At 44.0% G+C, this 53875-nt stretch overlaps 2 protein-coding genes across 2 annotated transcripts; one reads left to right on the top strand and one right to left on the bottom strand.

The window, feature by feature from the left end:
* Nucleotides 1-498: 498 nt before the first annotated feature.
* On the top strand, nucleotides 499-6300 carry LOC139655592 (metallophosphoesterase domain-containing protein 1-like; the record flags this gene model as incomplete). The annotated part of the gene is made up of 3 exons (XM_071533031.1): nucleotides 499-614; nucleotides 4317-4430; nucleotides 6182-6300. Coding segments are annotated over 3 exons (349 nt in total), but the record flags the coding sequence as incomplete, so codon positions are not given.
* Nucleotides 6301-10726: 4426 nt separating this feature from the next.
* efcab6 (EF-hand calcium binding domain 6) lies at nucleotides 10727-31185 on the bottom strand. Its single transcript, XM_071533035.1, has 21 exons — nucleotides 31076-31185; nucleotides 30629-30719; nucleotides 28535-28849; nucleotides 28337-28417; nucleotides 27815-27975; nucleotides 25887-26091; nucleotides 24545-24659; nucleotides 23667-23794; nucleotides 22540-22769; nucleotides 22034-22097; nucleotides 21599-21717; nucleotides 21333-21491; nucleotides 20052-20207; nucleotides 18967-19180; nucleotides 18199-18393; nucleotides 15645-15866; nucleotides 14926-15141; nucleotides 13819-14002; nucleotides 13538-13725; nucleotides 12550-12699; nucleotides 10727-10849 (listed from the first exon to the last, which is right to left on the bottom strand). Exons 1-21 carry the CDS (start codon nucleotides 31183-31185, stop codon nucleotides 10727-10729), a joined length of 3426 nt encoding a protein of 1141 aa, XP_071389136.1.
* Nucleotides 31186-53875: the final 22690 nt, after the last annotated feature.

The raw sequence follows: 53875 nt of genomic DNA on the forward strand, positions 1-53875 counted from the left end.
TCATCTTTAAATCACATCTTAAAACCTACTCTATAGACTTGCCTTCATATGATGCCTTCACCCGACTATTCTTATTACTCTCATATTGTCTTGCTCTGTGTTCTTATACCTTTTATGTTGCAGTGCCTTGTTTTGACTTCTTTTGTTTAATGGTAATGCTGTTTCATTTTGTTTGATTGTTAAGTACTGTAATCTGTGAGCTGTGTCTTAAAAAGTGTGACAGAAATAAAGTTATTATTAGTCGCAGTAGCAGTAGTAGTATTGTTGTCGTAACAGAGACAGGAGAGAAAGAGAGATGTACGACGTGTGACCAGTGTTGTGAGACGAATTTAAGACTCTTAACATCCCACACATACACACAGTACTCAGTGCTGTACACAGTACTGTTAGCAGTGAGTGTTAACCTCTCTCTCTCTCTCTCTCTCTCTCTCTCTCTCTCTCTCTCTCTCTCTCTCTCCCTCTCTCTCTCTCTCTCTCTCTCTCTCTCTCTCGGAGCAGGCAGCCCTGGTACTACGGTTGGGGCTTCAACCTGCCTCGAGGTCAGGCTCTGCTGGACAAGTGGAACCAGATCCCCGACTCCACAGACATCCTGGTCACACACTGCCCCCCGCTGGGTGAGACGCACATTACACACACACACACACACACACACACACACACGTGTACATATGCATGTGCACATGCAAACACACAGAATTTTGCACATGTGCATACACTATACACACACATACACAAATGTATGCACACACAAACACAAGTATACAGACACAATGTGTGCACATGTATACAGAATCCCCCCACACACACACACACACACACACACAGGTACATGTACACACACACGTACACACACACACCATAAACAGGAATGCAAGGGACACACAAACAACACACACACACACACAAACATGCACACACACAAACACAAACACAGACAAACATGCGCGTGTGGAGGACAATATACCCAAACATAGATACATGCAGACACAGATATGCAAGCACACACACACACACACACATACACACACTCTTAATATTCATGCTTATTTACACACACATTTGTCTTAATAGGTAGCCGTTGGTAATAGGCTCCACCGTGCATTTATTGCTGCTATTTCTCCTGAGGCTTAAGGCGCTATCAACACTGTAGACACACACACACACACACACACACACATAAAAATGAAACGCTCCAGAGCAAACACACTCTCTCTTAAACCTTCATTTCTTCCTAAATGAAGGAGATCAGGGGAAGTGGCGCTGTGTTGTGTCGAGTGGATGAATAAAGGTTGAAGGTAATCAAAGCGATGACTCACACCGGTCCGGTCGGCTCATCCTGCACCGACTGAAAACACACTCTACCTTCTGAAGAGATCATTACCCGTCTTAGTTATTACCTTTCTACTCACACACACACGTTCAGCTCTGCGCTCTCACACACACACACACACACACACACACACACACACACACACCCTCGTCACACATTGGCACCGCAAGAGTTTGAGCAAACGCACACACACACACAAACGCTCGCACACAAGCAGACTTACTTACACACACATCTCTTCCTCTCTCTGTCTCTGTCTCATTCACACACAAGCAGACAGAGAGACTCTCACACACACACACACACACACACACACCTCACACACACACACACACACACACACACACACTTTCACAGCTCATCTCCCGCTGCAGCTGTGGTGTTCAGACGAGTGTGTGTGATTGATTTCTGTGTCTACGTCTCGGCTGCGAACATGGGCAGTTATTTTCCATTCAGCTTAGCCAAGTGTCTCCAGCTATCTGCTCGTAAGCCACCGGCATATGGACCAGCTACAGCAGGCTACTAATGCATGAGACACACACACACACACACACACACACACACAAAACACACACACACACACACTCAGAGCAAGGCTGGAGGGAATGGGACGGGAAAGAGAAAGGAAGGAGAGAGGAAGGAGGCAAAGGTGGACACATGGAGAAAAGTGAAGGTGATTCGTGCCAGAAAGCAAGAAGAGATGTCCGGTTGCGAAATTATGCTTTATTAAAAAAAATAAGAGGGAGAATTGAAGAAGAAGAAAAAGAAGAAAAAGAAGAAGAAGAGTGCGAGCGAGACGCTGTTCGCACTGCGGCAAAAAGCGTCCGTCTTTTATGAGGCGCGATAAAGCGGCGGATCGGAGACGGAAGAAGGAGAAGAAGAAGAGGAAAAATATGGCCTCTTTATCTGGCCGCGAGGAAGAAGTTAACAGAAGAGAGAGAGGGAGAGAGGGAGGGAGGGAGAGGAAGAGAGAGAGAGAAAGAGAGAGCGCGACAGAAAGAGGGAAGACAGGCTCGGTGCCCAAAGCAGCAGCTGCTTTGAAACAAGCGGCACATTAGAGCGAAATACCCCGAGATACCAAATAAAAAAAAATAAAAAAACACCTCGTAACTTCTCTATTCCCCTCACCGTCTCCCAAGGCTTGTAAAGCGAACACTAACAATTTTAAGGCGTTTCAGTCCCACCGATACTAAAAGTGCTTTTTTTTTTTTTTTTTTTTTTTTAATAAACATTTAGAGGACAAAGAAGTCACACTGAATCACTTACCGCCAATCACTTTTTTTTTAACACAGAAACATATTTTTTATGCCTGTGTGTTGAGTATGAGAAGGAACATAAACTCTTGCCTTTCAGTGTGATTTTTTTTTTTTTTTACCGCTCTGCCTGGTAATAAAAAATAAAAACTAATAAAACAGGCAGTCCACAAAATCCTACGACAGTCCCTAGAGAGCTTTCTATCTTTCTCTCTCTCCTTTGTTCTTTTTTCTTTCTTCCTCTTTTTTTGTCAGATCGTTCGTTCTTTTTTGTTTGTTTCACTGTCTCTCTTTTTTCCTCTTTTTCGTTTTGTGTTTACTTTTCTTCTCGCTCTTTCGCTCTCGCGTTCGGGGCGTCATGAGAGCGACAGAAGGCAGGGAAGATGGAGGGACGAGCTCCTCTGTCATTTTATTCTCTGCGACTTGATGCTTTTATTGACTCAGCATCAGCAGCATCCCTCCTAGTGGAGCAGACACTAAATCATACACACTCCCTCCTTCATCCTTGTCACACACACTGTGAAGTCTGCGTGTGTGTGTGTGTGTGTGTGTGTGTGTGTGTGTGTGCGCGCGAGAGACTGTGATTGATCTTTATTCTCTATAGCTGTTTTGTGGAGAGCGTGTCTTTTTTATTTTTGTGCTGCGATGTGCAGTTCGCCATTAGACAAGGAGCATAAAATGGAGTTTCATTCCAAAATGTGATGTATCAATTTTTGAAGGAGGGGGGAAAAAAAATCATTACCTGAAGAACATCATTCAATATTTCTAGAATATAGAGGGTCCAGTATATAAACGTGTTGTCACTTAGTCGCCCAAGGACTTAAAGGAAAAATCCACCCTAAAACACTTTAACACTCAGCTATTGCCGATTCTGGACCCATTTTGATATGTGGTGGTTTATTTTTAATTTTATAGTCAATAACTGGCCAAACGTAGATGATGAAACACCATGTCAAGATATTTCCAGCAGCTTCAATGGAGTCTGATAGCAGAAAATGTTTCAGCGATCTAAAACCTCAGCGGTAAACGTCAGGTTCTGGTGTCAGTCCCTCAGAATCAAAGAGCGAGGGCTTCTTTCTTTCTAGAGCCGCCATTTTGCACCGAGAGACGTTCAACAATCATACAGGGAGAAATCCATCGTAGAAGAGGAGAGAGAGACCAGTTTCTCCACCCACAGGAGCAGGAGAGAGACCAGAATGCAATGCAGCAACAAGACATGTTGAGTTTTGAGTGAGGAGTTGCTTTTTCGCAACTGGAAAAACTCTCGTTCTCTCTTGCTCTTACTATGCTATCACTCTCTCCACCTACACGTACAGTGTAATCCACAGCTGAATGGAACAAATGGAACCCTAACCCAAGTTTAAAGGCATTCTGGGAAACGTAGGAAATCACTAACTGAAGTAGAAGTAGGCGAGGCAGGTTAATTACTGGAATTCATTGAACATCACAGATTGATGGTATATAACTAGTGTAAGAATATCCAAGGTTGGATTTTTCCTTTAAATTACCTTCTATCTTTTTAATAGCATTCAAACCCCCCCTGACGCCAAGTATCCTCCTCTGCTGAGAAGACAATTCCTGCTTTGGAATTAATAGAGCATTCCAAAAATATTTTAGTTTTGTGCCATCAATCACTTTATTCCAAACGGTCGATATCTCATTTTGGCACATAACTCTGTGAGATGCAGTGTGTGTGGTGGATGTGTGACGTGTGTGTGTCTTGTTACCTGCAGGTTTCCTGGACTGGGTCCCTAAGAAGATGCAGCGTGTCGGCTGTATGGAGCTGCTCAACACGGTCCAGAGGAGAGTCCAGCCCAAACTGCATGTGTTCGGACACATTCATGAAGGTACTGGCATGTGCTTAAACCTGAACACGAACACACACACACACACACACACACACACACACACACACGTTGCATTGTGAGTCTTTCTAGCCATGGATGTAGTGGAGGTAAAACCACCTACACTCATTTTGCTCATCTTTTTATTTGCAGAATAAGTAACCCACTTATTTAGGCTGACAAAAATCCCCATGAGGTAAATTCACGGTGTGCATCATAGTAAAAAATATCAAAGTGATATAAATTATACAAGGATATGGTTATGGTTATAATTGATCTTTATTTATATTTGTGGTTGTTGATTATCAACTCAAGTTCATAGTTTACCCACATTTCTATTTACCACTGCATCACTGTTTCTATCTTTGTCTCACACATATTCACACTCAAACATCTTCCCTTACTCTATAATGCCTAACTCTATATAACTGCTCACATAAGATGAAGCATACATAGACTATAGCCATCTGAGCCATTTTGTCTTTCTCACTAAGATAAAGTTAATTAAATTTGCAGGGAAAATTCAAATCCCGTCATATAACTGCAGAGAGAAGACTGCAATACAATATTTAACTTTAAGGAGATGATTTGACTGTATTTTAGAGATGAGCTGAGCTGCTGCATCCTTATCAAAGTTTCATCCAGGCCAGCGGGGGCAGAGAGGCCCTCTCCCTGGACTGAGGGCTGCTTTTTTTGGGGTTATCAGGTCAGCGCCGAGCCCCTGGAGCACCGGTCCCCCATCAGAGAGAACCAGATTAGTAACTAGATCAGATTCATACAGGGAGAAATAGGCTGAAACCAGCCCTCTTCATCAGTGTGAGGACTTGGAAAGAGATTCAGAACGAAAAGAGAGAGAGACTCTGAAATTATCCTCACGGTATTTCGTATTAATGTATTCCAAATCTGAAAGGACCAACACATAGTTTTGTTCCAGATAGTGAAACAGACACCTACTCTTACAAAATGATTGATAGTGTAAAATTAAATTACAGTACTTTTTGAGGGATAGTGGTTAACTTATGCTTGACAAAATGACGCTTTTACATATGAAATTTGGCAGACAGTGTCATGCTTTCCTCATTGAGCTACACAGGACCTCAGACTGGGATTCTGTCTGTTTTAGAAATAAATGATGAACTTGAAGTGATAATCTGTGAGATCCTCATTTTAAAATTTATTTTGGTGACATCTTTTGCATCTTTCTGTTGATGCAGTTTGAGTTTCTCTTTTCTTTGTTCAGCCATGATGGCTATCGCTGCTCATGCTAACTACCCAATTCTTCTTCTTCTGTTTATTCCAAACGAACCGGAAACGTAAAAACAGATTTTTCCCAGAAAACCTACCAGACACCGGGTGGTTAGAACAGCAAATGTTGAAGCTTTCATTTCATCATTTCATCATTTATTGTGTTTTATAAATCGGCACTAGAGAGTAGCAAATCAGACCTTTGACCTCCTCTTCATACCTCCAAAATGTCACGGATTATAACTTTTAAGGTTGTGATTTTTTTTGCCAAAGCAGATATAAAGCATTTTGGAATAGCCTTGTCAAATTCCCTCAACATTGAAAGGGATGTGAATTATCAAAATAAAAGTGAATCAAGTAAGAACAAAAATGAGCTTATAATATCTATGATCAGATACTGTGGTTTCATGAAAAGTTGGGTGTTCAGGTGTTATTTACCTTTACCAAACGCATTACAAATGAAGATTCTCCCTCCTGACTGCCACATGTTGACCGTCTCCGTTCCCTAGGTTACGGCATGATGACTGACGGCACCACGACCTTCGTCAACGCCTCCGCCTGCACCGTCAACTTCCAGCCGATGAACTCGCCCATCGTCTTCGACCTGCCCAATCCCCGCACCACATGACTAGAGGAGGCCCGCCCCCAGACCCCTTCCACCAATCAGGAGAAAGGCGGGAGGAGAGGTAGGTGAGAGGCGGGCGCGCGGAAGTGACCGATTTCTGTAAATATTCCCGGGCTCAGACGCTGTGTGTGTGTGTGTGTGTGTGTGCGTGTGCATGTGTGTGTGTTCGACACGACACACACGCGGTACACGCCCGAGCCTGTGTGTGTGGGGCCGTATTTTACCGAGGGACGGACTGCTGCTGCCAACTCTTCCCTAGCATCTCTGTTGATGTTATTTTATGTGCCGTCGTTCCTTTATCTCAACGCTGACGCCGAGTCTCGAGGCGGGACAGACGGACGGACGACTGGACCGACAACATGAAACATTTCTCTGTGTCCTATTGCACTGACAATCTGATGTGGCTCTCAGAGAGACAAAAAGAGACATGCGGGACCCCGACGGCCCCGCTGGCCTTCCTCACCTCATTACGCAGGAACTTTGGACTCGTCAGCAGTAAAACAATGTTGACCCGACGCCTTACGGCTCTGTGCTGGTCTACCCATAACAACCCACTGAGCAACGGCAATGGAACATTTGCCGGTGGAACTTTTCTCTCTTACCATTTTTAAAAATTCATTTCTCATCTCTCTCCTCATTTTACCCCCCTTTTTTTTTTCCCTTCTCCTCTACCGCTCCCCTTATCTCCCGCCTGCTCCTGTCTCTCTCCCCTCTTCAGACCCCGGGGCATGGTGGAGTGTGTTTCTGCCCGTGTGTGTGTGTGTGTGTGTGTGTGTGAGAGATCAAAGCCAGTGTGCGAGGGCAGCAAGAGGTCTCTGCCACAGGCTGTGTGCGAGCCGGAGTGTCAAACATGTTGACACCGCTCCCATGGGCCTCATTACAGCCCTCAGTAAGCCTCTTAACCAGCCGAGGAGGACGGAGGACGGAGAGGAAGCCACACGCAGCACTTCTTCTCCTCTTCGCCCTCCCTGCTCTTCCTCTGCTCTCCTCTCCTCTCCCACCAACCGCCCCCTCTCATGTAGCGGCCCCTCTCTCCTTTTCTCCTCCTTTCGTTCTTTCGTTTCGTTTTTCCCTCCCCCTCCATCCTTCACGCTGTGAATTACTAGCTCAGCTCTTAGCTACGGCTGACGTTCCAACGATGCAGATAAGTTTACGCCAAGATGGCGGACTGGGCGGTCGGCCTTTTTGGCGAAGGAACGTGAGAAATGATCCTCAAAGGATGGCGGGCGATGAAATTACGATGTTAAGGTGCTACATGCTAACACTACTAATGAACAGTGGTGGTTGTTTCTTAGTATGCCTGGGAGAGATGCATTATGGGAAAGAACTTTTTACCCTTTTGCAGATGGAGAAAATCTGTAACTAAATGTACTGTAACCGGTCTATGTAAATGGTCTCTGTCAATGTAAAGAAAAAAAAACTTGAAGTTTTTTCTCAAAGATTTTCAAGGTGTTGCTATGCTTTTCGAAAAAAAAAAAGAAAAAAAGTTGTTAAATATTTGTGTCCAGAAATTTGTGGTTGTTAGATTTCATTTGGTCTATTTCTCAGTAATGTAAATGCTTATTATGGTATCTCCTCTCTGTGAAGCTGCTCAGCCCCATGTAGTGATTATTAACTCTTTCATGTCCCTAAGCAATTGTCTGTGTTTAAAAAAAAAAAAAAAAAAAAAAAAAAAAAGCTTTTCTTTTTTTCTTCTCTCTATTTTCGAGTCCTTCTGAATACGGGCGTTCTCAATAAGAGTCCTTGGTTAGCTCCGAATGTGCTTAGCATAACAAGACCACGTCACACTTTGATCTCCCTGCTCTCCGACATTATGTATGAACGTTCCCCGGGGCCGCGGTTTACTCCCCGCTTCACTCTCGCTTCTTCTGCACATCAGCATTCATTGTGCTGGCTGATGTCTTAATGTTTCCAAATGGGAAAAGAGGAAAGAACAGCAGAATTCCTAACGAAGAAACCCGTGTCTGTGAATAATGGTGGGAGGCGTGGGTTTGCGTGTGTGTATATGTGTGTGTGTGTGTGTGTGTGTGTGCTTGTTTTGCTATCCTTGTGAGAACCAGTTTAAGTTTTAGACCTTCAGAGTGAGGACATTTTTGCAAAGTGAGGACGTTTTGGCTGATCTGAGTTTAGAGTTAGGACTTTAGGGTTTCGGGTTAAGATTACAATAAGGATTAAGGTTAGGATTTAGGATTACGATTTAGCCTTAGGGATAAGAATAAAAGTAAGATTATGTTTAGGTAAGGCTATACCCTTTTTAGCAAATTCCCCAGCTAACAGCCATCTTCTCTGACAAATCAAGTTCAAACCGACTGTTTTTGTGGCAAGAACCTGTGAGGAACCTCCAAAGAACCATGTGGGGACATTAATGGTCCCTTGTATAATGGTGGAACTATATAGCGGCATTATACACTTAAAAGAACCACTGAAGAACCAGAATTTTTCTCTGTGTAAGAATTAAGGTTAGACATGTAGTGGAAAGGGTTTAGGTCAGGGTGAGGGGTGACGGTTTGAATGTCGTCAACAGAAGGTCCTCACAAGTATAGGAATATAATAAATGTGTGTGTGTGTGCGTGTGTGTGTGTGTGTGTGTGTGTGCGTGTGTTTGAGACCAATGGGGAGAGAGAGTGTAAAAGTACAGAGAATGCTTAGTTTCATCATTTAAAACACAAAGTAACGTGTCTATGGGGGGAAAAAGGGTTTCCGAGAATAGAATAAAGGGAACTATTTACTGGTTAAAACAGAAAGATGGAAAGAACTTTTACAAGCTTTCATCTCTAAGTTTCATGAAAAGCTGTCTGTTTGGTCTGACTCTCCCGTTTCAGCCCTCATTTGGACGTCTCTCACTTTGATGCTCTTCTGCCTCAGTAGCTGTGCTATGTGTTTACTGTTTTTTAAAAAATGTGCTGTACTATTTCTTGATTTATTTCTTGAGGCATGCTTAAAGAAGTCAACAACTTCTGCTACTCAGACAATCTGCATATGAAGAGTTTCGTTCCAAAATGAAATATCCACTGTTTGAAAAAAGAAGGGACACCTACTCCTCCCAAATGATTGACAGTAAATTGTGGTACTTTTTTTTAAAGGATAGTAGGTAACTTGCGTCCTTGGTTGAGAAAATGGTCACATTTTTACTGGCTGGTTCCTCTGTATTTTAGAGATATTGAATGATGAACTTCAGGTAATATTTTTTTTCCTAAACGGATATTTCGCATTTTGGAATGAAAGTCTTCACATGGTATTGTATTTTGCCATTGTTGTTGGGGACTTTTCCATTTTTTTAAACTGTAAAACAAGAAAATGAAGACCCAACAGCTGGAAAACTTTACTGTGTTGCTCCTGGAGACAACTCTGTAAAATGTAAAAAGTACCTTTCTTTCTTAAAACCTAAGAATTCTGCTGGTTCTCTTAAGAGATTATTCACCAATTGAATAAAACCTTATCTGTGACCGGTGGATCATGTTTCCTTATTTCCCATCCACGCTCTTCCTTTTGTCTGTCTTCTCCTTTATTTCTTGTTCTACGTTAGGGGAAAAGAAAAAAAAAAAAGGAGGGGGGAGGTGGTGAGGAAACTTTTCCCTCCTGGTTCCTCTCTTTTGTTCCAATCAAAGGTATCTGTGTCTCGTATCAATTATAGAGCCCAGAGCAGAGAGTTAATTTCCAGTAGCTAAACCCTCGCTGCTCTCTCTCTCTCTCGTTTTGTTCCGCAGGTCTTCCACACCTCTGCACATTCTAATGAGAACCCTCGTTCAAATAATTACATTAGTAATCCCGGGGGAGACCGGGTAATTTATTCGCGGATGGCTTTTTACTTTGCCATTAATACAACTAGCTTTCATATACTCTTGTCTTTTTCCAGCACTCTCTATCTCTTTTTCCTCGCTCTATCTCTCCCACCATAATACTTCCCCAGTGCTTTTTCTCTCAATTCTGATCGTCTCTTTCCCATTTCCATCTCTTCGTCATTCTTTTAGATTCCTCAGATAATGATTCGCGGCTCTCTACCTCTCCGTTTCTCTCCTCTCTCTCTCTCTCTCTCTCTCTCTCTCTCTCTCCCTCACTCTCTCTCCTTCAGTGCTGCTGTATATCTTGCTGTGATAGCGTCTCCTTTGAATGAATGACAGACGTCTCCTCTATCTCCTTGTCATCCATCTCACTTCACACTCCCCATCTGAACAAAAGATGCGCCCACTGCTTCTAGTCGTCTGCATCATTAAAAAGGCACTTTATTTGATTGGCTTTGGAACACAAATCAGTGTCAAACAGCCAGATAGCAGAGGGTGAAAAAAAAATAATGCAAAATCCCAAAATCATATATCAATCTCTCCTCAATCTTTTTTTGCATGCTTTTCAATTTGATTCCCTTGATTGATCTATACGTCATATGATTCATAGATCAAATTTGAAATGATAAAGTGTGACTGAACGGAGGTCAGTGCAGGAAAGCCCTGAGGAAGTCGTTGTAGGAAATCTTCCCTGCGGCGCTGGCGTCAAAATAAGAGCTGAGGTGGAAGAACTCCTCCTCCGACAGACTCACGCTGAAATTGCGCAGCACCTGCAGGGCAAAAATAACAAGGATTGGCTACAGCATGTGTGTACGTTTCAGAGTGTGTGTGTGTGTGTGTGTGTGTGTGTGTGCCAGTGTGTTCGTAGATGGGGGTTTTTAGGGCTGTCACGGCTAACCAGATTGCTAATTGTTTCTATCGATCAGTTCAGGGAACGCTGTCTTCAGTGAATTGTACAACGGTAAATGGCAGCGAACGTCAGCTGCTGTTCTCCTGGGCCAAAATGTCAGCTTGGTCTTGTTTCAACCTTCAGCTTAATTGAACAATTAACATCGCTGATTGACTTGCAAGGGAACAGGGGTCTCATGCATAAAAGACTGCGTAGATTTCATACTGAAAGATGGCGTACTCACAAAACTTTAAAAGTACGCCAGGTCCTGCGCACCTTTCCTTTATACATCCCAATCAACGTGAAATTGAGCGCACATGCACGAGCCTCTCACCCGGCCTTGTCTCTTCCCAGAATTAACTATGCAAATAACTATAAATACGCCCCTCTTGTCACTTTCTTTCCAAAAAACAATGGCAAATCCTGCTGCAAAACAAACGAAAAAGAAATGATGATTTCAGTGATTGTGAAATCGAGGAGCTGGTCCGTGAGATGGAGGCCAGAAAACATATTTTATTTGGTGGGTTGTCCTCCGGGGACAGTAACAGACGCAAATTGATGGCAGTCAATGCAACCGGCTCAGAGACCTGTACAATGGCCGAGAAAAAAAAAAAAGGTCTGACATTAAAGTGGATGTGAAAAGACGAGTCGCTGCGCACCGGCAGAGGCGCAGGAAAGCCGGAGCTGACGCCATTTGAAGAAAGAGTTGCTGCAGTTGCTGGAGAAACCGTCATATCTGGCATTGTGCCAGCCTGTGAGGGCGACTCAGACATGAGTTTGTTGCTCGTGGTAAGTACATACCCTGTTCACTCACATGAACGACATCTAAGATGAAAAATACAAACAAATGTGTGGTTTTCCCCGCTCCAAATATTTCCAATGTGCTTTTACACACGCAGTGTCTTTGCAAAAAAAAAAGGTGAAATTGCACAAATGAACTGATTCAAAGCTAAAAACATTTCTTGTGTTCTGTGTTCCCCGTTCTGCCCCGCCAACTATGGACAATGTGCTTTTCCATGTTTTTTTTTAATGTTTTTTTACCAAACTATTATGTTGTATCAGCGGAAATAATTCTGTTTTTTCATAGACAGATCACAGTGAATTGAGTGAAAATTAGATTTTTCAACGTTTGGGGAGTTTCACTACTGTGTAGTTTGGCGTCGCCAACTGACAAAGCTAGAATAATGTGCGTACGCATGGTCTAGAGTTTGCGGGACGGCCCGCACGTTCTCACGTCAAGTTTGTTTTTATACATCCTGACGTGTGCATGACTACTGCCGAACCTTTTTGTACGTGCGCAACGTTTATACATGAGGCCCCTGGTGTGTGTGCATGTGTGCGTGTGTGTGTGTGTGTGTGTCTGTGGGATCGCAAGCTTGCACACACGCTTCTGAATCCATGGATTTCCATTCACTCTTCGTCATTCTTGTTCAGACATTTTGATAGAGGAGACACAAGCAGGGCTCAAACGGTTCCATCAATAATTCATCAAGCTCCAGTTTCTCTCTGAACGTTTGACATTACTTGGACCCTGCAGAGCAGGCGGCTCTCTGCAGGGCGGGGTACTGCAGCTAACCCCACCTTCCTGAAGTCCTGTATGGAGATGTGTCCTGTGCGGGCGCGGTCGGAGGTCAGGAAGCTGTGTCTGATGGCGTTCCAGGACAGCTGCACCGCCTCGTAGATCCTCAGCATGACCTCCACACACTGTCTGCTCAGCACGCCCCGGCTCGGCTGAACCGCACCGCACGGGATCCGGACCAGACAGGACAAAACCAGCCCAAACAGGATCCCAGGAAATGAATAGGAATGACAAAGAAAACAACAAATTGAGGTGAGAACCCCCACATTATCTGTAATATTTCACTTTTTTTTTCCTCAAGCTGAGACTCTGAACAAATTGAGTTTCTCTGTTCTGTTATCCTCGGTTATCAGCTGAAGAGGTTTTGTCTGTAAAATCATGTCTGGAGACACCATCGAACCATTCAGATAAGATGCAGGGGGTCTCTGCAATATTACACAGATGGTTGGTTCGGTCGAGACAATGCGGGTCTTTGTGATTCCAAAGTTGGTTTGGAAGGTTGCAGCTCGTGGGTTGCCAGATTAGGCCCTCACCCACACGCTCCAGTGAAGCTTGGGGCTCGGCTTAGTCGCTCAGTGGGGGTCCTTTTTAGAACGTGCCCACCCGTGTGTCATTGTTCAAAGCTTCTTATACACCTCGCCATGCCAAGAAACACTACAAATCACCAAACTTGCCGAATTTGCCTGTCATGGGAGGCGATAGTCGAGAGCCTGAGGGTGGGAGGTCCCCGCTGAGTTTACACAATCTGGCAACCCGCCGTCGCCCATCACCGCCCCCTCACACTTACTTTACTATAACCCATTTATACTCGCAGCCAATGAAACCACAACAGATCAGAAATTAAACAGAGAAAGACGAGTACAAGTACAAATATGAAATGTGCTTCTCGGCATGTATGTGTGTAGCCAGAAGTATATGGTCCTACCAGCACCAATATTATACAGACATTAAAACGCAGAATATAGCATAATTTTTCCTCCTTATTGTTACCGTTGTAGCGGGACAGGGGAGTTTGCGTCGCTCAAATGCCCGCTTGACCTCTGGTGGATTGAGGTTTAGGAGGAACTGACGGAGGAAGTTCGGATATGAAACGCGGCCATTACTCATGATGTCAAACTTCACAGCCAGATGCTCGAACTCCTTCTGAGTCACACTGATATTGAGAGACTGGAGGATATCTGTAACATACAGTACACGCACTCAGCATCAGCTAGTATGTACACAGGGAATAGCACAGTGTCATATGTGTTTGTCTGTGACTGACTGTTTACCCAGGAAGGAGTTGGTGCTGATCTCTCCTTCTCGGTGAGGATCGTCCTCACTGCAGTTCCTCTGGATCTCCTTCCAGCAGCGCTGCACCTCCCCACGCAGCCTCCGCTCCACGCTGCCCAGGGGGCTTCCTGTTCCCCGCCCCCCCACCGTGGAGGGACGCCTGGAGCTACACTGGGGGGCCGACTGGGAGAGGGACGAGGGGAAGTCAGGAGTAGGGCTGCACAAATGCACTTAAGGGAGTGTTCACATCAAGCATGTTTGGAGTGGTTTGTTTGAACTCTGGAGTGTTTATTCCTTTAGTTTGGTTTGCTCGGCCGGGTGAGAACAATGTAAGTCAAACTCTGCACCAAGAAACCTGAAAAAGGTAGGAGTGAGAGAAAGAGGTAGAATCCACACACTGTATTGATAGCTCCCAGTGTGCGGATTCTGCCTTTTTCTCTCTGTTAACTTTTTTTGATCCAGCACCTGTAGTAAAGTTTTTTGGATGTGCGCACTTTTTTTTTTACTTTATTTGTTAGGAGTGAGAACCATAATCCAAGCCTACTACAGGAAATGACCCCAAAATGCAAGGGTTTATGGGTATAAAGAGACTGATGTTGTCATCTGAACTGCCAGCAGTTCCTCATGCTTGGAAAGCCGAGCAGAACAAAATGAAGCGAGGGCAAACCGCAGTCTGGACCGATGCTCACATTCAGCTATTTCTTCATGTGTTCATAACTGGTTTGAACACTAGAGAAGGTCAATTAAAGCAAAGAACTGTAGGTATGATCGCAACCTTAGTCTCACTAGCATCTCATCTCGTTTTCTTCTCACACTCACTAAAATGGTGAAAGTTATGTAGAAGAAACTCTTGATCATATCACAACATTCTGCAGAAAAATCAAAAACATTTTTGACAATATTGTGCAGCCCGAGTTGGGGTGACTTTATTCTTGATTGACTTGTGTGACGACTGAGTTAGGCTCGAATGATTTATTTCTCTCGTGATTTCACAAGATCATCAAACAATGGCCAAATTTTCAGTTTACTGAAGGCGAGCAACATTGAAATAAAGATAAAGCTCGACAGATGAAACAGGTTTAGCCTGTTGTGGAGGTGTACCGTACCTTACAGCGCTGGAGAATGGCACCTGCAGTCTTTGGGCGACGGGATTTTGTTGATGAGCCTATTTCTCTGGGCTCAGGAGAGGGGAACAGGATGTTGTTGGTGGGACTCCCCGGTTCTGTGTGGGTGGTCTTCTCTGCACCAAAACGCTTCAGAAACTCCCTGTACTGCAGCTTCCCCTCCTCATTCACAGGCATCTGATTCCACACACACTCAAACTGAGAAGCAAAAGGAAAGGCATCCACACACACACACACACACACACACACACACACACACAAACACAATCATTTGCATCAGGAGTACTAATACCCCAAAGATATAACCGCACACTGAGAGTTACACACACCCCATGAATTGGCTTTACAGATGACTAACTTTCTTGAGTAGTCAATAATTATCAACAAAGATAAATTAGTTTTTGATTAGAATAATTAAAGAAAACATTTCAGACTAAAAAGAACCTAACTGGCAAATGCATCAAAATTTATATTCAGCTTCTTTGGAATCTCATTTGTAACCATGGAGTTATGCCAGTACGAGTTGTTTCAGCATGAAAGCACAGAGAGAGTTTGGCTGAAAATGTGCTTGTTCTCTTGAATGTATCCTCTGTAAATATCTGGAATTATAATTAATTGAATTCTAAATACTAGTTCATTTATGAAAACATAGCTCAAAATGACTTCACGTTATGGATGAATGCTTTTTGTTCTGGTTTTACCTGATCGCTTGTGAGCCTCATAAAGCGACGGTCACAAAGCTGTCTGAACTCATCTTTAGAGATTGTGTCACTGTGGGTTTGGTCCAAATCCATCATTTCTTTGGTGATTTCATACAGGCGTCCCGAGACGACTTCCTGGATCCGCCGCAGAACCTCAGTGATGCGAGAGGTCTCAGTAGGGGATCTGGCTTTAGTCCCTTGGTCCAAGCACCGCCCTGACATCTGTAGCATTATGAAAAGACACATCCGACATGATGGATGGATCAAGCTAGGAGGTAGACCCAAGACCCTTGCCTGCTCAACCCCCCGTAACTGAGCCGTGGACCCTTGTACAGGGTGGAAATCAACGGGGGAAAAGTCATAATATTACGAGAATAAAGTCATTATTTCAAGAATAAAGTCATAATGAGAAAAAAAAGTTGAAATATTAATATAACGAGAATAAAAGTCAAAATATTACGAGAATAAAGTCATATTTTGAGAAAAAAAGTCGTAACATTTCGAGAATAAAGTCTGAATATTCAGAGAAAAAGTCAAAATATAGCACTAAGGACGACACCATGGAAAGAAGAGGAGCAGTTCACTTCCCGTTCCAGTGCAGTTAACTGGGAGATTAGGCTACTTCTGCATTCTTGTATTGATTAATACCTTCTACCATGACAGACGTTACTGTCTTGTACTATGATTCTGTTCTCTTCTACTGCAACTCTACTAACTTCTGCTGTAGCTGTCCTATAGTATGACTCTACCCCACTGAGGTTGACGTGGTTTCTTCTGTGTGTGTCTGTCTGTCTGTCCTCTGCCCAGACCCAGACTGAGGCCCCAGCCTGAGCAGAGCAGAGAGGTGGGAGCTCCTGTTCTTCTCCAGCAGAACCTGATGGAGCAGATGGGAAGAGGGACCAGAGCCCCGTAGGGCTGAGCCGTTTGGCTTCAGTTCACTAGCAAAGAATGTTGGTTGCTACGTTGATACCTGCCTGTTCCCAGGACAACGGTTTGCTGAACAGACTACAGCAATAAGCAAACTAATACACCTCTGATATGTTGTTGCATAAACTGAACTGTGCCCAATACCTCTCCGCTCCCCTATTTTGCTCCATTCTGTCCCTCAACATACTCTTCCTGTCCCCCTCCTCTCCTCATATCTCTCTCTCTTCTCCTCCTCTTCTCTCCCTCTCCTCCAGTACTCGTCTCTGGATGACTGCTGTCCCATCACCCTGTGTTGTCCAGGTCAGTCCTGCTGCACCAGTAGCAGCAGCCAGAGGACCTGAGATGTGCCCCAACGCTAACTTGTGTTAAAAGCAAACTGGAAACATTTCTTTTTACTGTAGCCTATGACTAGGTCCTGTATTGTCACTGCCTCCTTGTTTTTTTGTCTTTGTTTTTGCATGTATATCTCTGTACATATGATTCTATTTAATTTGATTTTATTTGATTTTATTTTAAATGTAAAGCACATTGAGTTGCCTTGTGTATGAAATGTGCTCTATAAATAAACTTGACTTGACATAAAAATATACAAGACACACATGCACTCAGAACCAATGTTGGGGGTAATGCATTACATAGTAATGCGTTAGAGTAATCAGATTACTTTTTTGTGGTAACAAGTAACTTAACACGTTTTTCAATTTATGTAGTCAGTTATTAGTTATTCTCAAACTTACATTTCGCTACTGTTATTTTCAAATGGTTAAATGTTTAGTTAGTGCAAATAAAAAACAAAAAAAGGTGTTGCGCTACATGATGTTATTCAAAGCAGACTACAGGCAACTAGGCTGGCAGTGCGGTGGAGGCTTGTAGGTCACGACTCGCTTTCAGAATGAACACAACAATAAAATGCAGAACTTGGAAATATTCACATTACTTTGAACTGGTCAAAGAGAAGGGTAGGAACTTTGTTAACTGTAAGTTTGGCTTTCACAATCTAACCTGAAGATTTGAATTGAAAGCTTGTGAGCGCAGTCTGCCGTTTATTTTGAGACCAGACCAGATCAGTTAAGGCTCCGTTGATCACTGGGGTGAAGTTAGTTTGAAGTTTGATATTCACCGGTTGATGCGCGTTTTAATGTCAATAGCTCCATGTTAGGGTTAGGGTTATCATAATTTTTCTCAAATTAGGCTTTTTTTATAGAGAGGAACACAGAGCCAATGTTTCACAGTGTTGATAAAGTCAAAATCACCTGCGGTTGTGATGCAGTGACGGCAGAAAGGCATCCGGTCCGTCCAAACCCCCACTGAGTATTTACTGTGGAACCAGGTAACTGAAAGCTACCTTGATGTTTTCTTTACTTAAGGCTGTGTCCCAAACGTGATGATTAGTGATGATTTCTGTACATTAAGAGTGATGACATCAGCAGAAGACGGATTTTAAAAGGCGTGATTTTAAGCGGGTAACGTGAAAGTACTCTAACGAGTTACTTTTAATAAAGACTAACTTAGTAACGTAACTAGTTACTATTTAGGGCAAGTAACGACGTAAAGTAACTAGTTAGTTTCAAAAGTAATAGTCACAGTCACAACATACCATAAAGTATCTTTAATTACTGCATCTCACCAGTGGGCTCGGTGGCTTGAACTTGTTAAGGAAGGCTTTCCAGTTAATGGTATGCTGCTCCCAGTTCAGCTCCAGTTTGTTCAGCATGTATCTGTACTGGTTGTCCGATAGGCGGGTGCAAAAATTCTCCAGCACCCGACGGAAGTCCAGAACCTCGACCGTCCCCGTCCCGCACGGGTCAAAGACTGAGAAGGCCTGGAGGAGAGGCAGAGCCGCAGGAAGACATTTAGTCGACACTGTCCGTTATCCAGTAACTTACAAAGAGTGAGCAGGAAGGGGTTCAGTGTCTTGCTCAAGGACACTTCGGCAGGACACATGACTATGGAAATGTTGGCTGTTGCAGGGATCAAATCGGTTACAGGATGGCCTCTCTAACCACAAAGCCACCCTGGGCCAGTTGGATGAAACAGGATGGGTATACGCATGGATATACAGCGCAGATCTTATCCCCACAATGTGTTTCCACACATTCAATCTAAAAAAACACCTCTTCATCCACAGTGTCAGAACTCGACTTTTTAGCAGTCAGGAACTGTATGACATTCTGTCAGATTTTTAAAACAACTGAATGTATGTGACCACTTGGAACTAGCTTTTAAGAAATCTCTATGATAGAAATGGTTGGGGAAAAAAGCTCTGCCTCGCTGCACTTCATGGAGGTTTTCGGAGCTGTTACAGGCTGCCACTTATGGAAAATGTAAGAGGAGGAAGATGGAAATGGGAGAGTGACGGGGGAGGGAATTGAAACTCATGGGTGTAAGCCGCTACCTTGTACAGGTTAGGTGCCGAGGCAGTGACTAGTTCCCGTATCCTGGCCAGGGCTTGACCCGGACTGAGGCCATCCAAGGTCTCTATTTGGCGGACAGCATCCGGGGGAGCAGGAGGGAGCTCGTCACACTTCTTCTCCATCTTATGGTCGAACGCAGACAGGAAGTCCAAGTAGGCTAGCTTCCTGCAGGTATCGTCCATAGAAACCTTCAGCCTAGAGGGAGAGAAGCAAGAGGTCCAGGTTTCACACTGAATGTAGCATGAGAGAATCTGACGAGTTTACAGTTGTTAGCTGTTGTGCTTTGGTGAGAAAAAGGTTGTGATAATTATGAAGGATCTCTGGTATTATTAGGCCTTCATGTTGACCAGCCTACATGTTAGTAGGCTATATTGGATATTTAAAAACATGGTCAAAGATCATTTGTTTGCATGTTCACGTAAACTAGCCAACTTGGCACTTTCTGCCCCAAGTGGCAGCGAGAGGTAACTGTTTGAATTTTTGAAAGTCCGAAGGACTTCATTACCCAGAAATCATGTAACAGCGCACTCTTAAAATTTCGTGAAATTTCTTCTTCTTAGTGGCTGGTGGGGGTAGACGTGGTAAAATAATAATTTCATAGAAAATTACGACATTGTTGCCGAGTCTGGACAAAGTGTTTGCTCACTGCTGTTTAGGAAACAGTTTTTTATTTCGCTCTCACACAAGTTGTGATTTGCAATTTCCCGTGTGCAGAGATTTCCCACCAGTGACCGTACCCAACATCAGTATTATTTGGGCAAATACGGCAAATCTATATAATTTCAGTTAGGGGTACGGGACGATCTTTTCTATTTACCGCTCAAATTCTGTGATTTAGACTGATAAGACAGCTGCTTTTTTACATAAAAACTTTGCCTAATGCAGCTTTAAATGATAATCTAAACATCCAGCCCTCAATTCTAATTTCTTAACGTGGTTCTCACTGAGAATGTGTTTGATACCCCTGATACAGATATATAGAGAGAATGCAAGAGAGTTTTATGATGTTTGACGATCAGGATGAGAGTTTAGAGTGAGAAGCAGCAGTAAGCAGCGGTCGGTTTACCTGCGGAGGAGACGTATGAGCTGGTCTCGCTGGACTGAACAGCTGTAAGTCCGGAGCAGGTTCAGCAGCTCGTCCACTTTCACTGTCCCATCGCTCCTCTTGTCCAGCCGAGTCAAAGCATTGCTCACTCCCTCGTAGTTGTCCTGCAGTATCCGTCTGTGGATCGCAGGACACACAAAAAGAGAATTAACATGAAACTGGTGCTGTGTCTTCATACATGTATCAGTGAAAAAAGAATCTGTACATACTATGTGATAGAAGATAATTCAGGTTTCGGCTTAATTTTTAGTGCACAACATCAGAAAACAAACATACATTGTCTTCAGAAAATAAACATCTGGAAATGTAAATGCTGATTCTCAGAAGAACTTTATCAAAGTTTCCTCCCCTGGCTCTCAAGCATTTGTTAAATAATTGAGCTAAAATGTCGTTCTGCCTTCATAAATCAAAAGTGCTTCTCCACCGCTAATGAATTACTGTACCTACAGCCACACTTGGAAATTAGAGGAAATTAATATGCCTGAGTACATGGCATTCACAATATTTATCAAGAACACAATTTTAATGATGGCTTAATAATAATCACAGCATGTGCAAAATGTTTCTATGCCAGGCTAAAATTACTGCAGAGCTTTGTTTATCCAAACCCCTAGGGTATGAAGCCCATTCAGGAGAGTAAAATATGTGAAACACTGAAATGTATTGACACACCAAAGCTTGTTCAGAATATAAAACGATATCTATAAAACACGCGTCTAGATGCTCTGTATGTAAATGTTCTGCCTGTTTCAGCAAGGAAACTACAGCAATTGTGTGTATAGCTTTTTTTTATTTTTTATTTTCAGCATTACGCCAGTATGGAAGCCGGTCAGTTTGGAAAGTCTATACAAGTTATTTTTATATGTCCTATTTTATATAAATACTCCACAGCATTGAGATGTTATTTGTCTGTTGAAAGGCTAATAAATTCTTTTTGAAATTATTTCCCTCTATGGCTGGATGTATTTCTTATTCATGTAGTTAAAATATACATGTTCCAGATCTGGTAAGTGTTGATCATGGCTTAGATAGCATGTGCAATTTTATTCTTATTTCCTTTGTATCAGACTGAAGTGAAAATACACAGACCAAATGCAAAAGGTTTAATGATGGTTACATTTTTATGCTACGGTTATTCAACACAGAATATGCAACTGGTTTCCTCAGTGAAGCTCATCAACAGCCAGTGAAAAAAAAAAAAAAAACTTCACACATTGAAATGGCATATGCTCCTCCACTTACTCTATATGTTCCAGTGACGCAGCATCGGAGGAAACTGGTTTGTCAGCATCCTGTTGGGGAATCTTCTGGCTCCGAGGCCCCGATTCCCCGTCCTGATGAACCCCCAGCCTATCCAGGAAGTCGGCAACCGTCACACAGCCACGCCCCTCTGGGTCATACCTGCCACAAAAGAAATGAAACCCTAACGCTGGCACAGTGGAGAACAAGATTGTATGATATAGCGTTTGTGATGGTAGCTGGGTAGTTTCCGACCGGGTATCTCTTACCTCGACCACAGCTGTTCGAACTCGTCGAGTCTTAAGGGAAGGTCGTAGGTGAAGAGGAAGTACCTCAAGCCCTTCTTGAAGATTAGACCCTGGCCTTCTGCATCAAACCGACACAGTGCCTGATGGGAAGGAGGGGCATGGGTACAGATCTTTGTATCATACTTAAGATCTTTCTAAGTGAATCCAAAGCTATTCAAGGAATTGTTGCATCTATCGTTAGTCCTTTAGTGTGATTGGCAGCAGGTGCGTAGGTTCCAATTAGTAGAGACTTCATAAGAAAAGGCGAGGAATCCGCACGGTGCTTAAAATCAAAAAGAATAAGCAGACTTTTTTGGCCTCCTCCTCCTAGTCTTTTTGATTATAAGTAGTGTGCGGATTCCTTGGCTTTTCTTATGAAGTCTCTTGCAAAGTAAGTGAAACGTTGTTTGTGCCGACCTTAGACATGGCCACCCACTTGTCGCGTGCATTGGAGGCTAGTTGTTCGTGGAGCTGGTCTTGTCTGTTTGTCAGGAGAGACGGGAAGACACGCACACACACACACACACACACACACACATCAGCACCAGCTTTTATCAAAAAGGCCAAATATCAGTGAAAAGTGTTCTAAATTGTCACATAACTGACACCATAGACTGTAAACTATCCTGTTGTTGCCCAGCGCTCTCTTGTCCACTCACACATCAGCACACTTATATGTACGTGCACACACACACTCACACACACACACATTCACATACAACTACTTGCCCAAGCACAAGTGCACCCAAACACAAAGCTCTGGCCCTTTTCTTGGACTTGGACTTTGTAAAGTACTTGCTCTTTCTCTTGTTTTATCTGTATTTGTGCCCCGTATTTTCTGTGAAGCACTTTGACAAACCTGTTAATTAAAAGCACTTCATGAATAAATCTGACTCGGCTTGACCGTAGCACCCCAGACTCACACACTGGCTGTTTGCTGCTGCTGTTTGCGCTTGCCATCATTTTCAACAACATCGAAGAACTCTGCATAGTTGAGGTTGCCGCCGGGATGCAGGCCGATCAGATGCAGCAGGCGCTGGTACTCCCTCTCTCTGTAAACCAATCCCAGGCTGTTGTACAGCTCTTTGAAATCGTGGCAGTCGACCACGCCGTCGCCGTTCTTGTCCATCAGTCGGAACGCTGTCAAGTTGTTCTGATTGGGCAGAGAGGAGGCTGATGAGCTGAACGGAGAGACTGATTGGTTGAAAGGTTGTGTGTGCCATAGTGATTTTCCCTGCATTCACATGCTATCGGATATCAAAAACAAATTTCCTACTTGGGAATTTCATATGAACGTCATTTAAAGTTAGATGAAGAAGTCGGACAGTTGCATACTTGCATATTTTACTACCCGAGTTTTTAAGAGTTATGATGGAATGATAACCTTTAACCCTCTCAATATGTCAGAAATCAAGAAAAGTCAAGTTTTGGGATATTCGGACTGAATGGCTATTTCGTTACCACTCCATTATTCAGCCTGACATTGCCTCCAAGTTAACAGTTTCCTATGTGGGGGGGGTTGATTTTCCCCGAACCAATCACTAGTGACTGACATAGTGATTGACATGTCTGGCTGCCAGCGTATTTACCAACTTTACCAAGAATGTCGGTCGATTTTGAAAAACCATTGCAGGAGCAGTTCAAACTTTAGTCCCGCCCACAAAGGCGCTGATTGGTTTCTCCGAGCGAGAACAAGCCGTTAACCAGAGCAACATCAGACTCTCTGAATCACTCGACAAAATTGGAAAAGTGGGCAGGATGCGATTCTGGAACAATCCTAGTTTTGGGTCAGTCAGCTACTAAAATATGATATGCTGATACGCTTTTTCTCACAAAGAAACATCTTATTGTAGCATTGTAACAAGTGCTTTTTTAAAAGCAAGAAGCAGCCAAATCCACATTATCCTTTTCAGGACGTCTATGTTTGTTTATTGTTTGTCTTCCAGGTTTGATTTTCCGACAAAATAGCATGTGAATGCAACGCTGTTTAGCAGCCGACTTCATGGATGTCGGACCTTCCCAACACCAATACACCTGCCATCCTGCTCACCCCGTGGACGATCTTGATCCTGGTCTTCATGGTGGCCAGGATCTCCTCGGCAGTAGGGAGCAGGGCGTCGGCCTCGTCCTTACCACCGCGACCCTCCGAACTCTGTTTCCTGTCTCTGGCCAAGAAATCTACAGAAGCCATTTGAAATCACAAGAGCTTGATGTTAGGCCCTCTCTAAGGCGATTTACCGGTTCCCCTAATTCTGTGTTTTTGTGAAGGAATTACACTCGACAAATTAGAATTTTGTTCCTTTTCGTTTGTGTTTTTCCACACTCCACAGAATACCCTTCATGTCTGGCAACCGCACTGGGCATTTAACTGCCTGACCTAATTTACATTTAATTAGGAGCTCACTTGTATTCTAAATCTAGGAAACTCAATTTTTATGCCTTGCAAACATGACTAACTTTAGGTCCTGGCTTTGTTTAATGATTCTTCTCTTTTTTTGTTATTCTTTTTTCTATTTTTTTTTTCAGAGGATACAAATTAGAACGATGCCCTGCTGCTCAGCTTTCTGCTTCCAAAGCACATAATTAGCCCAAACAAGCAGAAATGAGTGCGATTCTGAGTCTGTGTGCTTCTCCTCTCCGCTAATGAGAGACGAAGAGGCTCACTCTTACTCTATTTATAATCCGGGATGATTTCTCCAATGGCTCATGTGCTAAGAAAGACATCATTTTACAGGAAGCGGGGGGGCTTATGTTTGATCACCGTGGGTGGGGTAGGAGTTGGGATGGAAACGGGGTGGGGGGACTGGTGGGGAGTAGGAAAGGATTTTTTAAATCTCTATTTAAGCATTGAAAACCCTGCCATGCAGAACTGATAGGATTGCTGACGCCGCTGGTCAAGATGTTCTGGCTGCGGTTCCTCTTTCTTACCCTCATACTTCGCCTGCAACGTTGAGCGCTCGATCCGGCCGCCTTTGATGCCGAGCAGTTCAGTGAGCTTGAAGAAATTCTTATCGTCCAAGGTGATCCAGCTGTCCTCTAGTATCTGGGAGCAGAAGGATAAAAAGCAGAATGGGTTTGGGAATACAAGTGCTGTCTGCCCTGCTGTACTGTGCTGTACAAGCTTCAGGCAAGTTTATATTGACTTTTCAGAATCAGGATCATTTATTCACCGAGTAGGTCCACAAGGAAAGTTGACTTGTCTATTTGGTATTGACACATTACAAGGCAGTTACACAATACAGGACTGACACACGGCTGTAGGTGCAGGACAAAATGTATCAAGACCTTATATATAGTGCAGGGAAGATACAATGTATGACAGTAGACTAAACATTGGAAAAGGACGAGAAATTGGTCCAATGTAGCAGCACTGGCGCATTAGCCCAGTGAACCATAGAGTCACAATCATGAGTAGGTTGAACACAATAGGACCAACTTGTGAATGTTGTGAGGCATTGGCAGTGCAAAACCAAGTGACAAGGATCTGACAGTGCAGTGAAGTCACAGATGTGCAGCTACATTGATAAATACCGAGAACAACTAGGATAATTAGCAAAAGATGCGTGTATGACAGATGTGCAGAACAGAACTATCAGAACAAAACGATCCCACTCAACACTTTGTGGCTGTGCTACGGGCTGCATTGCCTGATCATCGGTGTGTGTGTGTGTGTGTGTGTGTGTGTGTGTGTGTGTGTGTGTGTGTGAGTGTGTGTTTTATAACTTGTATTTACCCAGGGGACGTTGACTGAGCATGCACACTCTTTTCCCGTAACACCTCACACATTTCCACACTGCAAAAAAACTTCATCTTGACAAGTCATTTAGTCTATTATTGAGTCCTAAAATCAGAATTTTCTTAAAATAAGTGAAAAAATCTGCCAGTGAGGTTCAATAATTTCACTTGTTTCCAATGCAAATCAATTTGTTTCAAGAATTTTGTAGAATCAAGTGTCATTTTCTTGATAGTAGTGTAGTGATCTGCCTTATTCTGACTTGTTTCAAGATAGTGACACTCATTTCTAGAAAATTCCTGAAACAAGTGATCTGCACTGCAGTTTCACTCTCACTGCATCTCACCTCACTGGCATCGTGTTTCTCTTGGTTTATGAAAAATAAGATCTGAAGGCTGAATATGAGACTAAATGACTTGTTAAGATGGACTTTTTTCACAGTGCATGTGCATATTATCAGGCTTCAATGCAGCAGGTTTGCAGTTTAGATGTGTGGCTTTTGAGAGGTCACGTAGCCTCTGTTTTAACCCTTCTCACCTTCCGTAGGTCTCTCTCTGAAAGCGTTCCATCTGAGCTGTGGGTGACTGCCTGGATACGGTCGGCGAGAGTAGTGTGACGTTCCTCTAACTTCTCTCTCATCCTCCTGAGAACGATGTCCAGGATGCTGCGGACACTCGGACCGCCCACCAGGCTGGAGGGAGACCGCTGCCCTCTGACCGCAGTCTGAGGTGGGGTGTTCTGTCTGTGGGAGGGAGTGATGAGCGTTAACACAGCAGCAGACCAGGAGTAGAGTACATAGAGAAGAGTACATGACGTGTGTGGCTGTAGTCAAGACCAGCTTAGTCTAGTCCAAGTCAATGCCAAGAACGGGACTAGTCGAGTTTGGGTCAAGAACAAGACCAGGTCCAAAGGTGGTCAAGATCAAGTCAAGTTTTTTCAAATATAATAACAATGCTTAAGGATCAACAGAGATGTAGGTTTACATCCAGGAGCTCTGCTCTACTATACTCATCAACATCCAACTAATTAGGATAGGAATAGGGTTTTGACTAATCAATATACAGAAGTTTGAGGACCTTCACATATTATACACAGGTGTAATCCCTTAAATTGTTTGTCATGCTGGGGAGAAAATAGATGAAGGTGGACCAGCTGGATATAAAAGTATCTTTGAAAATGTTTAGGTAGGCGGGAAAAAGTTGAGTCGACATCCAGTAGTGGCCGAGACCAAGACAAGTGTGAGCCAAAATAGACATGAGACCGAGACAAGTCCAAGCTGTCACAAAAATGGTCTGGAGACCGGCCTCAAGTCCTGCAGCCCTGGGTGCAGCAGGCAAAACCCCATGCCTCAGAAACAACATGCATGTCTTCCCTTTTCTTGTGTTGTTGCCTATTTAGCTTAATGTTCAACAATCATCTGAATACTCCTCTCTCTCTTTCTCTCTCTCTCTCTCTCTCTCTCTCTCTCTCTCTCTCTCTCTCTCTCACCTCTCAGCAGGGAGGCCGTCATGGGAGCAGGGTGAGGATGGTTTTGTTTCGTCTGGTAGTGGAACTCCCAGGTTTCTTAGGAAGTCACTGTAGCAAACCCAGCTAGAACAGCTACCAGGTCTAGAGCTGGAGCAGGACTTACATAGCCTAGACACAACACACACACATGCACACACACAAAATTTGATATAGCACTCAACAAATCCCAAACCAAGCCACCATTTTACCACCAATAGATCATTATCAATTCTGTAGATAGGCAGCAAAAAGTCATTATCACATTACTTTTCAGACATTAGTATAATTTCGGGATACAAATGAGACCATCAGCGAGAAGATTGGCAGGTCTACCAGCCTCTACAACGCGTTTTACGTGTGCCACCTGGTCGGATTTGGAGAGAAACCTGCTGGATTGCTTTACGGCACAAACGGGAAGAGGGCGCTGTTCTTCCAGAGCAAACGGAGCTAAAGCTTTCAGAGTTTCTCGCAATGTCAGATGGATGCACAAATGCACACAGAAGCACAGGAAGCAACAGGGTTTATGGGAAACGTGGTCTTAAACCTGCAATAAGGGATATCAGACCTTATAACTAATCCTGAAACTAATGTCTGCTATGTGGATATTTCATTGAGACATAATGATGTAAACCAATATCCATGTTGCTGTTTTCACCTCTTTTCTAAAGGTTGTTGTCAAATTCCACTCCAGAACGAAGCTCCTCCCACTCTACTCAGTAGCTTTCCATTTTTTTTTAAACTAGCTTGTCTCCTCCCTCGCTGTTTAAAAGCGTCGCTCTCCCCCTCCCATTCCTGAAATATTCCCGTAATGGCGGAATCGATGAAGCAAGCAAGTAAAAAAAAACAGACAAACCCCTGTTTGTCTGTTTTTTGTATTTTTTAAGAATTCGGGGTTCCAGGGTTGTCCTTTTTGTGCTTCCGATTACTGTACTGTGTGTGTCTTCGGACGTGTTTCTTACTTCTTGAAGTGTGTGTGTGAGATGGGCATGCCATAGCGGAGTATGACCTTCTTCAGATCTTCCTGTTTGACATATCCAGTCTGCTGCGGGTCGCACTGTTTCAGAGCCGCCAGCACTGAACTGATCTGCTCACACAGCTTGTCCAGCAGCAAGCTCTCCACCTTCAATGGTACACACACACACACACAGACACACACATTTACATTTACACACACAGACATGCAGTGCACACGAATGCAGAGACGCATACAAAACACACACATATAAAGTAAACACACACATGCTTACACACGCACACACATACAGTGCACACACACACAACCACGCGTATACAGTAAACAAACGCACATGCACATACAGCCGTACAGCACACACACACGCACACAAACCAAACACTACATTAATAATTAACCCCTCTTTTTTCTTTTGATCTCATCCCGTGTTTTTTTTCTCTGTTTGATCTCATGGTGTGTGATGTTATGTGTGATATGTGATCACAGTATGTTGTGTTAACAGACTCACTGTTCTCCATGAAGCAGATGCCAGGGACACTTTATCAGCCCACTGTGCGGTCTGCCTCTCATCTGATGTGTTCTGCTCCTCCTAAGAAAAAAAGAATAGAAAATCACATGCACGGCCATACAATCAGGTGTGCAACTAGGCATGCAATCACACACGCTAGCATATGGTTACACAAGCACACAGTCTCTATCGCAGTACCACAGTCTCCTCAGTCTCCTCAGTGACGTCTGGGGGTTCAGCGGTAGTCGGGGAAGGCGGCGGTGCGATCCTGCCCACAGGAGCGGAGGCGATGCTGGGGTTGAGTCTTTCCAGGCTGGGCAGCTGGACGACCCCGGTGTGCTCCGGGTCCAGCATGTTGAGCAGCTCTCCGACCTGGGAGCGGCTGAGACGGGGCCAGGGGGGCCGGGGGAGCCGGGTATCTGTCCCACCCGGACTCTTGGTGTTGATCAGGTGGCACTGGGGCACCTCCAGCGCAAGTCGCAGGTCGGACCTGGTGATCCAACCCACCGCCTCCTGGAGAGACGATGCCATGTCAGCTGCCTTTCTTTGGTGTGCATACTGAATATACAAAATATTAGGGACACCTCCTCTTTTCATAAAGTATACGCTGATGAGGTGAATCCAGGAAAAAGCCATTATCCCTTATTATTTCCCTTATTAAATCTGTAGGAATCACAAAGGAGGAGATGTAGAGAAGCAGACAAGTTTGAGAAGGATTTTTAAGCTTTGAGACAACTGAGATGTGGATTGTGCAAAGGAGCATGTCCCTAATATTTTGTACATTCAGTGTAGGTGACATGGAGTTGTTGTACGCTGTTGTCTAGGAGTTTTTTAACCTTTATTTATCCAGGGAACGTACTCTCTTTCAGCGTCATCCCGCTTCTCATTCACACAGTTATACAAATTCCCAGCTGGGAGCTTCCCAGTACAACCACAGTCTTCTACTGGTGGCCGCTGAGCAGCCCCACTGCAGCAGTTGGGGGCTGAGTGCCTTGCTCAGGAGCACATAAGCAACGGTAGTTAAGGGTTGAGCTTCTCATTCTGTTTTCCCAGACAGATTTTTCCATCTGCTACAAGGATTTCAACCAGCAAGCTTCTGGTCACAAGTCGCTTCTCTAACCTCTGCGCTACCACCGCCCCAGTTTAGCGTCACAGTACTGGTTTTCATCAGGCGTATGCTTGTTTAACTGAAAATATCATTTAATGAAACAACATACTGTATGTATGTATGTGCATTTTTTGTGGTTTTATCAAAAATGTTGGTTAATGCTACAATGAACATAAGAGCTTTACCATTTGTAGCTGTGCATTGTAATATTATGATAGTACTAACTATGGCTTGGCACAATAGAGCTTCCATCTGATGTGTATGTTGGATGGTGAATCATGCACAAACATTGTGAATCATTGCAAGTCGGCTCCGCTCTTGAACACTTCCCCAGAGATGGGCTAAAAACCATAGTTGGCTTCGAACCTGCCTGAGTGAAAAAAGCTCATTATTGGCTGGCGGTGTGAGGACACTCTTGTTTGATCTCCCACCCGCTGAATAGATTATTAAAACAGTTGATGGAGGGATTTTTTTTTCTTCCTTGTGCCATTAAAAGGAGGAGATTCTGGCAGATAGATATGTGTGATTCATATCTGGGAGAGGCTTCACACACACATGCGTACGCACACACACACTCACACACTTCCTTAAACTTGGAAGGCGATTGTTGTTTTGTGAGTGGCGGCAGAAACATCAAACATAACTGTGAATTAATACAAAAATTCACCCCCTCCTCCCCCCAAAGTTTAGTCTAACTCCAAAGTTTCATCCAGCTGAAGTAGACTGATTTGAAATTAAAGAGGCAGAACTCGATGCGGAGGCGTGTTGAAGGGGACGGTTGTCAGACGAACATATGGCTAGTGACTGAGTGGCTAACCAGTGGCCATATGCAATCATCTAATCATGTTTATGGCCATCAAAAAGCTGCAAATGATGATCGGCTCATCTGTAAAGCTGCCTGGAGTTTATATTTAATGCATACACCTGAGCATGTGCCTTTGTCTCTTAGCAATCTGCCGAGACTACTCCCTTGTGTCCTGTCTGATAACATTCAAAATCACTGCAGTCTTGTCTTTTACTCTGTTTTTGCTTGGCAGTCATGCCGTGCATGGCGGCACAAATGAGGGAAAGGTGTGAATGCATTATAGCAAAAACCCGTACAGCGTCTCCTGTGTACAACTAGTTCATGACTCTGTGCTTGGCGTAACCTTTTCTCCCCTATAGCTTCCGGTCCTGACTCCTACCCGGTTTAGGAGGCGGAAGATCTCCTTCAGTCGAGAGTAAATGTCCTGGAGATCGATGTGGGCTTCCTCTGGGTTGGGATGCTCAGAGGCCCTAAGGAAAGGAAAGGAAAGGAAAGGAAAGGAAAGGAAAGAAAAGGAAAGGAAAGGAAAGGAAAGGAAAGGAAAGGAAAGGAAAGGAAAGGAAAGAAGAAAGCACAGGACAGGATAGGACCGGACAGGACAGGACCAAGAGAAGGAAAGGAGAAAGGAAAAGACCAAGAGAACGACCAAGAGAAGGAAAAGACCAAGATAACGACCAAGAGAAGGAAAGGACCAGAGAAGGAAAGGAAAGGACCAGAGAAGAAAAGGAAACGACCAAGAGAAGCAAAGAGTGAAGTCAACCAATGAGAAAAGACCAGTACTTCTGAAATAGGGTTTTTATCTCCCAAGATGTTGTTGCGAACTGACCTGCCATTGTGAAGACTCATGTTGCCCTCTTCTTTGACTGGGCTCATGAAGTGGCCCAGGAAGTGTTTCCATTTCACTTGCCCTGTCTCTCTCACCCCGTAGCTGCACATAACAACCCATATCACCCACACACATACATACATAAAAAATGTATTACACAGAATAGATGATGGATATATTTATTTAAAGGGCAGGGGAGTTGAGGCAGAGTAGGTTAGTGAAAGAGTGAAGAGTTCAAAGGAGAAAAAAAGTGCCGGTTTCCCTACCGGCTGGTCAACTTCTGGAAGGTGTGAGGGTTCATGGGAAAGAGGAAGTTGCTGAGAACAGCCCTCAGGACATCCCGCTTGACCAGGCCAGAGTGGGTGGCGTCAAAGGCCTGCAGCGTCTGCCACACCGGAGTCGAGTTCGCACACATCTGACAGGTAGAAGAACACATTAACGAGCACGGGAACACGAGCACATACATTCATATTTTAGAGACAGATCTCTCTCTCTCTGCTCAACAAGGACAGGAAGTGAGTCAACTCGGGTTGCGGTTGCCATGGAGAGCATCCCAGTGCGACACTCGGATGTGAGGGAAGAGCCAGCCGAACTCCGCTGCCTTTCCCACAAATTAGCCATGATTAACACACTAACTCAGGAGCTGATTTTTCTGGGCAAACATTTTAATTAGAAGTGTTCCCTCTGCCGTGTGCATCCTGACGCGCCACTTAGAGCCAATTTACCCCTCCATCTTTAAAGAGGATAATGCGGGGAAGAGGGCCAGATGGTGACATGCAAACAGAATGAATAAAACACACACAGTCATTTAGGCACGTCTATACCTTTTGGTGGAAGAGATCCTGCAGCTCGCCGTGCGTCGGGCCTCGGGTCGGGGGGGCGTCGCCCGAGCTCTCCTGCGACACCGGTCTCTGCTTCTTCTGCTTGACTTTCTCAGACGGAGTAATCCCTTGGCTGGATAACTCTTTAAGACGCACACCACACACAAACTGTGGAACAAGTCTCGACTCTCACCGCTTATTATTAAACATGACCAAGACGGATAATATTTTTACACCTTTAGGCTATACTGCTGATTGATGAGATCGATGATCTGATGTGGCTGCAGATTTAACTAGATGACTGCTTTATCATCATGTGTAGGTTTCTGAATATTGGATTGTTTTTCACAGCTGTTCTCCTGCAGCCATATCCTGTAAATACACATTTTAATCCGCTATATCCCTACCCAATTTAGTGCAGACTGGGACAATGTTGAAGTTCTTGCTGTTGCCAAAACCAAGTTTGTCCAGGAACAGTTTGTAGGAAATACTGGCCATGTTATTGGGACTGTAGTAGTTCCACAACCTAGAAAAGCAAATAGAGATTGGACATGAATGTGTCAGTAGATAGTTCAGTTTCGTAGCTAACATGATGTCAAGAAAACATCCGTGGCAATGACACTTACAAGCCAAGATGGAAAAAGAGGCTATGCTTTATGCTTAGCATTATCTGTTCTAACACATAGACTTTATGAAGAGACAGAGAGAGAGAGAGGGAGAGAGGGAGAGAGAGAGGGAGAGAGATAGAGTCCTGAGTGCTAAAACCAATTAAAGCCATTGAAAATGAACCTGTCACACAGAATCCTCTAGAGCCACGTCAAAAAAGTTGAGCTGCGTTTCTGGAGTGGATTTGACTGCAGGGCCCAAAGTTTTAAAAGTCAATTAGCTCTCTCTCAGCCGGAGACAAAGGCTGACCACAAAGTTAGCGCTGGTTATCTTGTCCTATCCTAGTCACAGATGAGATGACTTCCCACCGTGGGGAATACTGGAAATAGTTTGGGCCTGTGCCGGTTGGTTCACTACTTGTGTGTGTGGTGGAAAGAGAGATAATTTGGGTTTGATTATACGTGTGTGTGTGTGTGTGTGTGCGCACCTTTATGCCAGTATAGGTTCAGATATTCAGACGTGAAGCTCAGATGTCGTGTAAGCTCCAGTTTTAAATGTAATGTGAGTGTGGGTGCGAGAAAGAGAGTGTGTAAGTGGTGTGGTGTAAGTGACATTTTCCTGATTTTATCGCAGAGCAAACACATGATTTTAAATGATTGTTTCTTTATTTACTCAAAACATAACATAGGAACCATTAATAATTCTGCAGAGATTAAGATTCAGTAAACTGATATTCTGTAAAAATCTATTATGTGCGGTTATGCCCTTTTTGTACCAAATTTTATTTCTTCTTCTTCTTTCTTGTGGTTTTCCCCCTATGTTGTAATTTTATTTATGACTACATGTGTGTTCAGAGAGATCAGAGAGAGCTCAACAAGAGCTTTCCAATGACATGTAATACACATTTTTTGTCAAAATGTCAATGACACTCCTTTTGCACCAGACTTTCCATATGTACATGTGTGTATACTACCAGACTTCGGCCTTTTTTATACTTCTGCGACATCTGTGCGGTTTCACCTTTACGTGCCATTTATATCTCTGCCTATGACGAATCATAGTGGACCTCCTCTGCTAGTCTCACTCTGTCCATATTTCTGGTGGAACGGTTTTTCTGATCTATCTAGGAAGCCTTTTTGCTTCAACCTAGCTGATGGAAAAAAAAATTGATTTTTTGTGACATTTCAGAAGTTCCCTCAAAATTTGCTTGACAGTTGGCTGGAAACATAGCTAATGTAGGATGTACAGACTCTTCGAACCGCTCCACGCTTGTTTGTTAGGACTTGAGACACTGTTATACTTTGAGGGAGGTGTGAGACATCTGTGCAGACCTGGTCTTTAACCTACACACGCAGCGCAGGTTCAGCACAACCTCTACACAGACCACAACAGAGCAGATGTATAAAACAGGCCTAATCCCCACCTCTGAAACTCCTTGTCTGTGAGGGGGAGGCAGTAGTTGTCCAGGATGCGGCGGAACTCGTGCTGCTGGATGCGTCCCTCTCTGTTGTAGTCAAACAGACGAAACACTCTGATCACGGTCCTCAGGTTGCCTCCGATCTGCGGGGTTCAGACAGCATGACTGACAACAGCGGCAACACGACACCTCGGCGCCGCCTGTGAACTCCTGAACCCGGCCGGCTTCTGAGGCTCGGCTCGCTCGCGCTTTCATCTCTGCAAACATGGTTATTGACAAGCCCGCCTTGATCTGTGAAAGCCCGGGCCTGTTCCCCAAAGCGCTGACAACTGATGAGGTGGGAGAGAGCAAAGAGGAGATGCAAAGATGTCTGGTAGACAGACGGGGTAGAGGGAGGGGAGGAAGGAGGGAAGGGTGTTCAGGGGGATTATGGGTGGGCAAAAAAGGACAGACGTTTGTGTGCTTGAAGTAAGAACATCAGTGCAGGTTTAAGGAAGATATTTAAGGGTAAATATTAGGCTTTGACTGATATGGGTTTTTGAAGGCAGATACCGAAACAATATCAGACTGAAGTCGCCAAAAGCCAATAACTTTTTTCATGCAAATATATTTCAAGCGTTCAGTGTTTCCCCCAGAATTAGATTCTTGTTAGGGTGGAAAACCCTCAGAAACAGCATTTAGACCATTATGGGACACTAAAACTCTCCACTGAAACCAATACATATGAATTTCTTTTAGGTCTAGCAGCAGCAAGGCAGCTCAGTAGGGGAAACTCTGGGATACATTACTGCCTTTGAATGAAGAATTAATTTACAAAAAAAAGAAAAACATAATTTAACAATTAAATGAATAAAATGTGCAAATAGGTTCAAATTTCATATATGGGCAAATCGATATATTGGTCTTGCCCAAGTTTATATAATGTGCAGTTTGGTATCAATGCAGCAGGGTATAAAGACTGAGAAGAGACTAAGATATGCATAGTATGGAACTGCAAAGGAGTTTGGGCCTGGAATTGGGGAAACTGGATGCTGAGGGTTTGGATTAGGATTAGGTCAGCATAGTTATAGGTGAAGTTAGAGGTGAAGATGGGTCTGCAGTCAGTCAGTCTGGGTGTGCGCCCAGCCCAGCCCACCCTGCTTCCAGTGTCTCCGCCATGCACCAGCTCGCTCCGTAGCTGCAGGGCGCCACACTAACCGCGGAGGAACAGGAGCAGAGATACTAAATATACCCCCATTGACTCTTGGGTAATCAGAGTCTTCTGTCGCCCAGAGAAGTCTCTGTCTAATTGCACTCTGATTAGACGAGCTGCCAAGTCTCTCAGTGAAAGGCGTGGAGGGAGCCTCCCTCATGTGCTGTTACACTGACATTGTCTGTACTCTACTAAGACACCGTTACAAAGTAGAGCAGATGGAGCAAACTGAAATAAAACACCACACTGATGCCAACCTCAAAAGTATTACGGTTCACTATTTACTGCAATGCACCGGACTATATTACCTTGATCCAATACAACATTCCTGAGTCCTTTGTGTTTCTTTTGATTCACAGGGGGAGTTTTTGTTGCATGGCGGTAAAACTTTGAAAATTTCCACTTTTTGTAATCTAACAACTTCAGCTACCGTGGAAGCTTTCGTACAAGCATAACAATTACCCCTGCATTTAGACCACCTTTCATTCTGCCGGAGCCAGGGGAAAGGAAGAGGCGCTTCACGGCAGCCAGCGCGTTTAAAAAAAGATCAAATGAAAGAGAATTTATTAAAGACAGATATAAATATGATTTCCCCACCCCCCCAACCCCCACTCTCCCCCCCTTACCCCCTCCCTCTCCAACTTAGAGGATTCTGTGCTAATTAGAAATGTGTTAAAATCACAAAGGAGGGAGAGGGGAGATCATACGGTATTAATGAACAGAGACAGAGGGATATCATCCAATCTCCAACTCTATCTCTATCTCATCTCCCCGTCTCTCCCTCCTCTCCCTGTGCACACACACTCCCCCCTCTCCTTTTATCTGCCTTTGTTTCCTCCTTTTCTCAATTCCCTCACAAACTTTGTTTCCCTTTCTCTCTCCCCCCCCTTTGTCTCTCAGCCTCTGCCTCCCTCTCTCTTTTCCTACAAATTTCTTGATTGTTTTGTCTTTATCTCTGATTTTCCCCTTTCTTTTTCCTCTCTCTCTGTTTTTTTTTTTTATCTCTCTCTGTCTCTCCCCCCTGTCCTTCGGCAGTGCCAGCGCTCCATTAGGCAGCTGTGTTCTGGTTGGCATGGTTGGAGGCCTGGCGCTGTGCCGCGCTCAGAGTGTCTCAACAGCCCTCGCCCATCCGTCTGCCCGCCCAGCCCCATGGTCCTTAATTAATGAAAGCTCTGTTGTTTTTGTTTACCGGCCTGTTATATGGTAATCCAGCAAGCCCTGTGTGTGTGCCTGTGTGTCTTCCTCTATGTGTGTTTGTTTCCCAATTAGCTGATTAGTATGATCTTCGTAGCCATGCCCCAAAGTCAGGTTCAATAGCCATTTGTTCTTTCCCTGTCGATCACTGAGTATTCTCATCGTTTCGCCTCCTGCACATGTATGTCACTCCATGTGAAAAACCCGGCTATGGAGTAAACCCATATCCTCTTTTCCGCCCCAAAGAATGGCATCTATCCTGACTAGGGTTCGACCACTACGGATTTTTGAAGGCTGATACTGATATTTTTGGACTGAAGCTGTGCAGATATTCAAAAATAACCCTAACCCTAACCTTCCCTCATAATTTTATTCTTGGCAGAAAGCCTCTGACACGGCATTTAGATCATCAGATGACACTAAAACTCTCCACTGAAACCTACATTAATGACTTTTAATGACTGATGATTTCTTTAAACGGGCTATCAGCCCCTGAAGGCAACATAAAGCAGGTTTCATTGCAGTTTTTACAGACTGACACCCATGAGGCTGGTTGAGCAAATAAAAATACTACAAATAAAAATGTATTCACCAGCTGTAGTCAGGGAGGAACCTACATCATGTTAGAGATGGATAACATGACAAGCCGAGTTTATAATAAAAGATCAACATATATACAAGTCTAACCCTAATCCTGACTGTTGTCTTTGAAGTTTCATCGCCCCCATCTCTCCTGCTTCTGGCACTTGGGAAACCCTAGTAGTAATTTTGCCAGTATTCACAGTATCATAGAGTAAGTTGCATTTGTGTGTGTGTGTGTGTGTGTGTGTGTGTGTGTGTGTGTGTGTGTGTGTGTGCGCGTGTGTGTGTATACAGTCAAACTGTGTTGACTTGTAAACAGTGTGTAATGACAAGGCTTTAAAAGAGAGTTGACTCTCCTCTCTCTGTCAGCCAAGAGCTCCGCCACGCGCGCTCTAACCTTTCCTGTCACTATGAATTATGGGTAGGAGACAAGCAGAGGGATGCGATGGCTCTCTGAAGAGGAGGGATGAAAGAGGGAGACGGGGAGAGGGAGACGGAGGGAGAGTTTGGAGGGGAATGAAGGGAGACAGTCAGATCACAAACAGGGAGCAAAAGAGGAGAAACCGCTAAGTGACAGAGGGAGCAGGAGAAAAAAGACAAAGAGAAAAGAGAGAGGGAGGGAGGGAGCTGAAGATCAGACAGCGATCATCAGAGAGCGGAGAGATGAACTTTCTTTTGTCTGTCAATTAGAGGGCTAATTTCTCTCTGGTCGGGCTGCAGAGTGCCAGTGCAGGCGGCATTAAAGTGGAGCTCAGGGAGATAATAAGGGGCTCTGGGACCGCTCTGCTGCTGTCGCTCCTTATGCAAACATTAGTATTACAGACTGCACTGCATAACCTAAACAACACGGAGGTCTAGGACAGGGCTTCTCATGATCCCTCATGTCACGGACCCCCAAATACTCACACATTAGGCCCCAAAACCTCCATTTGATAAGGATTTTGTCTTAGGAAACCCCATATATGAAGATTTCTGTTGGTTTAGTATTGAATTGTATAAGATAAGCGTGCCGAGAGTGAAACCTATTAGATTAGTCATTTTTATACATTGTCTAATTGGAAATTCAAATTAGTCCTCATTTTGCTGGGGACCCCCTGAAGTACTCCTGGGGGTCCCCAGGCCCCACTTTGACAACCACTGGTCTAGAAGAATGCCTATGATTAAGTTCTTTTCAGCGATTGGTGTTTTTACTGGTGTATTTATTGTATCTATGTGTCTGTTTTTAACTCTACAGTGAAGACAAAAGACAAATTCCCAATGGAATGGATCATAAAGTTTGTTTTCTGTTGTATTCAATTCTATTGTTCAGATGACGGACAATAAAACAATAATGCAACCTATGAAGGAATGACATAGAAGGGGAGAACCAGAGGGAGATTAGGTTGAGAAGCCTCTTTCATTCAAACCCTTGGATGGCTACTTCAGAGGTGCTTTGTACAGCTCAGGGAGAGTGGGGGGGTGGGGGTGAGGGGGGCGAGTCGGGGGGGGGGGGGGGGGGTGTAGCTGTGGTCTTAATTGAATATTGATAAGTGAGGCGAGCACACGGGGTAAACAGCTGTGACTGGTACTTCATCATATGTGTGTGTGCATCACTCATTATCAGGCCCAGCTGCTCCTCCGAGGCACGCGGCAGAGACGAGTCATCAGAGAGTGACCGCAGACGCGCACACACACACACACACACACACACACACTACACACACACTTATTACAGTAATTGACAAACAGTTTTGACACAGATCAAAGTCACCAAAACTCTGTTGGAGATGGGAGAAGAGAAAGATTCCTCGGCGGCTTTGTTGTTCGTCAGTGAACAGGCCGAAGAATATTCTGCGGTCCGCGACAGATTTGTCACAACTTTGTTTCTCCTGAGCGGCGCCTCTCTTTTGTTCCTCAAAGGGGACACTACCTGGATAGGCCATGATCTTCAATTCTGTTGCCGTGACAACAGACCCATCGCCTTAGTAACAGAAGTCAGACGCAGCGCATTTATGGAGACGTATTTAGAAATGATTGGCAGTTGTTTGGGTGGATGGAAGTATACTGAGGCTTTGCAGTTGCATCACAAATCTCCTAGCAACCACAGCTGGCGCCATCATGGAGGTCCAGTGGAGAATTGGCTGTGTGCTGGTAATGGCTAAATTTGTAACAGTCAGGCTAGAAAATGAGTCATACATGAAAAGATAGCCATGGGTTGGGTGTTGGCCCATTCAGTGACATTATAAGTAAAAGTGAATTGCCTAAGGTAGATTGTAGCTTCAGTTGTAGCCTGAAGAGTCCGCTTCTAATGTTAATGTTAACAAGCAACTGATAGACGCTATAGCTATTAGCTATAACTAACAAACTGACATTATCACAAAATTAACAAAATCGATCAGATGTACGAGTGACAAAATGATCAGTTCCCCATCAAAAACAACACTGAAAGGAACCGTGTCTGTTCTGTTGAGACAGCCGAGTCGTAAGTTTAGAAATGCACCCTGTGCAATGAGCCGAGGACCTCCAATATGGCCGCCAGAGGGCATGTTTACATCATGTGGGAGGACGTTTGGGTGGGAGGATGCATTGGAGTGACAAAGGGGACCAGTGTGGGAAAGAAGGGAAGAGAAAAGGAAATGGAGTGCATGCATTAAGATTTGGCGTCGGAGGGATACACACAACATCATACTGAGTAATCGATTAAAACAGGTAAGTATGAAAGAATAAAGGTAAAGATGGGGAATGAATGGCGTGATCTAGAAAGAGAGGAAGATGGACAGACTGCAAATGAGTCTGTATTGTGTAGACTGAAGCATGTGGGCTGCGAGAGCTGTGTGTTTCTGAATACATCCCACACAGAAACATACGGTTGAACACAAACCCCTCTACACACACACACACACTCACTCACACACACGTACACACACACGTATGTCGTAAGGATAAGGACAGTCCTGTTCGCCCCCAGGGCTTCATTTATCCACAGATTTGATTTGGTAAATTCCTCAGTTTCACAACAACATCAACAGCCTACTTAATATGTGGAACATAAGCAGCGCAAATCCAGAGTGAATTATGTCACGCTTCCTACGTAGATGATAAATTCTGCCAGATCTAAAATGAACACTGCTGGGCCACAAAGACAGCTACTTCCACATGAATCAGCCCCCACATTAACATCCACTGTGAGGACGCTATGGTCGCCATGTTTAGAAAGTCCCATTCATTTGTTTGTAAGAACGTAGTCTGTGAAACTGTTTTTGAAGCCTTAATCAGTGCTAAAGTAAAGATCCACCTACTCTTACACTGCTGTACTGTATATCATCAGTCTGTGATGTTCAGCACATTCCAGGAGTTGATCTGTGATGAAGCGAAGTGATTTTCTACATTTCCCAGAATGCCTTTTGACAACCCCCAGAGAGCGGGTGTGAACTTGTTGCATTCAGCTGTCTGTTATATGTACTATATAGGTGGAGAGAGCGATAGTGATACCAGTAAGGGCAAGAGAGCGAGAGTTTCTCCAGTTGAGATAAAGAGAGAGTCGCACCCTTTACTCAACATGTCTTCTGGCTGCATTGCATTCTGGTCTATTTTCTGCTACTGTCAGTGGAGAAATTGGTCTCTCTCCTCTTCTACGATGGATTTCTCCCTGTGTGATTGTTGAACATCTCTTGGCGCAAAATGGCAGCTCTAGAAAGAAGCCCTCGCCCTTTGATGCTGAGGGACTGACACCAAAACCTGACGTTTACCACTGATGTTTTAGATTGCTGAAACATTTTCTGCTGTCAAACTCCATTGTAGCCGCTGGAAATATCTTAGTGTGATGTCACGTTGTCTACGTTTGTCCAGTTATCCAGAGGAATAAGGAAAATACACCAGTAAAGAACAAAATAGGCCCAGAAATGCAACATGATACATCACTAATAGCTGTGTTTTGGCTTGACTTTTCCTTTAACAATGAACAAGTCAAACGTTTAGGCCATTAGAGGGGGGTGCGAGGGTACAAACCTTATCTTTGAGATGCTTCTGTATCTCAGACAGGGGCATGGAAGTGTTTTCTGGACCACGCCTGAGAGAGAGAGAGACAGAGAGAGAGAGAGAGAGAGAGAGGATATCACCCCACTGCACATCACCACCAACTTTGTCCTTGCCCGTGACCCGTCTGCTCCTTACGCTTGGCCTGCTTTTGTAATACAGGCAATGTAGGAATTTAAGCTTTTTCTACTGCTGCCACCAAACACTTAAAAAAAAAAGCCAAAAAATGCGGCAGTGTACTTCTTTGTTTAGCAGAAGTCTGTTCCAGTGGAGGAAAAGGTATCGTGTTGCAAAGGAGTCTGTTTTACCTCATGCTGCTGCGGCTGCTGGCTCGGCGGGCTGCGGGAGCTCGGCTGTACCTCCGCAGAAACCGCATGTAGTCCACCGCCACACTGTTCCTCTCACACACCTACAGCACACAGACAACAAAGACGCATAAACAAGCGGAGCCGCATACAGCGCGGCAAAAGAAAAAAAAAACACAAGAGGAGGAAGAGGAGGATCATGATGAAGATAATGGCGGTAGGGGGGGGGGGAGGGGGAGGGAAACATTATTCACTCAACTTCACGCTGCATCCGAGCCTACTCCAAACTTTGCAAAGCGTTTCAGCGGCGGCGTGCGTGATAATGGCACGTGTAATCGCGTCTCCGTGGAGACGGTGAGAGCGGTGCGGTGACATGGCTGGCTGGCGTCGGGTGGGTTGAGCAGTAATTTTCAGGACAAGGCTGTTCGGGGAATAGGTGCTGTTCTCTAGAATGGGGCACACCTGGGGAATCCAGCCGCAGTGCTTTTGTTCTGACCTTGCGCTGCTTCACGCACACACACACACACACACACTCACACTCACACACACAGTCAAACAGACAAATAGCTTGCACACACACGCACGCCTGAACACACACACTTATGGCGGAACAGACAAATAGTTGGCACGTACACACACGATCAAACAGAAGTAGTCTGCGCGCACACACAGAATCGAACAGACACTCGACACGCCCGCACACAAATACACACACACTCAATCAAACAGACAAATAGTTGGCACACACATGCACCGGCACACACGTATACCTATTTTGGTGGCTCATAATCAAAGTACAGTCCCTGTTGCCCTGCCCTACATCCTTCCATGGTGTAATCCAGTGCAGCGTTCCCCAGCGGAGCGCCTGGCATTGAGTCTTATTATAGACACCACACCGTCCAATTATCACTGCTATCAGCAGCCGCAGAGCGTAACGCACAGCCCCCACCGCATGGGGTTGGGGGGGGGGGGGACACACACCACTCCATGCTCTATATACCTGGGACGACGTTATTACACCTGCAGTTCAGTTTGAGCCTGAAGGTGAGACAGAGGGCAGCGCCTGATGGTGCGGAGGTGAAACGGTGAAATCGGCACTCCTGTCATTTCTCATTTTACAGCCATTTTACATTTTAGGAATTTAGCTGCAGCAACTTACAGTGAGTGCGAGAGCAGGATAAGCATCAATTCCCAGATCATCAACAATTCAAGCAACTAGAAAGTAAGGAGGAGCAGGGATGGGATGATATATCGAAATTAAATACATCGCGATACAAAAATGCGGCAATACGTATCACGGGGCAGAAAAACGAATCGCGATATTAGCTACTTTAGCTATTTTATTCTTATCACAAATGAGACAGCTTGGTCATCGCAATTTCACAAACTCTCCATTTAAATTAGATTATTGTCACTTTGTAATGACATTTTTAAATTGTTGTTTACATTCTAGCGATCCAATGCCATTGCTAGAAAGATTCAGAAATAAGCAATAATTCTGCACAGTCATATTTTGTTGTCATTTTTATTCATTACATCGTATCGTGGTTGTATCGTATCGTGAACCCCATATATATTGCGTAACGAATCGTATTGCGAGGTAAGCGTATCGTCCCATCCATAGTAAGGAGGGCAAAGTTCAGAGCCACTTCAGCCTGACAACATTCCTGCGGCCCTGGAGTTAGAAGAAGAGAGAGGAGAGAGAGAAGAAACAAGAACTAAGGAGGGGAGAGGTAGGAGGGATACTACAACACTTAGGAAGAATCAAGATCAATTGTAAGCAGACTGAATAAACACAAGGACATCTTAAAAAAAAGAAAAAAAAGAAAAGGCAATTTAGCCAATGCGGGAGACAGAAGTTGAGCTCTCACGACGCAGTGGATTTTATCTGTCGTGTTTCTCTGTGTGAGTTTGTCTGTCCGTCTCGCTCCCTCCTCCTTTTTGATCATCACATTTGTCAGTCGTGATTGTCTTTTTGTCTGTCCGCACCCCCCCCCCCCCCCCACACACACACACACACACACAGCCCCCCCCCTCCCCATTCCCCCTCCATGCTCTAATTCTGCTCACTCCCTGTAATTATTTAGCGACTGCTCTTTTTTTACACGTACGGCGACCAACACGTGTTAAATAATTGATCACCATTAAAAAAGGAAAGCGCCCGAGCTCTCGATCTCTTCTTTGAAAACGCGGGATAGATGAGACCAAACGAAGAAAAAGAAAAAAACACAGAAGAAGAAGAAAAGAAGAAATAGTAGGGGAGAGAGGGGGGGGTGGTGGTGGGGGGGTGGCGTCGCTGCTTGTGGCATCTCGCTCCCTCAAGCACAAAGCGACTTCCACATCAAAATGTCACCAGAACAACAGCTGCTACTCCAGTGATAGTCCTTTTTAAAGTAAACTTTCAACAACTCTCCAGAAAGCACACGCACACACACACACACACACACACACACACACACACACACTAACCCACACAGTCTTTTTAATGAATAAGACGGTGAGTAGGGGGGAAGGGGAGTTGAAGTGAGGGAGGCAGCGAGGGATATGTGTGCGTGTGTGAGTGTTTGTGTGGGTGTGTGTGTGTGTGTGTGTGTGTGAGGTAGGGGTGGGGGAGTGGGTGGGTGGGGTGGGGGGGGGGGGTTGGAAGACACAAAGTGCTGATATTATGGGAGGAAATCTGTGTGGGAAAGACAGGCAGTCAAACTGTCAGGCGTGAGCGCTGAGACGGAACAAAGAGGAACAGTGGAGACAATTACAGTGGCGTAGCGGAGTGACAGAGGCATCGCACGGAAACACACCGCCGATGAAGGAAGAGGGGGGAATTACGCCGCCGTGTACACAGGAAAACACACTGCCGCACTCGGCTGATCCGTGCCAGAGTGTGTGTGTGTGTGTGGGGGGGGGGGGGGGGGGGGGGGGATACGAGGCCCCGGTGTTAATTTGCCTCACACTTTCATCACGACTCACGTTACGGATGCTGTACAGTACGATGAAGCTGTAGAACTTCCCAAACACACATAACCTTCTACGACCAATATTCACTGCTGCATGCTCTCATAGCCTAAAGGGTTTTTTTTTTTTTTATTCATTCATTTTGGGGGGTTTTTTTGGGGGGGGGGGGGGGGTAAACATCTGCAGGCGGTTGAGGAAAGTATGAAATAAAAAATAAGTCGAGCGGTCGGATCAGAGGAAAAACCGATCCTGCCAGCCACGCAAACAGAAGTGAAAACAAATAGCGTCTGTTTTAACGGCTGCCAGATTTCACTTTTCCTCTGACCAGTCTCCACGGCGAGGCAGCGTCATTTGTCACTGTCAGCAGCCTGGAGTGGAAGATAAGAAGATCTTCTACTGCCATCTTGTGGATGATAAGTCACAGAGCAACACAGTGACAACTTGCAGGGGAAATCCACCCTCGGATACTCTTACACTGTTGTATATCATGAATCCAGGAGTTATTTTGTGATGTAAGTGCTGTTAATTTAATTTTTTGGTGAACCCGCTTTCCCTCAACCTGCCTCACCTGCTTCTACTTTAATTTCCTTTGTTTCCCAGAATGAACAAAATGGAACAAGTAGTGCAAGATAGATCGACAAAGGCTGTATTTAATAGTGTCAAAGTGTTTCACGGTGGATTTTTTTCTTTATTTAAGCCTTGTAGGGAAATTTTCTTTTACTTTTCTTTTACAGAGACTCAGTGTTTTGCTCCAGCACACTTCAGCAGGATGGATGGGTGCAGACACAGGGCTTGAACCTGGATCATCTGGTTGAACAGCAGTGGAGCAACAGATCACTATCTACCCTAGGTTTATGTATAATTTTTACTTTTACAAGGACGCTGGTTGCATCCATACATTTTAACTAGTATTGGCACATTCTCAATGCCACTCAAGCAATTCAAATTGTGACTCCAGTCTGACTCGAGTCCAAGTCATGTGACTCAACTTAAGTCCCCACCTCTGGGACTTAGTAACCAACTTGACACCCAGGGGTGAGACAGTGAGTATAGAGTCCATCCTTGTACTGGGCGACCCAGATTCAAGCCCACAATTTGGCAAAGCAACCACCTTGCTGAAGTGTCTTTCAGGAATGAATCCCCATGAGCTCCAGGGACGCTGACCTCTGACCTCCCTGTGGAAGAGGAGGTTCATCTTATTCTTATTTTTAATATCCTTGGACTCTCTCGTTTCCTCTCACCTCGTTGAGGAGCGTGTTGAGCTGGTTCTGGCGGAGGGACAGCAGCATTTTCAGGACTCGTCTGAACTCGTCCCGGCCCACCGAGCCTCTCCCCTTGGGATCCAGGCTCCTGAGGGCAGACCGGACCTTCACCAGGTTCTCCCTCAGCCTCCAGCGGACCAGGGCCTCCACCTCCTCCAGGGGCGGCAGCTCGTCAGGGGTGGGGTCCGCTGAGCGGGCTGAGGGGGAGAGACAAGGGTGGGAGTGTGTGAGCGGTCGGGCAGAAGATGTTCAGAGTGAGAAGTCAAACTTAAGACCCGCCTCTTTGTATGTTTATTCTTTTAAATGTCTCAGTAAAAGAAAATGAGGGTGGATTGCCTCTTCAAAGCCCGTATCCTTGCAATGTGGCTCCCTCTGCTGAAACAGTCACCACACTCCTGGCTTTGTTTATGTTTTGTTTTGCCCTCGATTCATTGGGGTTGAAGACGTGTTTGACTCAAATCGAATCAGCTTTGATGCGACAACTGACAGCATGTCACGTTGCATTTGTAATGTTTGTAAATGTTGAATTGAAACAGTATTTTGAGTTATAATAGCTTATGAATGTATTTTGTATTTTGAAACGTACAGGAAACCCATTTGACATCGGAAAAAGGGCTGATTATTATAATTATTATCATTTACTCACTTTTATCATATAATATATGATATAAAAGCTTGATGAAAAGCCACTTACCTCTGTCTGAGTGGATTGCTGTCTGCCTGGATTTCCCATCTGTGTGTGTGTGTGTGGCAGAGTGGGTGGTGCAGGGGGCGGTGTGGGGCCGTGGGGCGATGACCAGTTCCCCCAGTCCGAGGCTAACAGGCTCCACTGTGGCCATACTGGGTGAAACTGGTGTGTGTGAAGACAAGAGAGAGGGAGGAGGGCAGGAAGGAGGAGGGAGGTGATAAACGACACGGGCAGAATGGATTGCGGTTGCTAGTGGACACATGAACATGATCTCAATGCTCTGTGTGTGTGTGTGTGTGTGTGTGTGTGTGTGTGTGTGTGTCAGGTGAGTCAGCATGTGAAACTTTTCAGCGGAGCGTCCTGTGTTACCTGGTGTGTTACCTGAAGAAAGGCTTTGTATCTTATTTCTCTTCAAGCAAGGTAAAACTAACTCCAGCTGAAGTGAAATTAAGTGTATCTGTGCTAAGTGGAATTATAAATGTGTAATAGGGTTAATTCACTTTCACAATAATGATGATAATAATAGAAAATAGAAAAAAAACATATTTGCCACAGAATCACCTTTTATGTCTTTAAAACTTAATATATTTGTTGATATGACAAAGCTTAGGCTGGGAATTTTCATTCATCTCTGCCATCAGCAATGGGATATAAACATAATTTCAATATAAAAGGCAAGTATTTGAACCCATATTGACCTTTTCATATTTAACTACATATTTAATATATAGCTTATATGTATACAAGTTATATATAAGTTCACTTAAATTTACACGTTTTCCTGGTTCTGGGAAATTGTTTAAGTTATCCAATATAATATAATATATTAGATATACTTATACAACAGGATAGCCTATAATATATCATCACAACGTACATCCTGCCTACAACTTTTATGCAAATGATGTAGGCAAAAACAATTAATTCTTCATTATTGCAGTTGAAAACGTGTCTCTATTTTGAATAGGCTAAATGTACAGTTCCTCGTCTTTTCTTCAAATAAAACACAAACCAGACGTTTCACTAACTTTGATTTCAAATATTCCCACAAAAACACAGTGAGCAGAGTCGAAACTAAGTTGGAACGTTGACACGTTAGCAACGACAACGACAAACCGACAGACGTTAACGTTAGCCAAAACTCTCTCGAAGCAAAAGATTGAACCACTTCCCATTCTTGTCAGTTTTAAAAACGACTACAAAGTGGGTTTCATAGTTACCGTTCCTCCTTGAATCATGCGGTGCTGTTGAACACTCTCTGAATTTGTCCGGAGTTTCCGTACGGTGCGTTTGTAGACGTGCGTAAATGTGAAAGGGAATGTCTATGGAGAGAGAACGCGTTGCAGTTGCCATGGCGACGGACTTGGCACCGTCCGGTTCTGTTGCTGTAAAGCGTCACGTGTCAGCAGGGGTAGTGATCCTGTGATCCACACAGACTTTTAGTCCTGTTCCTACAAAATCCACTAATAAACCCTGAAATAAGAAATAACTGTGTATTTTATTGCATCAGATAAGTGTGGTTTCTTTGGTTCTTTGTGGTTTTTCTTTCTAAAAATGATTTGAAATAATCTTTAGTGATACTTACTAAAAAAAAAAAAAACATCTTATCAAGTCATTTAGTCTCATATTCAGCTTTCAAATCTTGTTTTCCATAAACCAAGAGAAAAAATCTTCCGGTGAGGTGAGATAACTTGTTTCCAATGCAGTTTCACTTGTTTCAGGAATTCTCCAGAAATGAGTGTCAGTATCTTGAAATAATAACTATCAAGTTAATGACACAATATACAAATTTCTTGAAACAAATTATCTAACGCTGTTGGGTGTGGCAGATTTGTTTATTTTAAGAAAATTAAGATTTTAGGACTCAATAATAGACTAAATGACTTGATAATTGGGATTTTTTGCAATGTTGGCAGCCACATGGAATAGGTATGCCCTGCAATTTGGATGTAAATATCTCTGCAATCAACAGAGTTTAAGCAAAGCGAGTTTTAGTAAAAAATACCAGGCAACAGGTACGATGCTACTTGGAGGTCTGCAGTGAATCCTCCAATAATGTGACACTCTATTGATATCCAAAGGAGCATTTATCTCTTTTTGCTTGCTCTCCTCCATAGGAAGGTCAAAGGTCAGGGTCAACAGCATGCCTGTAACTTCAGTGTCTTGCTCAAGGAGACTACAGCATGGCAGATGCTTGTTTGCCTTGCTACTGTTGAAGCACAGTTTCCCTACTCATGACACAATGCTGCCCTGCTACTGAACTTATAGTATAGTGCACACACAAACATACACACACACACAGACACACACTATGACAACTTTTCATGACCAACACTGCCCCACTCTGGTGAGCTTTGACAACTGCAGTTCTGCCCTTATTTTCTCACAGTACTATATTCTGGACTAGATTAAAGTTAAAAAATGTGAAATTGAATCAATAAATATGACTGATCATGCCCCAGTGAAGTTGAAACTAGATTTGGAAGTTGAAAGAGGGAAGAGAAGGAGATTAAATAACTCTTTACTAAAGGATAAGTTTAAAATTTGGCAAATTATGGGACAATATTTTCAGAATAATGACAATGGACAGGTTACACCCATTACATTGTGGGGAAACTGCTAAATAATAGCAAATAATAGCATATTAATGGGAAATAATAGCATATGCCGCTTTGAAAAAGAAAAAGTCACAAAAGCAAAAAACTGAATTAGAAAAAGAAGTAGGAAGACTGCAAAACATACATGAAAAAACAGGAGATAAAAATATTTCACAAGACAAATGTATTATGATAGCAGTCCGAAGGCATTAAAGCTCTTGGCATTTAAGTTAAAAAAAATTTAAAAAAAAAACAGAAGGAGAGAACTATAATTTATGATAAAAACTCAGTACTCTGAAGAAAACTCAGTGCCAAACATGTTTTCTGAAATATTACCAAAATCTATATAAAGGAACAGATAGGAATGATAAAGGACTGAAGTTATATTTGAATTCTTTAGATTTAACCAAAGTGTCAGAGGACCAAAACTGTCAACTAATTCAACATTCATTTATATTTGAAATGTGCGAAGCATTTGGATTTCATTAAAAGTTTATTGCATGGTTAAAAATAATGTATCACCATCCAAATGCAAGAATTAGAGTAAACGGGACACTTTCTGAAGTATTTAAACTAACAGGAGCCACAAGGGGACCCTTTGTCACCATAGATATTTGCGATATGTATGGAGTAGGGTTTGGTGTTATTGCATTGCAAATAAAAGTTCTGGGTCAAAGTTGAGTGACAGAGACTCATGTATATATGGAATCTGGCATATATTTATTTTCTAAACCCAAGCAGAATGGTGACAGTGGGTTTTTGTGTTTAAAAATGCTGAAACTATCATGAAGCCTTTTGTAAACATGAGAAATAATGTGGTAGTTATTACACAGTAAACATGAAACGGTCCAATTTGACCAAAACATCACAGAAAAGTTGAAGGCACAGCAGATATTCAGGAATCATTTTATTTAAAGAAATACAGCTCAGGAAGTTAAAAACAATATATATAAAAAAGAAGAATCATCATATCACCTTGACATGTTGAGGTGATAGTATTGTGATGTGAATGTTCACTTGGTTTACAGTGAACAATGATACAATTATACAATACAATAATACAAGAATAAAACACAGTGTTCTACTGATAGATCACCAGCAATCAGCAGCATCAGCAAATCAGGCTTATTCTGCATATGCTGGTCAAAATAAGTCATTTGTCAAAATACACATATATATGTGTATAGATATGCCACAGCCAAGCACTATATGGAGGCAAATCATGGCTCCTCATCCTGTGAGGTTTCTCGGTTGGTTACAGAGAGAGATATTTGGGATACAATACAATACAATAATACAATACAATGTGTGTGTGTCTCTCTATGTCCTCTTGCGCCTGAAGAGGCCACAGAGCCAAGAGACCCACTTTTTCTTCTTCTTCTTCTCTTTCAGCTCTGTTGTCACTGGAGCAACCTGTCGAGTAAAACAAAATGTCAGATCTTACCTTTTCCATTGTTTCTGAGCATCATGTTCATACCATAGCAGTAGGAAATGCCCTGTGTTTCAGGAAAGTTACAGTTTACACAGTACCATGGTTAAGGAGGTTTAGCTTTGCAGTAAAACTACGCTGAATGTAGAAAATATTAGGGACATCTTCCTGATATTGAGTTGCAGCCCCCACAATCTACATGTCAATTGTCTCAAAGTTTAAAAATCCTTCTCGAACTCGTCTGCTTCTCTTTATCGTCAACTCTTCCTTTGTGCTTGCTATAGATTTAATGAGGGAAATCAATAAGGGATAATGGCTTTTACCTGGATTCACCTCATCAGCGTACTTAATGAAAAGAGAAAGTGCCCCTAATATTTTGTCCATTCAGTGTATGCCTAAGGTTTAACACTAACCATGTGCTGCAGACTGTGACTTTGAAAACATGTTGCTTTGAATGGCGGCTCACCTCCAGCTCTGTGCTCCAGAACTCCTCCCTGCTCTCCTTGCGCTCCTTCTGCAGACGGAGCTCCAGCAGGGTCTGGTCTCTCTCTGTCTCCCCCTCCTCTCGCCGGACTGGGATGTTGACGCTGAACGGGGTTTCATCTCCGCTCTTGGTGCCTTCAGCGAAGCTCACAGAGGGCTTGAGGTGGTTGAGGATCTCTGTGGCGATGAGGCTGCAGGCCAGCAAGGCGATCTGAGGATCCTCCATCAGCCCTTGTCTGCTCAGCCAGGTGTTAGGAAGAGCCTGATTCAGAGCGACTTTAAGGGGCCAGGACAGATCCAAGCTCAGTTTGATCTGTGAGAGGAGAAAGTGGGTGAGTTTATACACTGAATTTATACACTGAATGTACAAAATATTGGGAACATCTTCCTCATATTGAGTTGCGTTATGTCAGTGAAGTGATTTTGAAGTGAATTCATGTTCCTTTTAAAATTTTTATGTTTTTGTTTTAACCCCAAATGAAATCAAAACAAACCTCCTGCTCGGGGTCAGTGAGGCGTTCCAGGTTTCGGAGGAAGACTCTGTTGTGTTTGTACTTGGCCGCATCCTTCTGCAGCAGGGAGTGGATGTGCTGCACCAGCTCCTTCTCAAAGGTGCGGTTCTGCAGATGCTGCGGCCGGTACAGAGTCTCATCTTTGCCCCGGAAAAGTTCCACCAGGATGCATCTGATGGTGGACTCCTGCACCACAGCTATTTCCTGTGTTAGAGGAGAAGATTTTGGTTGGTTCAGCTGAACCCAGTACAGATGGAGCTTTCACTTCAGGGGTAGTTAGAGGTTTGTAATCTTTGACTCGGACTAATGTAAATTTGCTGGTGCTGTTGGCATGTGAGGAGCTAGTAGAAACAATCCTGTAATTTATGGGTTCAAGTTTGGGGTCCCAACCTATAGTTTCACAAACACTTTCTTACACACTGTTTTATTTAGCTGAAGTAAACCTACTGTAGTCAGAAGTGGTTGGACAGCAGCAGAGTCACCAGCCCGTGATTGAGGAGGAGAAGACCGGAGAGCTCTGAAGCCGTACGCAACCCCCTGGTCTCGTCTCCCTCCTGCAGTTCCCTGGACACTGAGCAGAGACCGACCGTCTAACCCGTCAGTGACAGGCTTGGTCTCTGCAAACAGTTCTGTCTCAGGGAACTGCTTCGTGAAGGCAGCCAGGCTGCAGTCGAGGGCCAGAGGGTTCTTGGCTAGCGAGCTGTCCGTCGGCGTCTTCACCTCCTCGTAGTCGTCACCAACAAAGAAAGTGCCGTCCACCCACACCACATCCCTGTTGGACGAGCGGGGCTCGGTGACTCTGCTCCGATGTTCCAGGATGTCCTGGTCAGTGATCCGGCGAAGAGCCTTCCGGAAGACCTTGGTGTGCCGGATCCAAGTCCCATACTGCTGGAACATTTTCTCCCGCAGAGATTCAGGGAGAAGCTGAGAGAACAGCCTGCTCTCCATCTCATCTCTCTCACCGGGTGCTAAGAGCAGAAAAGAAGGATCGGTCAAGCAGTGTCATAATACTGGGAGCAGAGAACAAGGAGGGGTGAAGCAGTGTCATAGTGGAGAGTATTTCTAAAGTTAAAAAAATCATGGGATCGGCCAGACCTCCACTCCTCCCCGCAACATGAATCTGGTTGTGTCGAGAACACCTATTGCATGAAGTGCAAGGTATTGTGGGATGTATAGCAATAAATGACCATAGCTTCTTCCATTTGATCACCTTGGTTCGAAGCACCTGACAGCTCGGCCTGCCTGCCTGGCTGGTACATAGTCAGGACGGCCTCGATGATGACAGATGGGATTGAGCAGAGGAGAGCAGGGTCTCTCATCGCCAGCAGTTTCTTCACCTACAGCAACAGACCAGGCATTTTTGTGAGAGGCAGTCCAGAAAAATTTGGACCAAGGACAATTTTTAGGAGGATTTTGTCAAGATAGGGCGTTAGAGGTTCAACTCCCACTGGGACAATCCATTCTGAAAATGCATGTGCTCACAGTATTGCATGGAAAACATATCCAACAAATGGGATGCGATTGGCACTGATATCCAGTTGTACCTGAATCGATGATCCAAAGGTCTTCATGAGGCGGCTCTGGAGCAACACGGCGGCTCTCCTGGTGTTACACACTGGAGGAGGGAGACTGGTATCCACGGCAACGCCTGGAACTCTCCGCAGGGTCTCTAGAGTCACAGCACTCATCTGGACAAGGACAGGAGAGGTGATCACAATGGAGAAGAGAAGAGAAGAGAAGAGAAGAGAAGAGAAGAGAAGAGAAGAGAAGAGAAGAGAAGAGAAGAGAAGAGAAGAGAAGAGAAGAGAAGAGAAGAGAAGAGAAGAAGAGAAAACAGAGTTAGATAATAGTAGTTGTAGTAAGTGTAGTAGTAGTAGCAGTAGCAGCAGCAGCAGTAGTAGTAGTAGTAGTAGTAGTAGTAATAGTTGTATTAGTTGTACACCTACATGGAGGCACAAGGCCAGAAGTTGCTGCTGATCCAGCCGTCCGACACCAAAGCCGTTCAGTGGGTGGAGCTTCAGCATCAGCTGGATGAGCAGATCCTCCACCAGCTCACTGCTGACAGTGAGTGTAGCAGGGAGAGGGAGGCAGTCTGCTGCCGACAGACTCTGTCAAATCACAAGCTGGTAAGTGTTTGCATTTACTTCATCAGCTTTTATGTTAGAGCTAAATGGCTTCAAAATCTTTTCAACTTTTCTCCTCATCTTGCATTTCGCCTATTTCTTTTCATAGCTTTCCTCCCTCTTCTCTGTCTTAGATCATCATTCTAAGATCACAGGAATAGTTTGATAGCCGATGTAGGAATTTAAGCTTATGTTACTGTTGCAAACACTTTAAGTCTTGAAAATGTCTAAAAATGTAAATGTTAGCTACTGTTTTTTTTATATATGAACTTTACTGAAATTATACATAGCCTATGTGACTGCAAACACAGTGCTTCCACTGCAAAAGTGTCACTCTGAAGACAATTCTGAATCAGTCATCATACTTGACAGTTTTATGTTATTCATGTCATGCGTTTTAAAATGTGTCAGCTGAACAAAATTAAAATAGAATACAATAAAAACATTAAACTAATCTAGACAGGATTAAGTTTAATTGAAAGCAAGTTTAACTCGTCTCACTCACCAGTCTGTCCTGGTTAGGTGACAGCTGATCTGGGACCAGCTGGGCTATGTTCAGAGCCACCAGGTGAGCAACATACTGCTGGAGGATGGGTGAAGAGACCAACAGAGCTTTCTCCAGC

Source organism: Centroberyx affinis, unplaced genomic scaffold (genome assembly GCF_046629955.1).
Source record: "Centroberyx affinis isolate AG114_WGS23_722 - 3 ecotype Tasmania unplaced genomic scaffold, CSIRO-AGI_Caff_v1 ptg002311l_1, whole genome shotgun sequence".
Classification (NCBI taxonomy): Eukaryota; Metazoa; Chordata; class Actinopteri; order Beryciformes; family Berycidae; genus Centroberyx; species Centroberyx affinis.

Coding starts and splice junctions, on each gene's coding strand:
- efcab6 (XM_071533035.1), bottom strand. CDS start 31,185: ATGTGCAGCTACGGGGTGAGAGAGACAGGGCAAGTGAAATGGAAACAC. Junction 28,850..30,628: donor TCTTCCGCCTCCTAAACCGG/GTAGGAGTCAGG, acceptor TCGTCTCTCCAG/GAGGCGGTGGGTTGGATCAC. Junction 12,700..13,537: donor TCCCCTGTCCCGCTACAACG/GTAACAATAAGG, acceptor GGTGCGGTTCAG/CCGAGCCGGGGCGTGCTGAG.